The following is a 72089-nucleotide window of genomic DNA, read 5'->3' as shown; positions in this document are numbered from 1 at the left end:
ATGTGGTAGACCCCTTTAGAGGAGGAGCAAGGGCCTAAGAATGGCCTCATGCAACTCCCATGTGGGCCCTTGCACAACCACTCCCTTCAGCATTAACCCCTAGGGGTAATATCTAGGCCTCATTGGTATTTCAGCTCCAGGCCCTGAAAAGCAGCAAAACCAAACAAGTGATACCGTGGCTGACATCAGGATCAGCCTCAATGACTAGAGACCCCCTGCCCTGTGCTACCCAATCAGTAGAGACTACAACCCTGAAAGGACACACCTAAAAAGCTGATGAATGTTCTATTGAGATCTCCCCTAAGACCTTTCCTAAACCCCCAGCCTTTAAAAGTCTTTAGGACAGAGGGCCAGGGGCTGTGTCTCTTGGGAGCACAACTCGCCTGTCCCCCTCCTTCCCCCCACCCCCCAGGCATGTAACATTTTACCTTTCTCTCTTCTAAGCTCCGAGGGCCCTTCTTTTGCCTCGGTAGCTTCTTTCCTGACCCATGTCTTCTACAGCTCACTTCTTCTACCTCTGTGACTTTCTAAACAAACTTTCTCTTATAGTTTGAGTCTTGGCTCCAAACTCTCTCTTAGCCAGAACTCAAGTACTGAGGTTGCTGGTCTGATTCCACTGGGCAACACCTGGTGCCGGTCTCGCTGCCAACAGATGGCACAAATGGTACTAGTTGGATTTCTGCTATCTCCCAAGTAGGGTGAGTTAAGCTATTTGGCTTCCCATTAGAAAGAAGTATAAACCTTTTATTCCAATTGCCCTTGGTTAGGGAATATAGGACTTTATGATTTACTAGATGGCTGTAAACTGTTTGGCTGTTTAACTGTCTCAGGTTCCCTATTCCACGTGGCCTGGCTCATAGCTTGTCTCAGTCTGGGTACAGGAGAATGTGCCCAGGGAAGAGGCCACACCAGCATAAAAGTGGACTTGAAGGAATTATGTGGCATCAAGTACCTGAAGCATAGAGGAAGAGGTTAGTCTCCAAGGGATGTCTCTCCATGGCCCTGTGAATTCTTCACCCTTTGGGGAAGTCAAAGCCAGACCAGGGCAAAAGCAAGCCCTTTAAATCACAGGACTCAGGGCAGGGAGACATCTCTCCCAGGCTTGAGAGCAATTACTGTGCAGAAGTGCCTCTGCTCTCAGGGTCTCCCGATGACTTTGGTGTTAAACATTCCTACCTACTTTGACAGGATTCCTTAGATTTCAGTCAATCAGTCAGGGTACTGAGTACTACAATTTGCTGGGACTGAGCTGTACAGGGAAAAAATAAAAATATCCTTCTGCCCAAATATTCCCCAAAGGGTAGTTCATTACACTGGGTTCTCACTTTTACTTTAGAGCAAGTTTGGGAAACCAGGACCCACAGGCCAAACCCTGCTGGCCCACTTTTTATGGCCCATGAGCTTCGGAATGGCTTTTACATTTTGAAAGGGGGTGGAGGGTCAAAAGAAGATATTTTATGACATGGAAACATTATATGAAATTCTAATTTCAGTGCCCATACATAAAGTTTCACTGGCCCTGGCCCTGCCCCTTCATTCAGACACTGTCTTTGGCTGTTTTCTCACCTCAACAGCAGAGTGGAATGGTCAAGAGAGAGATGATGTCCACAAAGCCTTCGTTATTCACTTTCTGCCTCTTTATCAAAACAGTTTGCCAACACAGCTTGAGAGTTAAGTTTCTTTCCTATGTTTCTCCAGAAAATATTGGTGATACATAGAGTAAGCAGAATGTGAGCCCCTGAGAAGGAAAGGCTGGCAGGGGAGGGGAAAGGGGAGGCCAGAAGTTCTGACTGCGTGAACTGCAGAACTTTGCCTCCTTTCTCCCGGCAAAAAGAAGCTACACAAAGGCAGCAAGAGCCTACAGTAGGGCTACTTAAGGACAGAAAGAGGAAAGAGAAGAGGGCATAGTATCCCTTATACTTCATCAACACCCACGTCAGTTTTTGCCTTTGTTTTTGTCATTAATTTCATTTATAGTTGCCATGTAATTGAAACATTAAATATCAATTCAACAGCCATCACTGTCTGCTATGTGATTATCTTTGTTGTTGAAAATGACATTGGTGGCTCAGCATTGAACACCTAGAGCAACTCTGTCTACTAGGAATAATGTAAATTTATAGTGACCTCATTTTAAACAGTAAAAAAGAAAAGTGTCTTGTGTGTGTTACATGCCATTGAGTTGGTTATGGTTCCTAGAGAACCCTGTGACTGGGTGACGTCCACAATGTCCTGTCCTCGGCAGCCCTGCTCAGCTCCTGTAGACTCTTGCTTATGGCTTCTTTTATGAAGTCAGCCCATCTCCTGTCTGGTCTCCCACTTTTCCTGCTGTGTTTTTTCCCCAGCATTATCATCTTTCCAAAGAACTCTACCTTCTCATTCTTTGCCCAACTGTTAGAACAACTGTTTTGTCATTTTTGCCTCCAGCAATATTTAAACTGGACAAGTTGGTGTTTGTGCTGCCTGCCATGCCCAGCACCAGTACATAAAAGACAGGGACTGAGTCTTTATGGGTGCTTTATTCAGAGGGCTGGCAATCTGAGAAGACGGCAGGTTATATGCCCTCAAAAACCATCTTAACATCACATTTCAAGCTGACCTTTTTACAATGTAAAGAGAAAGGGTAGGTGTAAGGTGTTGGAAAAAGGTTAATTGGATAAGAGTTGCAGTTTCCTAGTACTTCTTTCTCTGCCAATCAACAATTCTTCATTCCCTCCCTGGAATACAATGGCTCAGATACCAACTCCATTGCTTTCAGACACCCCCCGGGGCACGAAGGTTGAATTGCTTGTTGACCCACATAAAATTTTTTTAAAACTTTGTGTATTAAATGATGCCATCAAAAAAGTGAAAAGACAACCCACTGAATGGAAGAAAATATTTCCATATCATATATCTGAAAAGGATATAGTATCCCTATATTTATAAAGAACTCTTACAACTCAACAATAAAAAGATAAACATTGCAATGTTTAAAACATGGGCAAAGAATGTTAACCGACATTTCTCCAAAGAACATACACAAATGGCCAATAAGTACATGAAAAGATGCTCAACATCATTAGCTATTAGGGAAATGTAAATTAAAACCACAATAAGATATCCATATGACGGTTATAATTTTTAAAAAGTGGATGATAACAAATGTGATGAGGATTCCCACCAGCAATGCATTTGAAACCTCATGCATTGCTGGTGGGAATACAAAATGCTGCAGCCTCTGTGGAAAAGTTCAGTATTCCTCACAAAGTTAAACATAGAGTTACCATGTGACTAAGCAATTCTACTCCTAAGTATACACCCAAGAAAACTGGAAACATGTGCTCACATAAAAACATAGACATGAATGTTCATAGCAGCATTACTTATAATACTCAAAAAGTAGAAACAACCCAAATGTGTTCCAACTGATAAATGGATAAACAAAATGCAGCCTAGCCATGCAATGGGATATTTTTCAACCATAAAAAGGAATGAAATACTGATGTACGCTACAACATGGATAAACCTCACATGCTACAACATAGAAAATATGCTTGGCGAAAAAGCCAGACACAGAAGATCACAGGTGGTATGATTCCATTCACATGAAATGTCCCGAATAGGCAAATCCATAAAGACAGAAAGTAGGTTAGTGGTTGCTAGGGAATGGGGGAGTTGAAAGTGTGCAGTCTCTTTTGGGGTGAGAAAAATGGTCTGCAATTAGATAGGGGTGATGGTTGCTCAGCTCCGGGACTATATTAAAAACCACTGCACTACACACTGTCAAATGGTGACTTTTATGGGGTATGAATTATATCTCAATTTTAAAATGTACATGCATGTAATTTTATCTTGCACTTCTCCCCATCCTCACGGCCACTACTCTCATCCAGGTCACTGCCACCTCTCACCCCCAACCTTTCTTCGCCTGCACAAGCCTTGTGACTTGTCGTCTCGCATCCACTCTCACCTGTTCTGCACACAGCAGCCAACACAGAGCTGTGTGTCGCTGTGCACCCATGTGGGGTTTTTTAAAAGATTTTATGTATTTATTTTTAGAGAGAGGGGGACAGAGGGAGAAAGAAAGGGGGAGAAACATCAATGTGCAAGAGAAACATGGATCTGTTGCCCCTCCCACACCTCCTACCGGGGACCTGACCTGCAACCCAGGCATGTGCCCTGACTGGTGACCTTTCTGTCCACAGGCCAGCCCTCAATCCACTGAGCCACACCAGCCAGGGCTTCCTGTGTGATTTTTAAAATGTATTTATTTATTGCCTAACTTTTTACTTTGTAATAATTTCATACTTATAAAAAAGTTGCAAAAGTAGTACTAAGAGTCCCCATATACCTTTCCTCATCTTCCATAACCATAGAAATATCATTAAAACCAAGAAATGTATACCCTCCATAAGCTAATCTATAGACCTTATTTCAATTTCACCAGTTGTCCCACTAATGTTCTTTTTCTGCTGCAGAATCTAACCTAAGAACCCATATTGCATTTGGTTCTTCTGTCTCCTTAGCCTTGGCCAATCTAAGACAGTTCCTCAGTATTTCTTTGTCTTTTATAACCTTGACATTTTTGAAGAACAGAGGCTAGTTATTTTATAAAATGTCTCTATTTGAATTTGTCTGATGTCACTCATGATTAATGTCAAGTTGTGCATTTTTGGCAAGAACACCGCAGAAGTGATGCAGTGTCCTTCTCAACCACCTTATCAGAAAGCACATGGTGTGGACTTTCCCTTTGCTAGTGATCATTTGCCTAAGGGGGTGTCCCCAGGTTTCTCCTCCATAAGTTTGTGAGTTTTTCCTCGGTAATTAACAAATATCTTATGGGAGAGACGATGAGACTATGCAAGTATCCTCTTTCTCATCATACTTTTGACCACTAAATTTGATTAATTGCTGATTCTTACCTGCAACAGTTATTACTGCTTGCTGTTTGTCAATTGATGATTTTCTATGTCCAGAATTTCTTCTATGTTGATTAATTTAATCTTTTGTAATGAAGAGCTATTTATTTATTCAGTATAAACTCATGGGCATTTATTTTGTTCTCTGAGTTATGATTTATTAATATCACTCTAATTTTTGTACAAATTGTCCCAGATTTGGCCATTGGGTGCTCTTTCAAGTGGCCCCTGTGTCCTTTTGAAATGTTCTCATCACTTTCTGAGTATGTCTTTGCTTTCTGGCACAGTGAAATATTTCAGCCTCATCTTGTACTTTCCCTGACCCAGACCTGCAGCTTCATCTTTTTAAAAAACAAGTGAGGCCCAGTCATCCCTTGCTTCGTATCTTTCAGTGACTCCAGAGAATAAAATCCTGCAGTTTCGAGGCCCTTCTGTACTTCTCAGGCCTTAATCTCTGACATTTCCCGTTTGCTCATTTGCACCCTGGTGACATGTGTATTCTGACAGTTCCTAGGACATGCCCAACTATTGTGACCTCAGGGCCTTTGCATGGCTGGCTCTCCTTCACACTTCAGCTTTCACTTTGCACCACCTCCTCAGAACCTCAGAAAGGGTGCCTTCTCTACCTAAAAGAACTCCCACAACTTACACACCCATCCTTAGCACTGAGTGTAATCTCTGTTGTGTTTGCTTTAAAACATACATATATCAAAACTTTATCTTTACTTTTGGCATTGGGAAATGAGGATTAAATAAATATGAATGCAACCATTGTACATGCAGACTGATAGAGGAAATGTGCGTTGGGCATCTGTGCTGTCACTGATGATGTGATTTCCAACCCCTTGAACAGCCCTTGGCAAAGTTCCAAACAAAACAAAGCACAGGCACAAGAGTCGAACCCTTGGAAAATTCTGTGTTTACTAAAACTGAGCAGAAAATACTTTAGTGTTTACATATGAAACAGGATTAGGTTTTAAGCTCAGAGCATCATACCCAAGATCAAGATTTTCCCCTGCATGAATGTCAGGCAGGGTGCTTGGGAGTCAGGCACCATCACAGCAAGTTTTCATTGAATCAGACCACCCTGAACTTCACACCCCTGACTCTGCCCCAGCCCACCTACAATCCCCATTCAAGTGCCGGGCAAAGGGGTCCCTGTTTGATTGAGATTTCTAAAGCATCACCTGGGGTGGTGAGGGGCATCGTTTTGTAGGAAGTCCTGACAGGAACTGAGATCCATAGACAAGGTGAGAAAAGGGACCACAGGAGTGCCTTTTGTGTGTGACCTCCCCACCTAACCACCAGCAGCTTTCTCAATATTAGAAATAAGCTGTAACTGCCAGGAAGATATTCCCAAGCAGAATGGAAACAGAGCACCTTTGTGTGAAGTCCTCCTTCATCCCAACTAGGAGCCTACTCTAGGAAGCACCTTTTCCTAGAGATATGATGCTTCCAGACCAACATCTACTTAAAAGTATAACCTGATTCACTTAGTCAATCACATTATCTGCCTCAGCTTGCCTTAGTGGGGAAGACAGAGGCACTCAGGCTTACAAAGCTCCTACTCTGTACCTTGGCATTCCACTTACCTCACCTCGTGGAGCCCTCCCCACACATCACACAGCAGGCACTAATATTCCTGCCCTCAGATGAGGAACCTGAGGCTCAGAGAGGTCATGCAACTTACCCAATATCACACAGCTCAAAAGTGGCCTGTCTCCCTCCAGCCCCACACCCTGACTGCAGCCAACACAATAGCCGTCCAGTGTGAATGAATCAAACTTATAGGTATTTTTTGTCATATTGGCAAAAATATATATTTTTGGGTGGGCAGCATAATTTTAATAATTAGTTTATGTGTGCCATGAGATGGAAAAGGTTGAAAATCGCTGCTCTAGAGTCATACACAGGACTGCACTTGTGGTGCAAGTCTCTGCACTGTGGCCCTATAGTCACGTGCTTTGAGAACTTCTATAAATAATTGCCTTGGATGGGGTCCAAGCAACTTCATATTAAGTTCTGATCTGTACAGACAGGTGTCCCTGTGACTTTCCAGTGGGTTTGTTTCCTTAGTGATGGCAAGGGTCACCAAAGCTGGGAAAAACTTGGTCAGAGCACATCTGGAGAATGGCGTGCCATTGGGAAGTCACTCTCCAGGCAAGGAGTGAATGAACACAAGAGAACATAGGTGGGAGCCATATGCCCCTGTGGAAAGAAGGATTTTATCCCTGATATTGTTTAGAATCACACAAGATAATAAAAAGCTCACTGACCTTTAGTGAATTTTTATTACAGTTTTTAAATTATCTACAGATAGTATCCCCTTAATCCCTGCGTCCAGGACAGTGGCTCCCACCACCCTGCTGGCTTGCCACTAGGTGTACAAGCCTCTCCTGTCACTCAGCACACTCGCCCTGAGAGCACAACTGCCACAGCTTCACCCAGCACCTCTTGGCTGGTGCCTTCCAAATCTCTCTCTCCCTAGTTGGCTGTGGGGGAGTTTTGTTCAGCAGAGCCTCCCTGGCCATCGAGGATGAGAATGAGTCTACCAAGGCGTGGTCTGCTTGGGGAGGAAAGGTGGCAAATCTCTGAGGGGAGAAGGGCTTTGAGCCTGTTCCTCAATGGGCTTTTATTGGGTTCAATTTGCACAGGAATACAGGTAAAGCTCATCAATCACTGTCAGGCAGTAATGATCAAACAATAGATAACATTCAAAGAACTATGAGGGCTTATTCTGAGTCAGGATTAGATAGCCAAAGGGCCATAAAACTTTGGTGGGAAAACTCATTTTATGCTTGGACCCTTATCATTTAAATTGAGGGTATTCTTAGTAAAACAGGTTTCACAGGATTTTATGCATTCTTTCTTAAGCCTGATTGCCCCAGGGAACTGCCCATTCCTGCCCAGGGCTGCACAGCCCTCCCACGTTGTTTCAGCCTTAAATCAGGTGGGGAAAGTAAGGCAGCCAAGAGATTAGGAGACTTTTTATAGATAGAATGAGGACTCAGGCTGTGTCAAAGCCGAGGAGTGAGGATTTATCGCCCCCTTTTTCTATAGTCCCTCAAGTCCTTCCCTGATGGCCCCAGTGCAACCATGCCTGTCTTAAATCATCCCCCCCGCTTAGGAATCTTACTCGTCATTGGCTAACCAGTCATTTGCCCAGTGCCAAGCACGGTGACGTAAAGAGGGCAGAGGCAGTGTCCCTGCGGGGAAGATAGGCTTTGTCTCCTTAGTGGCTTATGGTCCCAAGGTCTTTTTACTCAGCCTTAGACAGGGGGAGCTACAGCTTCTGAAACCAGGCAGGGTGGTTCCCAACAGGTGGCATCATCAGCTGCTTGCAGGAAGGACATTTCCACTTAAAAATCCCACTATGTCTGATAATGAACTCCACCTTGCTTCTCCCGCTGTGCATCTGATCTCAAAACATGCATCTATATAACAAACAGTGAAGAGAGTTATCAGGAATGCATGAGATTGCAACCCTAAACTTTAAGGCAAGACAGCAAAGCCTTCCTCAAACTGTTCTGTGCTGCACATCCTACGGGGATGACCGAATGTGACCTGATGTTGACATTGTTTATTCGCAAATCTCCTTCATAAATGTCCAAGATACATAGAGTGTATTCTTTCCTCAGCCGCTTCTCAGACAAGAAAAGGAACAAAGCACAGGTCACATTTCTCACTCTGTACCTTTGTTGCCACATGGGTTCCTGTTTTTGTGGTGTTCAGGCTTGCAGGAATCATTCAAGAATTCCTGAAGAGGTTCTCTGTGGGGCCTCCACTGTGTGGTTGACCCTGGAGCCCATTTGGGGCAATGGAAGCAGTGCTTGAGGGTAGGGGAACCCAACGGAGTTCAATCATTTCTGAAATTTATCTCCAAACCTGATACTTAGATACCAGAATTTCAAAGGGACTATTTGGATTCATTTCCACAGGACCCCAACCTTTACCCACCCCCACCCCTGGTCCTAACAATGCTAGTCCATGCATAATATTTATGAAAATACTTGCCAAGTGCCCAACAGTTACATACTTTTACATTTACATACTCACCTGTTCCAACCTGTGAAGGCTGGAAGAGTCACTTCCGCACTTTAGAGAAGAGGAAATTAAAGCTCAACGAAATTAACATGACTTGGCTAAAATCCCACAGCTCACAAGTGGGAGAGCCAGGACCCCAAACTGGACCTGTGTGCCAAGATCTCCTGTGATGCTCTTTGGCAGGGAAGAATGTGACCACCCTGGGCAAGGCTACTCCATTCACAGACACCATGACCCCAATCACATTAGCACTCTCAAAGAGATGTCCCTTTGAGTAACAGTGTTGAGTTGTTATATAGTGGCTGGTGGAAATTCACTTATCAGATTGCCTCCTGAGATGACCAAGGATATAGGCATATTGCCAGGGAGAAAAGGAAGGCACAGGCCAGCAGCTGAGAGCCATGTGGAAAGGAGAGACTCAAAAGGTGGGTCTTTGTAAGGGACTGAGCACCCAAGGGCATGGGATTCTTACAGCAGAACCAGGACTAGCCAAAGGACAGTAGGCCTAGATTCTGGTTGGGTCTAGATTTTCTCCCTCAAAACAGAGGCAGAGAGCAGGTGTAGGTGTGACCCCTCTGGCTGTGTGCACCAAGGCTTACTGTGCTCATCAGAAGGACAAACATAAGAGGGGCCAAAAGAGACTATGTGCAGGGGTGGACAAGAGTAGTTAATAATATTAATAGTACAGTAATAAATAAATAAATAGTGCAAGAATAAACTGTTTCTTGTAATTTTGAAATTGTAAACCTACTTCTGCCCACCCCTGTCTGAGTTTGTCACACTGGTGTTCTCCCCTAAAGGCTGACCTGTCTTACTCTGTCACAATCTTGGAGACATCAGCTCTAATCATGTTTTTAGCAATTCATTCATTTATTCATTCATTCAAACATTGCCTGAGCATTCCACGCTGGCTTCTAGGGAGCCAGGATGACACAGCCATACCTTCCAGGCCATCACTGACTTCCCAGCCTCTTCTCAAAATTCCAAGCTCCCTGGTCAACTAAACCCTAGGGTTCCTTAAATTAGAATCTGTTGACTCTTATAAGCAATCAATGGAACCCTTGCATGTTTTCATTTATCGTTATGAATTTTTCTGGAAGCCAATGCTTCCTTGGCTTCATCAGATACCCACCAAATGGCCTGCTGCTTAGGGTTATTACCAGAGTGGCGCCATAATATTATTCTTCTGTGGATACTTCCAACAACACACAGTGTGCTGGAAACCCTTCCCGCTGGCAACAGCATGCTTTGTAAAAGGAATAGATGCACTAATAAACCAACCCTGAAGTTTGACTTTCTCTATATAATGAGTTCCTTTTTGGATTGAGGACTAAATTTGTTCACGTTTGGTAACAGGAAGCTGGAGCTGTCAACACAGGCATTTATACATGTCAGGAAGGCCCTAAAATAGCCCTTGAAACCAGCCACTAGATTCCATAGAGCTGATGCCTTAATGGAACCATTCTTTTCTTGTTGCAAAATAGTCTCCACTTTGATAAACATGTTGTCAACTACAGCAAAAAAATGTATATTTGGGTTTTGGAGTTTTTTAAAAAATAGTACCACTGCTGTCTTGCAGGAAGATTTGTTTACATTATATTTTCAGATTATTATTATATGGGTATATTTTAAGAAGAGTTTTAAAGAGTAAGAGCCCTTTTTCTTCTGCAGAAGTAAGAATAATTCACACTGTTCTAAAGACATTAATCCAATCTGGTTTGGTAACTTCCTTGCTGATTGCTAGCTATGCTTACAGTTTTAGCAGTTATTTTGGAAACCCAACAAAATCTTAGCAAGAGAAAGAACATACAAAACTTTATATACAGAGATTCTCAGCAGTGTTGTACTTAGCTGCTTCGCTCCCTCCTCCTTCCTTTTTCTTCCCCTCCTGAAACTTTTCTGAGCTCAGAGCAGGGCATTCACTTTGCAACCAGCTTCCCAAGAACATTTGATATCTTGAACAACTTCCAAGTAATTACTGAGTGACTACTGTATTGGACTTCACTAGAGCCACTTAGGAAAATGCAGTTAAAATCCAACTGTGAAGTCAGGACTGACACAAAATAAACAGAAAGTAGCATAAGATGACAGGCAAGTAAGTATTAAATTATGAAAAGCTGATTCAGAATGTTATTTGAGTTTAGGGAATGGAGATGGCAATGTGGGCTTGATTATTGTGTTAGATTCGAAGCAGAGCTAAAATTGAGTTGGACCTTGAAAGAAGATGGTAGTGATAAGACTAAAATCAATACCATTCATAGAGAGAAAAAAGTAAATAAATAAAGTACCAATTTTACAACCTATTTCCAGTAAATTCTTTGTATGAACTATCTCATTTAATCTTCAGAGCAACCCAACTCACAGATGAGGAAACTGAGGCCCAGAGAGGTTAAGAACCGTGGCCAATAATGGAATTCATTTTGTCTGCAACCTAAGCCCATGTTCTTTCCACCATACCACGTATATCACCTCCCCAAGATGTGAGCAACAGCACCCTTTCTCTTCTTTTGATGAAAACTGTCTCTTAATATTTTGGAATTGTAAAACTAGAACATTGAGATTCAAGATCCATCTCCTGGTGGCACCCATGTTCTCAAAAGGTAGATATGTTTTGTTAGCTGGGTCAGAGAAGAACTGGTCATTCCTCTGGCTCAGAAGTGCCCTAAATTGCCTAAGGAGTAGAGTGAGAAGTAGGGGACTTCCACAGTTCCCCTAGAAACAAAAACAAAACTAGAAACAAAAGGAGGGAAGCCAAAAGGAAAGCCCCCGCTCCCAAAGTAGAAAGAAGCAAGGAAATGTCTAGCTTTCTAAAACACCTGGCCCGATGCTAAGGAGCTCCAGGTAAAGATGAGGGGCCTCAATGAAGCCACATGGATGTCTGGGAAAGCAAGCCTATATGCCAATACACCTAGGATCACAGGTGATGCCATCCATTGTAACCATATGATATGTGTCACCCAGTCTCCAAGATGGCCCCAAGTGATACTGCTTCTTGGATTCACATTCTCGTGTAGCCCCCTCCATCCTGCACCAGGGCTGATCTGTGTGATCAATAGCTTGTGATAGCAGTGATAGTATGTCAGTTCTGAGATTAGATTCTAAAAGACTGTGGCTTCTATGGGCTCTCTTCTTCTCCTCCCCTTTCCTCCCCTCCCCATTCTCCTTTCCCCACCTCACTCTCTCCCTGAAGTCAGCTACCCTGTCATAAGCATTTTTTTGTGGAGAGGTCACATGGTGAGAAACTGAAGCTTACCAACAACCATGTGAGTGAGCTTGGAAGCAGATGCTCCACCCTGAGTCAAACCTGAAGAAGACTCTGGCCCAGGAGACAGCTTCACTGCAACTACATGGGAGACCCAGAGTCAGATTCACCTGGCTGAGCTGCTTATTCCCAACCTCAGAAACTGTGAGATAATGTGTTTGTTGTGTTAAGCTGCTAAATTTTTTGTCACCCAGCTCATATAGGGCAGGATGGGCCTTAACCTGGTGGTCCTTTGTCCTCACCAGGACAAAGAGATGGTCCTGACACACAGCGCCCAAAAGAGGAAAATGAGCTGTGGGATTTTCCTGCCTCCGGGTCCCAAAGCTCACTCTCCCGCTTCAGGTCTCCACACAGGCTACTCCCTCTGCCTGGTGCATCTCCCCTACAGGTCTTCCTGTCTGCCTTTCAGGCCGGGACTCAAACATCCCCCGATCTGCTCTGCTGGGTGAGTCGCTTTACTTTCTAGGATCCCACTCTCCCTTCTCCCTGTGCTTCCTTCCATCAGAGCCCTGATTTGTTATGGCCCATTGACTTGTCCATCCATCCCACTACACACACCACTAAACTGTGAGCAGCTTGAGGGCAGGGCTGATCCCAGCATCTAGCTAAGTACCTGGCATACAGTAAGTACCCAGGAAGGATTAGAAGGCCTTCTACAAAGCTCAGAGTCATAGAAAGCTCCTGGAAAAGAAAACCAAACAACTGCAAAACAAATGATGACTGGCTTGAAAGCAAAGAGAGAATCTTTAGGATGAACAGGAAAGGGACTTCCTCTTCTCAGAGAAGCTGGGGCCAGCATAGGGATTAAGGCAACCAAGCCACCTGCCTCGGAGCATAAATACCATTTTCAAACTGGGCAGGCGAGAGTGACTTGGGTCCCAAGGCCAGGCCTGAGACCAGGAAGCCAGGTCTGGACAGGACACAGCACCCAACTAGGCCTGGACCATATGCCAACCCAGCTGACCTTGGCCTAAAAGCCAGCTTATCTTTATTTAGGATCCAGACCTAGCTGCTCTGAGGGAAAGGAGCCTGGGGCCAGGTGTGAGATCAGCAGAATCAGCCAGTCTAATCTGGGGATGAGGTTGGTTAATCAGAAACTAGGTTGCTAGACCAGGCTTAGGCAGTGGAGGAGGGGAACGCTGCACAGAAGTTTTCCATTTATTTACTGCTTAAGGTTTTCTTTAGGAAAACTCAGTTCAAACTCATAAGAAATGGATTTTTCCTACATCTTTATAAAGATGCAGGGGTAGTGAAGGAGGCTATCTTGGGAATAAAAATTCTCTTGAACCCTGCTGCCCTCCCATCCAACCTTTATCTACATAAATACCTTAAACCCAGACATGTGAGGTTGATATCATCACCAGAAGCACACCAGCAGTCTGAAATCAAAGCTATTTGGTAAGTGCGCGATTGCACTTCTCAGTCCAGGTGGGGCACTGCCCAGGTGCGAGACGCCCTGTTAATATAAATCATTCCTGGAGGCCCTGGATAATTAACCCGGCCCAAGTCCAACCACCACCCACAATCCTCAGAACACAACATACGTATATAGGCGTATATCCCTCCCCAGGCTCAGTTTTGAATTAACATAGGTTTGTATGTATACCCCGTTTCAGTTACAGTGCAAGGGAGACCAAGTTATAAATATTTTCCCCAGTTTGTCACTTGTTTTTTTTTTTTAATTTTGCACATGGTATTTCTTTGCCCTGCAGAAAATTTTAATGTCTATAACCAAATTTATCAATCTTTGTGTGTGTGTGTTTGTGCCATCTAGGTTTTGTGCCATGTTTAAACCGAGCCTTCCTCACCCTAAATCAGATCTTTTTGAAGTCTTCCGTGTATGCTTGTAAAATTTGTATGGTTTCCTTTTTTAAATCAACTTTATTGAAGTATAATTTACACATGCTACAATGCACCCATTTCAAGTATATAGTTCAATCAGTTTTGACAAACATACAGAGCCGAGTAACCAGCAATATAGTAAAGAGCATTTTCCCACCTCATTGACTGAATTTTTCCCTCTGAGCCTCCGCTGCCTGCACAGTCAGTCCTCACCTGCTACCCCACTGCCAGGCAGTCACCAATCAGCTTTTTCCCCATTAGATGCAATTTTCTTTTTCTAGAATGTCATGTTGGAATCGTGCAGTGCGTCTTGCATATGCGGTTTCTGTCACTCAGCTCGATGTCTGTGAGCTGTCTCCATGGCATTGCGTGGATCTTTGTTGTCGTCGTTGCTGAGCAGCATGTCACTGTATGGACATATCGCAGTTTGTTTATCCTTTCACCTGTTGGATATTTCACAGTTTTTGGATATTACGAACAAAGCTACTTGGCTTCAAGGTTTTTTTTTTTGTTTCTGGTGGTTTAATTTTTTTTTTAATAGAATTTATTTTTTTAGAGAAGTTTTGGGTTCACAGCAAAATTAAGTGGAAAGTAGGGAATTTCCATACACGCCCTTTTTCCACACAGTCACAACCCACTATCAACATCCCCCACCAGAGCGGTGCATTTGTTATCATTGATGAACCTATACTGACACATCATTATCACCCAAAGTCCATAGTTTACCTTAGGGTTCACTCATGGTGTTGTATATTCTGTGGATTTTGTCAAGTGTACAATGAAATATATCCACTATTATAGCACCATATAGAATGGTTTCACTGTCACAAAAATCCACTGTGCTCTGCCTGTTCCTCCTTCCCTCCTCCAGCCTCTGGAGGTCACTGATCTTTATACTGTCTCTACAGTTGCACCTTTTCTAGAATGTCATATGTTGGAATCGTACAGTATGTAGCCTTCTCAGATTGGCTTCTTTCTCTAGTAATATGTTTTAAGTGTCCTCCATGTCTTTTCATGGCTTGATTGTTGGGAACTGCCCTGCCTGGTTTCAGAAGCTATGACCCGCCTTGGCTAAAGTTGAGTAAAAAGACCCTGGGACCATAAGCCACTAAGGAGACAAAGTTTATCTTCCCGGCAGGGGTGCCACCTCTGCCCCATTTTACTTCACCCTGCTTGACCTTGGGCTGATGACTGGTTAGCCAATGACAGGTAAGATTCCTCAAGGAAGGGACAACCTAAGACAGGCATGGTTGAGAAGGGGCCATCAGGGAAGGACTTAGGGGACTATAGAAAAGGGGTGATGGACCTTCACCCCTTTGTCATAGCCTGAGTCCTCATTACATCTGTAAAAAGTCTCCTAATCTCTTGGCTGCCCACATCCCCCACCTGATTTTAAGCCTGAAACAGTGCCAGAGGCAGGTGTGGCCAAGTGCTGGAATGGGCGGTTTCCAGGGGCAATCAGGCCTAAGAAAGAATGCATAAAACCCTGTGAAACCTGCTTTGCTGAGAATACCCTCAACTTAAATGTTAATAGTCCAAACATAAAATGAGTTTGTTTCCCAAAGTTTTACGGCCCTTTGGCGTCACTCTATCTGACCCTAACTCAGAATAAGCCCTCATAGTTCTTTGAATGTTATCTATTATTTGATCGTTACTGCCTGACAGTGATTGATGAGCTTTACCAGTATTCCTGTGCAAACTGAACCCAATAAAAGCCCATTGAGGAACAGGCTCAAAGCCCTTCTCCCCTCAGAGATTTACCACCTTTTCTCCCCAAGCAGATCATGCCTTGGTAGACTTATTCTCATCTGTAGCAGCCAAGAGGGCTCTGTAGGCAGAGCTCCCCCCACACTTGATAGGTCATTTCCTTTTAGTGCTAAATAAGATTCCATTGTCTGGATGTAATAGAATTTATCTACCCATTAACCTACTGAAGGACACCTTGGTTGCTTCCAAGTTTTGGCAATTATGAATCAAACTGCTGTAAACATTGTGTGCAGGTTTTGGTGTGGACATACGTTTTCAACTCCTCTAGGTAAATGTCAAGGAGTACAACTACTAAATCGTATGATAAGGGAATTTCAGTTTTGTAAGAAACTGCCAAACTGACTTCCAAATTGGCTGTATCATATTGTGTTCCCACCAACAGTGCATGAGCACCCCTGTTGCTCCATGTTCCTGTCAGCATTTGGTGGTGTCAGTGTTTGGGGTTTTGGCCATTCTTGTAGGTGTGTAGTGGTAGCTCATAGTTTCAATTTGTATTTCTCTGATGATGTATAATGCTGAACATCTTTTCATATGCTTACTTGCCAACTGTATATTTTCTTTGATGAAGTATCTGTTCAGGTCTTTGGTCCATGTTTTTATTTGATGGTTTTCTTATTGTCGAATTTTATGACTTCTTTCTTTATTTTGGATGACAGTCCTTTATAAGACATGTGTTTTGCAAATATTGTCTCCAGTGTGTGGCTTGTCTTCTCATTCTCTTAACTTGGCTTAACTTTTTGTATTTAAATCTTTGATCTGGAATTTGTTTTGATCCAAGTAGTGAGATTGGGAATCCAAGTTTTGTTTGTTTGTTGCAGATGCGACAATCCAGTAATTCCAACATGATTTATTGAACAACTCATTTTTCCCTACTATTTTGAAATGTGTATTTAGATCTAAAAAATAGAATGCTTTTTAAAGTCCGTATCTCATGGATACTTAAAAGAAGAATGCCTATATACTACATAACACTTCTTCAAATGTGAGAAGGCACCTCACTCATTTTCATACATGTGTTCACCATAGCCTAGAGTTCATTGTCAACAGTGGTTGTGTAAGTTACATTGCTGAAAATTTCCCCGAGGACAAATTGGGGGTTCCCTGAGAATAGAGAATATTAGTCTGGGGGGCCCCCTTAAACTTATCTACCCCCTCAAACCAGCCATTCCCTAAGGCCAGTATCAGCATGTCTTCACACAGTGAGGTATTGCTTCCCCCTCAGGGAAAAGGGCCCTTTTGCTCCTATTAAGATGGGAATGCCCTGGAGCAGAAGCTGTAACACCTCTGAAAAATCACTGGATTCCTGCCCCACACACTGGCCACACCTTCCTCCTTGTTGACTATTTCTTAAAACTGTTCCTGGTGCTCTCCGAAGGGAAGGTGGCAATGTGCACTGTGGTCCCAATAAAATAAAGATGACTTCTGTTTGGTGTTCATTGTGGACAGTCCTCCACCAGCAGAAAAAACACCTGGGCTGAAGGGGGCCCTCCTCTCACCCCACTGCGGGGCAGCTCAGATCAGGTTCTTTTTCCTCTGCTCTGGGGTCAGGGCAGGAAGAGGAGGTCTTCAGCTTGAGCTTCCCCCCTTACCCCACCTCCTCCTGGACGGTTTCTGCTTTCCCAGCATTGCCAGCTGCCATCCTTCCCACCCTGGGCTTCTCCCTCTCTTTCCTTTCCTTTGAATATTTTGTTTTCCTTTTCACAAAAATAAGCTTGCAGCTTCCCTCAAGGGGGCCTAAGCTGAGCAGAGCATCCTCTGCATGGAGTGGCAGTCCCTGGGGAGACAGAAAGAACTGGGCGAGTTTCAGTACTTTCAGGATCGCCATAACTCAGTCGCTCACCGCTCCCCAGACAGAGTTCGCTAGAGTGTATAATTAATATTCCACAGAGAGAAAATTAATAAAACATGCAATGAAATGTTCCCTTCTAACAACTCTCTTATCAAAGGCCCCCAGCCTCAGGTCTGCAGCGTTTGGCTCACTCTGCTGGCAGATCTGAGACAGGGTCAGCAGCTCAGGGGAGAAGGAGCCAGCAGCCCTCTTCTGAGCCCCAAGGGGGCGGCCTGGGGAGGGCCCACGGCCAAGGAAAGAGCTGGCACCAAGGGGCGTCAGACGGGGGGCTGGGGAGCTGGGGGCTGGAGAGGCGTTTTTGGCTCTGATGCTCACAAGCCTTTTCACTACAGCCTCTGTTCCTCGTGTCTACCTGACAGTGGCATTCCCTCGCGTGGGATTGTCCTGGAAATGAACTGAAACCACAGAGAAAGCAAGTACGCGTCACACAGTCGAGGCTCAATGAATGGCACTTCCTGTTCCAGTCAAGCCATCCAGGACTCACTAAAATGACCTTGCCTCTTCATGGGGAGTGTTCCTAAATCAGCACCTTCTACACGTCGTGATGAGGAATCCCGGCTAAAAATTACATTCTATAAAAGGTACCGTGTACTTTCTCCCTCCTCCCCATCCCCTCCCCCTCCCTCTCCCGGCCTTCTCACTACTCCTCTGAGAGCACTCTGTCCAGCCACCACCTGCAGCAGCCCCTAGTGCGGCTCCTGGTTCCTTTCTTGCCTCCCTTCCACCCAGTTTCCGTGTATTACCAGAGTGATCTTTTGCAATTGAAAACTGATTCTCGCACTAGCATGCTTCAAAACCTTCCAGGGGCTTTCCGTCTCACTTAGAATATATAACCCTGGCCATGACCTACATACAAGTGCTTACAGGAGCCGGCCTCTGGCCACCTGTCCAAAGTTCATCTCCAACCAGTCTGCCCCGCTCACGCTGCTCCTGCCCCACTGCAGTTCCTTTTCCTTTAACTCACTCACGGTCTTTGCCTGCGCTATTCCTGGAAACGCCTGTGCGCCCTGTTATAAGCTGAATTGTACCCTCCCAAAATTCATATACTGGTGTCTAAACCTTCAGTACCTCAGAATGTGACTGTGTTTAGACACAGGGCCTTTAAAGAGGAAATTAAAGTAAGATGAGGTCGCATGGGTAGGCTGTAATCCAATGTGACTGGAGTCTTTATAAAAGGAGAGTAGAACACAGACACACACAGACTGAGGGACAACCATGTAAGGACGCAGTGAGAAGGCAGCCATCTGCAAGCCAGGGAGAGAGGCCTCAGAAGAAACCATACTTGCCAATACCTTGATCTTGGCCTCCTAGCTTCCAGAACTGGGAGAAAATAAATTTCTGTTGGCCAAGCCACCCAATCTGGTGTATTTTGTTACAGCAACCCTAGCAAACAAATACAAACCCCATTTTCACATGGCTGTTTTCTATCACTGTTAGCTCTGAGCATAAATGTCCCCAGAGAGTATGTCCATAACCACTCAGTCTAAACTACATCCTCCCATTATTTGTTTTTATTCACAGTAAAAGTATGAAATTATTTTATTTGTTGATCACCATGTTGTCTGTGGTACACTAGAATAGAAACTCAATTAGGGCATGTATATATATATTTTTTTTTGAGAGAGAGAGAGGGGAAGGGAGGGAGAAAGACAGGGAAAGAAACATTGATGTGAGAGACAAACATTGATTGGTTGCCTCTTGGACATGCTCCAATGGGGAACCAAACCTGTAACCCAGGCATGTGCCCTGACCAGCAATCAAACCAGTGACCTTTTGCTTTGCAGTCAACACTCAACCAAATGAGCCACAGCCTTCAGGGCAAGAGCATTTTTTTTTATTATTCTTGCCTCTGTTGCTCTACCAAGACAGTACCTGGAACAGGGAGGAACTTGGAAAATATTTATTGAATGTCCATGATGCCAAGTGCCAACCAAAGAGGCTACAAAGACAAATGTGACATGATTCCCAACCTGGAGAAGCATGGTGCCTGTCCCATGCCAGGGGTCCTGGTGCCCAGGAAGTGCACAGGCCTGAGGAGTGGACAGGGCGTGGTCTGGAGAGCCCAGCACAGAGCTGTGGAAGGACGGAGGAGGGAAGGGAGGTGTTCTGCCACTCTGCCACGTCTGAAAGCCTGGAGGAGTGAAACAACTGTGTGAGTGTGGGTACCACCAGCAGGTCAGTTGGCACAGAGAATCTGTGCCTATAGGAAGCAAGGAGGAATGGGAGGAAGAGGTAGGCTGGGACTTCACCATGAAGTGCCAAGCTAGGGGAGTTGAACTTTCTTCTCTCTGTCTCTCCCTCCCTCCCCTCCTCCGCCTCTCTCTCTGTTGTTCTCCCTCCTCTATTTCTTCATCTTTGCCCTCTCTCTCTGTCTTCCACTTTGTTATAAGTAGGGGGGAAAACCCCAACCTCACCACTGTGTGGGAAGAACAGAGTGAAATAATACGTGAAAGCAAACACTCACGTATCAAATTCCTAACTGTTAAAAACCAGTTGAATAAAAGTTAGTTGTATAACTGTAATAAACATTTCATTTCTTGGACTTGAATGGGTGGCGCATTTCTCATCCACACCCACAATTTTACCACCTTATTACTTCTTCAATCACCTACCCATTACCTATGCACATCTGGAAATTCAGTACATTCTGTCTACACATCCTCTCTTTGCCCATAAAGAATGGAATCATGCACACAGTTTGAAGGAATCCAGTCCTCACGGGATGCAGTCAAGCTGGAAACAATCCACAGTTCAACTAAAATTATGGTTTCTAATTTAATTCCGTAGTGATTAGGAAACAAATATAGCATGAGTCCTCTTACATTTTTTCAGATATTTTTTGTTGGTCCAGAATCTGTTCTATCTTGTAAATGTCCCTTGTGCACTTGAAAAAAAAAATGTGTATTCTGCTTTTGTTGAGTGAAGTACTCTATAAATGTCAATTAGGACAAGTTAGTTCGTAGTGTCATTAGAAGCTAGTATATCCTTGCTGATTGTCCACTTGTTCAATCAACTTTCTTTTGACTAAAGTTAGCATGGATATCTTTTTCCATCTTTTTACTCTAAGATATTTGTGTCTTAATATTTAAATAATAGGGTGTACATAGAGTACAGTTGGGTCTTGCCTTTTGTCCAATTTTACTACCTCCTCCTTTTAATTAGGGCCATTTACAATGTAACAGTTAGGTTTGCTATAGTTAGGTTTAAACCTATCATCTTGATATTTTTCCTTTTGCTCCATGGGCTCTTTTTGCCCTTCTCCTTTTATTTAATTGTATATTTTTTATATTCAATTCTACTTTTTTATTGGCTTATTAGCTACAAATTTGTTATATTAATGGGTGTTTATGGGTTTACAATAAACATTTTTAACTTGCCACAGTTTATTTTCAAATGATACAACTCTCCTTTGCATATATATAAGCAACTTATAACAGCATATTTTGGGTCATATATTCCTGCCTCTTTGCATTCCTGGTAATCTTTGATTGAAGCCAGACATAGTGAATTTTACCTTGTCAGACACTGGATATTTTTGCATTCTTATAAATATTTTTGACCTTTGTTCTGGATGAATTTAATTGTACACAGTTTAATTTTTTCACATCTCACTTCTCAGGTGTATGAGGCAGGACCAGAACAGTGTTTTTAGCTTAGGCCTAATTCTTCTCCACTGGTGAGGCCCTTCTGAGCACTGCGCCCAATACCCCATGATTGGTGAGATTTCCCATTCTAACTGATGGGAGTATTCCTGGCCCTCTGTGAATGCCAAGTACTGTTCCCTCTCTTTCTTTGAGGTATTTCTTTTCTTTCTTTTTCTTTTCCCCTTCCTCAGGTAGTTTCTTCACGTGCACGTACTGATCAGTACTTGGGCTAAAACTTAAGGAGGACCCTCTGCAGACATCTATGGTTCCAGCACTCTGTCCCACAAACCATAGCTGCCTTGGTCTCCCTGGACTCTCAGCTGCATTTCCTCAGCCCAGAGAGTTGGCCAGGCTCTGCCTGTTGCATCTTCCTCACTGTAGCCTGGAAACACTCTCCAGGTGATAAGCTGGGCAATTATGGCTTGGTTTGTTTGTTTTCTACCTCCTAGGAATCATCTTTCACTGCCTGTCAATGTCTTAATGCTCTGGCTGGGTAGCTCAGTTGGTCAGAGCATCACCCAGATATGCCAAGGTTATGGGTTCAATTCCCAGTGAGGGCACATACAAGAGACAAGCAATGAATGCATGGGTGGGTGGAACAACAAATCGATGTTTCTCTCTCTCAAATCAATAAATAAATATAACATTTTAAATGTCTTAAAAACCATAGGTGTATATGCGTTACGTTTTGCCGGATTTTAATGATACTTCTGATCCCTGTTACTCCATCTTGTTTAAAATAAAAGTCCTACAGAGCCTAAATTATGAAAAAGCTGTGGGCACAGCTTTCGGTATTTCTAGTCAATGAAAACATAAAAAACACATTGTTTAACTGTGGCCAAGAAATTGGATGCAGATGGTTTCACAGACATCCTGGAAGAAGACATTAAAGGATTAATTGAGGAGCAGACAGAAACACTAAGTACAGAAAGTTCTTAGGAGCCTGTTTCCCTGGGAGATTTAAAGGCTTTCCACAGTAAGTTTGATGAGGTTGTGGGGCTTTGCCTTCCAGCACTGATCTTTGACCCTGCCCCTGAGAACGGTGAGACTCCCCAGTCCTTCTCTCCATTTTCCTTCTGTTCACTTGACTAGTAAGTGGCATTTGAGGGCACGGCCTAGAGTGGAGCTTGAAGAAGGTAGAAAGTTGCTAAACCGGTTCTCCTTGCCCCAACGCAAAGGAACTGGCCACTTGGGAGATGAAGCTGTTATCAAGTATTTGTCAAGTGCTGCTTCACTTTGCTGCCCAACCGAGACCCGGATATCTATCCTTTTAACCACTGGCCCCTGACTGTGGGTGCTAAGCCAGTGCTAACTTCTTGCCCTGTGCTGCCAGGGGAAAAAACATCAACTACACTTTTTGGCTGTGGAGGCTGAAAGTTCCAAATTAGCACACATGAAACCATTGAAGAACACTCTAAGGACAAATCCTAGATTTTCATATCCAGACTGAAAGGCCCCACTGCGTACCCAGCACAGTGAATGAAGAGACCCCACCACCAACATGGCACTTTGTCATGACATTTCTCCAAATCAGGGGTTATGGGAAGATCCTAAAAGGTTAAAAGAGCAAAAAAACATGTTATATAAAGTCCAGAGGTACAAATGGAGTCAAATTTCTCAATATTAGCCCTGGCAGCTAGAAACCATGGGGAAATGACTTCAAAAGTCAAAGAGAAAATGACTCTCAATCTAGAATCCTATACTTAGCCAAACTATCAAATGTGTGGGCACAAGAAATGCCTGCAATATTTAATAGTAATGACAATATCAGTAACACCTGCCATGCCCCTTTTCTTTGGCAGCTACTGAAGGATGTACATCAGCAAAATGAAGTAACAAATAAAAACAAACAAAACCCATGAGCTCCAGGAAACAGGCATAGAGATGGAAACCCCAGGATGACCACTGTGTAGGTTGATAGAAGGTGGAAGAACACAGCAGGGGCTTCTCTAGAGAGAGGGAAAAAAGGGGTGATAGGCTGAAAGTCAAACATTATGAAAATTATATTTTTGGATCATTTTCAGATATGAAGCACTATGTAGAAAAAATTAAAGATAGGTATAGAAAATTAAGCAAATGGGGAAAAAAGTGCAATTCTTAACCAAGAAAAGTAAAAATTTGTACAAGAAAAATATGTACACCATGTGGCTTTTCAGGGGAGAAATTGACATAGTCATAATAAGATTGAAAAATTGTCGATTTAACTAAAAAACTGTGCTGTGACTATTGGGAAGACGAAACAGGGAAAATACGAATAGAAGAGTGGAGCGAAAAAGCTAAATCTGCATCTATTGTGATCAGAAGTGTCACAGATGATGTCTGAAATTAATAAATCAAGGAAAACAGCATGAACTGCTATTACCGAGAAATATGAAACTAAAGAAAAAGTGAAAAGTTGAAAGTGGCTGCCTCTAGGAGCAAAAATGAGGAAACAGAAAGAGCAAAGTGGGGAGTCTGGGAATTTTCATTACAACTTTTCTGATGTGATATATTTACTTTCGACAACCAGACGCAGTTTTCATTCTTTTATTGTGGTAAAGTATCCGTAACATAAAATTTACCATTTTAGCCATTTCTGAGCGTACAATTCAATGGCACTGAGTACATTCACATTATTGTGCAAACATCACCACCACCATCTTCAGAACATTTCCATCATCCCAAACTGAAACTTCATACCCACTAAGTGCTAACTCTCCTACTCCACTTTCCCCCGCCCCGGCAACAACTATTTTATTTTCTTTCTTTATGAATTTGACTAGTCTAGGTATTTCATATAAGTGGAATCATACAATATCTGTCCTTTGGTGATGCCTTATTTCACCTTACATCATGTCTTCAAGGTTCATCTCTGTTGTAGCATGTGTCAGAATTTCCCTCTGTCTTAAGACTGAATATTCAACATTGTATGTATCATTCATACCATAGTTTGTTTACCCATTCATCTGATGATGGACACATAGGTTGTTTCCACCTATTGGTTATTGAGAATAGTGCTGCAATGAACATTGGTGTGAACCTATCTGTTTGAGTGTCTGTTTTCAGTTCTTTGAAGTACGTGGCTAGATGTGGAATTGCTGTATCATATGGTAATTCTGTTTAAGTTTTTGAGAAATTGCCATCCATTTTCCACAGAGCTGTACCATTTTACATTCCCACCAGCAACTCTCAGGGTTCCAATTTCTCCACATCCTGGCCAACACTAGGTATTTTCTGTTTTTGTTTGTTTTGTCTTATTTTCATAATAGCCATCCTAATGGTGTGAAGTAGTATCTCATTCTGGTTTTGATTTGCGTTTTCCCAATGAGTAGTGATGTTGAGCACCTTTTTGTGTACTTATTGGTCATTTGTAAATCTTTGGAGAACTATCTATTCAAGTCTTTTGCCTATCTTATGAGTTGGGTTGTTTGTTTGTCTTTATTACTTTGTAATAAAAACAAAGAATTAATGCTAAAAGCAAGGTCCAAAGCCAACAAATTGGATTTCAAAGCAGGGACTTTTGGTAGGGCCCTTGTATAGGTTCTTAAATGGGAGATAGGGTACTACTTATGTATTACCACAAACTGTTGAAGTCCCAGGCATTATCCAAATAAAATTAAAACATGTGTTACACCTTTATCTCAATAAAATCTATGCATTTCTTTTCAAGGTCTCCCCACTGTTCTAATACTCTTGTCCTAGAAAGTTGGTTCATTTTTTTTCCGAGCCTGCTGGGACACACTCTGGAGTTGGTGGTCCCTGAGAGACAGTGTTTTTTCACAAGCAAACTGCTAATTCATTGTGGTGAAAAATCCATTTCTCAAACTCATTATCTATTTCCAGTGCTATCTCTGCTTGTCACCTGTGGATTAGAAGAATCTTTAACTATCATAAACTAAAAATGTGACACAGAGCAGCTGGTGGGAGTGGTGGCTCCATGAGATACCAAATATGCGCTCAGGAGCCACTGCCCTTGTGACTCCATCTGGGGCAGAGTTTCCTTCCATGACAGCATCTGAAGGAGGTTCAAAAGCAAACGGTCGCATTTATCATCATTATTGCTCGTTATAGGAATAACTGGTACTGCATGTGAGAGCTCTGGCTCCCTCCTTACCAGTTTCAAAAACTTCATTAAATGTGATAACTATAGCATTCACTATGTCAGAAACATGTAGCCAAAGCTATTGTCTTAAGTACATCTAAAATGTTGCAGTCACTTTGGAAAACAGTGTGGCAGTTACTCAAGGGGTTAAACATTATCTTATGACTCAGCCATTCTACTCCCAGGTATATTCAAGAGAACTGAAAACATGTGTCTGGGCTAAAACTTGCACATAAATGATCATGGCATCATTATTCATGATAACGCCCAAATGGAAATAATCCAAATGGCCATCAACTGAGAATGGATAAACAAAATGTGGCATATGTACCTATACAATGGAAAATGATTCAGTCATAAAAGGTAATGAAGTACCAACACATGCTACAACATGAATGAAACTTGAAAACATTATGCTTAGTTTTAAACAAAGCCAGACACAAAAGGCCACGAATCTTTTCATTCCATTTATATGAAAAATCCAGATTATGCAAATCCAGAGAGATAGAAAGTAGGTTAGTGGTTATCAGGCGGTGGTAGAGAGGAGAATGGGAGTGACTGCTAACAGGTGTGGGGTTTCTTATTTGGTGAGAAAGATGTTCTGGAACTAAGATGTGCTGATGGTTGTACAACCCTGAGAATCTAGTAAAACCCACTAAATTGTACACTTTAAATAGGTGAGTTGTATGGCATGTGAATGATACCTTAAATAAAGCTGCTACAAAAAAAAAGGAATACCCACTAAATGTTAATGTAATGGTTTTCGGCAAGTACGACTGGGGTGCCAAGTTTTATTTCTACTTTTCTGTTCTTTTCAAATTTCTCCCTCCCTAATGGGCACCTATTACCTCACCAACTAAAGCTCTGGAATCAGATAGACTCCGCTGGATTCAAATCCAAGCTCCTTCTGGATGACCCGGATAATGAGTCTTCTCATGAAAAACTGGGGAAATACTATCACATACCTCACAGAATAGTTGTGAGAATTTAATCAGAGAATGCTGTAAAGTGCTTAGATCAGAGCCTAGCACATCAGTAAGTGCTCAAGAAATATCAGCTGGCATTTTTGTTATTAAGAATGCAAGGTGGCAGACTACTACTAATTATTCTATGTTGGCCTTATATAACACTCCTGTAGGTGCTTTGCATATTTTGACATAGCTAGTCTTTACAAGTACCTTATGAGGTGGGTCCTCTCGTGCCTCTTTTACAGATCATTTACTGTGGAGTGGATGAACACTTGCCAGTGGCTTGTAGTCTGTATATTTTGCAGGAATGTAAGAGAGGTAAAGAGCATACAGAGCTGTGGCAATCAGGGAGGATTTCATGAAAGAAATAGCCTAGGAAGGAAAGGAATGTGAGCCCTGGGTCATCACACATGAGTAGGAAAGGATGGTGAGGACCATGCAGGTAGAATGCGTTACCAAAGAGGTGAAAAATATGAACATTTGTTCAGTGTACGTGATGAGTACAGATTATGTGTTATATTACTCTGTACTGTTCTGCACCTGCGGAACAATTACTAATTAACATTTCAAATATTTAATCACGTCTTGGAGTAATAAAACATTTTCTTTCCTTTACTCTTTGATCTTCCTGTGTGTGTATGTATGAAACATTTGCTGATTAGAAGAATGAGTAAATGTCTTTATTCTTTCTAAAATAGTGTTTTATTTTCCTGTTTTAGTTAGTAGGCTTGGAGATTCTTCCCCACACAGATCTACCCCACCCCTTGTCACGCTTGCATAATATTCACGATAGGAATGTTTCATGATTTAATTCCCCTACTGATGCCAATTTTCCACTATTAGAAGCATTGTTTGTAAACACTGTACTGTTGTTTGTGATCTTGCCCGAGTATTCTACTACAAGCCTTTTCATGCATTGTTACTTTTTGATAAAGAAGCAGAAATGTGGGTCATAAATCCCATTTTTAAAAAGTGAAAAAGGGGTCACTGGGAAATCTCAACTTTGTTGTAAACCAGTTTAGCTCTAAATAACATCTTAAAAAAAAAAAAGTAAATCAGAGACTTGGCAGGCTCGCGCCCCAACTCTCCTGGCGTACCAGAAGTCCAGGAAGTTTTCTCACTTAGTCGGGTGGGAGCGTGGGCGCCCAGAGGGCGTGGGGTGCTGTGAAAGCGGTTTGGGTGGGAGGGCACAATGACCCACCACCCTCACAGCTCGCGTTCTGGCCCCGCCTATTGGCCCCTTTCATTGAAAAAAACCTCTTAGCGATCACGTGAAACAGGCATGCCAGAATCGTGACGTCGAGCGGCGCGGACCAATGGGAGCTTCTGTTTATATCGCGGGGGGGTGAGGGGCGGGCCTGCGGCATATTCACGCCCCCACTCCCAGCCGGCCCTCGCGTCACCTCCGCGCTGCTCGCTGAGTCGGGTCGCGAACGCTCTCCTCGGGCGGGAGGCGGCGCGGCTCCACGCTGCTGGGAGGGCCGTGCCGGTGACTTTCTGCAGCCGCGTCTCCGCCAGCTTCCCTCGCCGCCCGTCGGGCGCTGTGCGGCTCTAGTCCCGGGCCGAAGCCGCCTGCCTCAGCGCCCGGGGGACATGCGGGAGAGAGAATGAGCCAGAGGGACACGCTGGTGCATCTATTTGCCGGAGGGTATGGGCCGGGCGGGGCGCGTAGACTGAGGCCGAGGGGCTGAGCGGAGGCTGAGGGCGGTGGCCTGAGACTAGGGCGAGAATGGGGAGAGGGGCGCTGGTCCGCAGGATGTGGGGATGCGGCCCTGGCGGGGAGGGTTGGGAGAATGAAGCCAGGAAAGATTGAGGTTTGGGGCCTGCGGAGGTGGAGCGAGCCTGGGGCCTGATCCTTGGGCCTGAGGCGCGGCGGGCGGGGCTGGGGTCAGCACGGGTCCCTGGGGCCAAGGCTCACCCAGGACTCAAGCGGATTCCTAGCCGGTGTCCGGGGTGCAGGCCCACGGGTGGAGTGTAGCTGCAGGCCTCACGTAGGCTACTGGGAGGGTAAGGGGAGAACCGGCTGGGAAGTGCGGAGGCCGAGGACAAAATGGGCGCCGGGGCCGCCTCCTCCTTCCCTTCTTGCCGTGCGGGCTACGGGGTCTCCTCAAGTCGCTGGGGCCCCATCGCCTACTCCAGCATCCGATTTCTGGGCCCTGCTCTGCCGGGGTGGGTCCTAGCACCAGATAGGGTGTATTGCGTATTCTCTCTCCCGCGGTAACTGTAGGGTTCTAGCTCTTGGAAAATTTCCTTTGCAAGCTTCTCCAGGTTACGAGGTGCGTTGCAAAGCGGCAGTGCCTTTGAGGTCAGATTCTGTTCATGAAAGCCCACACTGCTGCACCAACTGCTTTTCCTTTGCTTAAAAGAGAAAAAAAGTATGGGGGTAGGGAGAGTTTAAAAGCTTTGACTGTATTGTGTGTAAAGGATTAGGACTGAACGGAAGTCTTACATTGCCAGTCTGAGTGGCAGAGATACTTCGTTGAGCCAGTTGAGGCTCCTTTTTAGGTTTGTTCCAAATTATTTGGAGAATCGTAACAGTTTTAAGTTTAGGAGTTATCTGTAGGATCATAAAGTTATCAAAAATGGCTATGGTGAATTATGCTGAGGCATAATTTCTTTTTTGCTTATATGACCATATGAAGTCTCATCCTCTTAAGCCATACAGTTTGTTTTTACAACGACCTTTTTAAAGAGTACTACGGTAATACATACACTGTTCTATTCACAGCGTCTTGATTTCAGTTGGGTATATGGGCTGTATTGCCAGCGATGGCGTTACCTGGGTTGGCACATTCATTCAACAGACATTTGCTACACACCACTGTTCTGACATTAAACACATTTTTTTTTAATCCACGATACCCAGTTTAGGCAAAGTTTGCTTTCCACATTGCTGGCTCATTTACCAATAATCTTGGCAAATTAAATCATTTAAAAAAAACTCGTTAGCCATATAGATGTTGTAAAGATGCCTTGTTATGCAAATAATTGGATTCCCTCTTGTAATTACATCGCTAGCAAATGCCTGAAAAATTAGGAAACTGCACTACTCTGGCCACTATTTTCACTGAAAAATGAACAAATCCTTTTATTTTAATTGCTTCATCTGTAAAGTGGGAAGTGTGATTTCTGAGGCCTTTTTCTGGGTTCTATAACATTTCTATTACTCTGGATTGGAGATCTATACATCAAGTTTTCTTAATAGTAGGGCACATTTATTTGAAATGTTTGTTTGATTGCACTAACTTCCCAGTTTGGATAGGATCATCAACTTTGTTATTAATACACGTAAAGGCCCTTCTGGTTAACCTTTTCTTTAAAAACCGGGAATGGAGAGTTTTTGCCACATCCGAACATAGGTAGATTTAGGAACCCCTTCTCTCAGAAAGAGCCTGTGCAGGTTCTTCCAAATACTGAACAAGATACTGGTACGCAGGGCCTGACACAAGATAGGTGCTGGGCCTGGTAAACTCCCTTCCTTTGCAGTTCGACTTGGTTTTACATTTATAAGTGGTTGTATAAGTCACTCAATATAAAACCTTGCTTATCTGTTTTAGAAAAACATTAGAACTAGGAAGGATGGTAAAAACCCTCTGTTTAATCCCCTTGGAAATGGGGGAAAAATACTGAGGTGTGAAAAATTGACTTACCAAGGTCAAACAGTTTTTCATACATGTAAATGAGAAGTAAATAATCTCAAGGGGGAAAAATCAGGACAACTGTAATAGTATAATCAATAAAATTTAATTTTTAAAAAAGTAAATCTCTAAAGATTCTTCTGGCTCTATATTATATAAAATCAATTCTGTAGAATGTTCTGGAAGTCTTTATGCTAAGCATCATGGGAATGCAAATCAGGTTATCAGTGACATTGTTCTTAATTGAAGATGTCTAAATTTTCTGTATTTTACTGTGGCTTAGTTTTAGGATGTTCATCATAGAAAGCTAGATGCCATTGTTTCTTTTATCCTGATAGAATCAAGTAAATGAGGAGTTAGGAAATTTCATTTTTACTTCAATAATAATTAGAGAAAAGGAGAGGGGGTTTTTTGGGGGGGAGTTCATTTTTTTTAAGCTGTTTAACTGGGCACACACAGCTATTGTTTGGATTAAATTATGAAACAGTATATTTTAAAAGAACTAAGTAACCTTTCACAGTGACATTTAATCTTAGGTTAAAAATTGTTTGAATGTGGAGCCTTTGGATTGTTTTCCTGATAATTATAACAGTATTTATTCAAGTACGTGTGCATCAGGACCTCAGAGATTTCCAATCTGTCCGTGTTATTAAATCAGGAACATCTGAAACAGACGGGCGCTGGACCTGGGGTCTGGGTGACGTACTCACGTGCATAACTCGTGCTTTCTTTAAGGCACCCTTTGGCCCCATTATGTTTTGCCAGAGTTAATATTCAGAGTTTGTAAGGTCATTGGTTATGTTAATTGAGTTATGGAGGCAACCCAGCAGCCTAGCCCGCAGAAGGATGTCTGTAAGGTTTAATTTTAGTTGTACTTTCAGTAACACTATGTTTGCGTATGAAACATTTGTAAATTCTTTAATAGAACGACACATTGTCTAGTGCTGTGTCAGTGGCACTTGTCCACCCAGAGGCAGTTCGCTTTTTTCTTTTCTGTTTGAGAGAGGGAATGTTTCAAATGGGAGGGCTGAACCTTCAGGACGTCAGTGGGTGAATGTTTTCCTTTGTAGCTCCTACAACAGTGAGAGCTTAATCCATGTAATGAGTAATATCTTAGATTATCTAAAAAACTTGGTTATAGAATTAATCCATTTATTCATTAAGAATCTCCCACTTGGGTGTCAGATACTGATTCTGTGTAAATTTGTTATATTACTTAACCTACTTCCTTGTAAAATCAGAGCAGAGATAGAATACTTAAAAGTATAATTAATGTGGTTTATTTCCACTTTGTTTTTTATTAGTCTATTTTCATAATTTTTACACCTTTTCTTATCTCTCTCTTCTTTTCCTTGTTAAAATGCATTCTTTCATTCTTAATGATACATGACAAGACTAAGGGAAGTTGCCTTCTCCTCATGTGCTCGAAACTGTGGTTCTGCAACTGTGTTAGTGTAGTACAGCGGTGTGGGTCATGGACCCCCGGCCAATTCCAAAGACCCTTTCAGCTGTCTCAGAGGTTAAAGGTTGTTTCTTTTCTTCTTAACAGTACGACTCCCTCTAATTTACATTAACTAGAAAAGACAGAACGGTTCAGTTATACTGCAGAGAATTATTAACATTGTGTACTAGTTTGTGAGTAGGTTACTCCAATTCAACACATTTTCCTATTCCTTCCAAAATGTAACGTGGGTAGCCGAAATATTGTGCACATAGGAGAAAGCGTATACGTGTGTGTATACATACACATATATATGTAGCTACTGTCATGAGAATACTAAGACATTTGCTCTTTCACTGTTGGCATTTGTACTAATGGCTCAAAAGCAGTGATGGGTGCAACTGCTGGTGCCTTACCACTCGTCGGCGCTGCCATCAAAGTGCACTGGTACTTGCTGGCACTTGAGTTCAAAACACCAGTTTCACTGACAAATGTTTTCAAAGCAGAAAAATTGATTTTATTAATTTTACTAAAATTTTCAAAAGTTAACATCTTTCTGTGTAACCAGATGAGGAATATGAGTAAAGTACTCCTGCATACCAAAGCAGTTCTGTGGTGGTTTCGTCTCACGCTGAACTAGCCTCTGTTTTTATGAGAACTGTTCTTACTTGAAAGAACAATTGACAGATTGACTATTCAGACTTGACCATTTGGCAGACATTTTTCTCAAAAAATGAAGGAAGTAGGCCAGTTGGTTCAAGGAAAACCACTGATAACATTTTTGCCATATGATAAAATGAGTTTTCAAGGAAAAAGTATAGTTTTTGAAATCTTGGACTGACAAGAAGTGTCATTTTTATATTGTATAGTAAAATATCAACTTCAGTACCTATTTTATATACGTACACATATGCACACACAGAGAAGTATTGTGGACCCAATCAGAGTAAGTGTTGTCCATTTACAAATTACCTTGCATATTAAAAACAGATGTCCTGCTCCGTACGTTCTCAGAAGGTTAAAATCAAAGCAATGTGTCTGACAACCACAGTCTTAGAATCCCAGTTCTTCTCCGTGACCCACCCTTTCCAGAGCTGAATCCTGGGGTGCCTTGGTTTCTCCTCTGGTCAGGCTAGTAAAAACTTCTTTAAGCCAAGGGAAACTGAAGGTTCGGTGTTCCTCAGCTTGAGGTGGTCCCACTGATGGGATTTTGTGTTCGTGCACATGACCTAGGGATTGATGACTCAGCGGGAATACGGCTGAAACTGATCTGCCCGCTATTGCTACTTGGTGAACAATTTCTCCCTCCTCTCTTCTATCTCCTTCACTCCTCCCAAACTTCTTATAATTGGGGTGGGGGAGAGCACTTAGGAGGGCCCCAGAGGCCTTTTCTTTCTTAGAAGACTGACTTGCACTGATTCGTGTTTTGTTTTTGTTTTTTTAACCAGTCACTTGGTTACATTGTGCCTGGGTTCAAAAAAAAATCCACTCTAAGTAGCCTTTAGCCACTGTTTTACTCAAGGGATCATGGGGCCCTTAAGTAGTTAGGACACCTGGCATGCCAGGAGTTTTAAACAGTTCTCATTCTCTAAGATCAGTGCACAGTTGTATGATTACCTGACTCGCTAAGCAGCCTTGGCCTTCTTACATCTTTAAAATTTATGACATCTGCCTATAAAATTTGTAAATGAACACTGACCCAAGTAGTTTCACTAAGAACATATAGTACCAGGTGCTCTCACCTGGATATATCAAAGGCATGGTGACATTTAACAGTTTTATTAGATTCTTAAACCTTAGAAACTGCCCCATGTAGGGTTTTGATGTTACAGGATAATGAACTAGGCTCTTCTGTCAAATTTGGCTGTTCTCTGGTTAGAATTCTTTGCATTTAGAGCAGAGGAATGAGCAACTTTTAACTATAATTTTTTAATAGTAAAGCATCCAACTCAGTCTTTTTAAAGTTTAAAAAAATTTTTTTCCCATCACCATTCATCCCCCCATACCCTCTTCCACCTCCACCCCCCACCCCCCCACAGTCACCACACCAATGTCTGTGCCCTTGAGTTTTTTCCTCTTTATTTTTTTTACACTAAGTCCTTATTAGTAACAAATTTATTGGTGACACCTTGCACCTGATACTAACTCATCAGTCACATCACTGGATCAGAAGGGCTCAAGACCAATTAGAATGCAAGAAATAAAAATGAAGGCTGCTCTAAGGCACTTGCAGTGGGAATCGTGAGGGGAAATATGAAAGGAAGTTTTGAATGTAGAACCAGTGAGACTTGAGAAGTCGGATATCAGAAGGTCTCTGCATCCCTTTATCTCAGTTGCAGCTGATGATTGTTAGCCTTCAGTACCTCATACCTAGATAATTATAGGAACTTCTTCCCTTGTCATTTTAAAAATTGTGTGCGTATAAGGTGTATAACATGCCTCTTGTACGCATCCTGACCCGAATCAAACTAGCGACCTTTCACTTTTCAGGACCACGCCCAACCAACTGAGCCACACTGGTCAGGGCATCTTTCTAATTTTTTTAAAAGATTTTATTTATTTATTTTTAGGGTGGGGGGAGAAAGAGAGGGAGAGAAACATCAGTCCATTGCCTCCCGCACACCCCCAGCTGGGGACCTGGCCCACAACCCAGGCATGTGCCCTGACTGAGAATCAGTCCGATGACCGTTTGGGTCTCAGGCTGGTGCTCAGTCCACTAAGCCACACCAGCCAGGGCTATTGCTAATTTTTTAAAAATATTATATTGGCTATACAAATTGATGTTCATGAGCAATTTACTTATAAATAATAAAAATATTTAAAACAGTATTCATTGCTAAGAAACTTCCTTGTGGGGGGAGTGGAATAGGACATAATTTTAAATGTCATGATTTTTATATAGAATACTTAAAAAAGTAATTTCTAGTTTTTTCCATTACTTGTTTTATGATTTGCTTGGCTTAAGAGAATAATTATGCTGCCATGTCTTAAAAATTCATAAGGGAGACAAGCAGTATATATGTAAAAAATACATTTCAGTTGTGCTCATATCCTTTTAATTGTGAGGCTGTGAATGCATTGTCCTCGGCTGTCAGCTATTAAGTAGCACACTGCTCTAATCTTGCACTGAATTGACCAGCCCATAAAAGTGCATCTACCCGTAAGCTATACAAGATGTGTAGTAATGCAGAAAAACACATTTTTTCCCCTACCCTTTTTGGTTAAATTGCATCTAATTAGTACAGTGTTTGAAATTTTATGGCAACTCAGTGGATTATGAAATGCAGTTTGGTTGCTTTGTGACCAGCATGTTCATATGTAAGATTATACAATGATTAATAATAATACAAGAATAAGCTCTGCGTTTTGTATATTTAAAACTGTAAACCTGCTTTTGCTCACCCTGTGTTATATGAAATGTTCAAGTGGCAATACTGATGTAAAATATTTCTCATGGGTTGAAGTCAAAGATTTACAAACCACTGATAAAAGGTAGAGAAAGAGCTGGACTAAGAATCAGGAGATAACCTGGAACAAATAATTTTCCCTTTTAGGACTTTTGTTTCCTCTTAAATTCTAGGATATTTAATGATACAGTGTTCATTCATTCATTCAGTACATGAGTGTTTGCTATGTCACAGGCATTATTGGAGGTTCTGGTTTGTGGTAGTGTATAGAAGTTGCTGCTTTCCTGATGCTTATATAGCAAAAAGGGACACAGAAGAATAAGTACGTAAAATATTTAATATGTTAAGTAGCATTTGGTGTGATCAGAAAGGACATCACTGAGAAGTGGCAGCTGGGCAAAGGAGGTGTGGTAGTAACCCATTCCCATATTCCAGACAGGAATTTTATAGGTAGAGGGAACAGCAAGAACCAAGTTTCTGAGGCAGGACCATGCTTGGTATATTAAACAAATACAGTAGTTACGTTTGGGGGGAGTCAAGTTATACGTGGATTTTCAACCCCAAGGGGGCGGGGAGGTTGGCACCTCTAACCCTCACGTTGTACAAGGGTCATTACCACAGAGGGCCATACCTGTGGCTGGAGCAGCGAGGAGGTGGGTAGAAAGAGATGAGGTCAGAGGGATCAGCAAAGAGCGGATTGTGTAAGATCTTGCACACCACTGTGAGGGTTTTGGCCTTTATTCTGAATGACTTAGGATATCTGGAAAGTTTTGAGCACAGAAGTAACTGGTGTAATATAGTCGCTCTGACTACTGTGTTGAAGATAAATTAGAGGAGCTGGGGCAAGGGTAGAAGCAGCGAGGCACTAATTAAAAAGGATAGTGGCTTAGACCAAAACCAAAGTGGGAGTAGTGAGAAGTGGATGAGATTCGGGATTTACTTCTAAGTTCCGAGTCAAAGACAGTTGTACACAAATACACATCCTTTTTTCACGGGGTCCAGCGAGTTCCAGAAACACGAACCACGTTCTCCAGATAAAAGCCCTTGCTGTTTTTCAAAAACACTGCTAAAATTTTGGTAAATTAAAAGTAGAAAAAATGTTTTCAAAAGTTTTTTTAAAAAGCTGCTGAAAAATATGAAAAAACCAACATTCCTCAGTTTCCCCCATATCTTCTTCCTAGTGGGACTTCTGTACGACTTAGCTGTTCCTTTGAAATTTTCTTCACACTTTCTTTTCTGGGGGGTGAGGATTTGGTTGTAGTGTACCACTCCCTGTTTCCCCCTTCTTTCCCTCCTCTCAATATGTGGTTACTTACATCACAATTTTTTGTTAAATCAGTAGTCAGTGCTTCCCTCGTTGTGACGATACAAATATTGTTGATAGCATACGTAAGTTATATATTGTCAACTTCATTTTGAATAACTTCATTTCCCCCCCTAGAATTAATAATTGCCCCACATTTAAAAATGTTTGCTTAGTTAGGTGAGTGCTTATGCTTATACATGAATATTTATTTTCATATGGTCAAATATATTCATCTGTTAGACTTTTTTTGTTTCTCCCCCTGGAGATCTTGATTCCTCTGAACTCTGTCATCCAAATCCTATCTGGCCTGGTTATTTTTCTAAGACTTGACATTTCACTGTCATCTTGGGGCTACATTCTCCCTGTCCTGGGTTATTCTATTCCTGCATTCGTCATTCCCCGCCTCCTCCCAGTTGATTGGAATATCATTGACACAGAGCACTGCATTAGTCTTGGGTGTACGATGTAACGATTTGATATATTCCCTCTGTGTCAGTTTACTCCCTTGTGGAACACACCCTTTAGCAGCCCTGTAAGAAAGGCTACAAGATAGGAAATTTCTTGAATATTTCTTTATCTTATTTGACTAATTCTTGTGAGATAGATATTAAGCTCAGTTCTTTCTAGCTACCAAAGGTACTTGTATGCGGTCAAAAAATGAAACATTTGAAAAATTGTTTATTCTCCTAAAATAAAAAATGTTACATTTTAGTACCTTGGCAGAGCCTCGATGGCCTTCATGTTTACTAACTTATAAATTAAGCAGATAAGTTTTGTTCTTCTCATTTTTTGTAGATGCGGTGGTACCGTGGGAGCTATTCTGACATGTCCACTGGAAGTTGTGAAAACACGGCTGCAGTCATCCTCTCTGACGCTGTACGTCTCTGAAGTTCAGCTGAACACCATGGCTGGAGCCAGTGTCAACCGAGTGGTGTCTCCCGGGCCTCTCCACTGCCTAAAGTGAGAGCACAGTGTTCATGAATGTGTTTCAGTCTATTTTCTGTTCTGTCGTGTTTTAAAGGGTGTTTTACAAGCTTAGTAACAGATTACTCTCAGTTATGTTCATTAAAAACAACCATCCCTAATGGAGGGGGACAGTTAGTTGAATATAAAATGTATTATTTCTAAATTGCATATATTTGGAATATTTTTTGCATTTATTCCATGGGGTTATTTTCTAAAACAATTATAGGTATTTTATTTTGAATTAAGTAAGTACATCCAATTAATATCAGTCTGTGACTCTTATATAACCTAAACAATAATTGAGATTTAAAGCAGACTTCTATGATTTTAAAACGGGATATGCAGTGTTTGGCATTTCTTGATGCTTTAGAAAAGTTTGTTTTTCCATTTTATCATACTTCATTACGTTACAAATTGAAGTTGAAATTTCAAAATTATTGAAATTAGATTTTCTATGTTTAAATTTGAGTATGTAACTGAATGCCTTATGTATCTGCCTTACCAGCTCACTTGGGACATAATCTGTTTGAATTTAGTTCAGTGGTGTGTATTTTGTAGTAGCAAATAAACTCATACTGTGTATTTACCTGCTCCACCAAAAGATTTTATCAGTCTCTTCCTTTTTAAAACTTACCTAAGTACATGAAGAGGTGGAATAAAATTGTTCAAAATTTGAATTAAAATGTCATATATAAATACTTCTATCAGATTAATAAGAGTATTGTAATGTGATTTTGATGTTCATTACTGCTGATTACCTCGCCTTAAAGTTCTCCCTTTGACCTTTATGACAATACTATATGTTTTTATTCTGTTTTTCAGTGATTCTGCTTTTTCTGAATTTCCTCAGAGGAACTACAGGACCCTTTGGCCTCTGCTTTAATTTCTCACTTTTTCACGCCCTCTTATATGAGTCAATTGCAAATGTGTATATATATATGTGGGGTTTTTTTTTTTAAGATTTTATTTATTTATGTTTAGCAGGACGGGAGGGAGAAAGTCAGGGAGGGAAACATCAATATGTGGTTGCCTCTCCAGCACCCCCTACTGGGAACCTGGCCTGCGACCTAGGCAGGCGCCCTGACAGAATCAAACCAATGACTCTTTGGTTCGCAGGCCAGCACTCAGTCCACTGAGCCACACCAGCCAGGGTGGAACTCGTCACATTTTGACCAGAAAAAAATGTTTCAGCACTTGCTCAGGAATCATTGGACTTGCTGGAACTTGTATGAGTCACAACGCTGCCCCGCAAGAGAAAATGTCTTATGGGAAAATTCATTCAGTACTTGTCGGTTTCAGCACTCATAACAAGTTCCAGAACAAGTTAATGATGAGAGCACCAAATGACCACTGGATTTTGAGGGCCGGATCAGAGAAATTTGCATTTGAAGCAAGTGCTTATGACTGTGAGCTAGATACTCTAAGCTTTTTATATATTAACTTATTTATTCCTCATAGTAACTCCTAAAAAGAGAGTACTGTTTACTGCTGATGAAAATAAGGATTAGAGAAAAGCTATTACTTTGTTTTCACAGCTTGTCAGTTACCAAAATTGGGCTTAGTATTGAGAAGTCTGGCCCCACAACTCAAATCCTTAATTAACCATTATTCTCAATGGCCCTTCAAGACATCGTTCTTACACATCTAGATTGAGAGCCACTGGCCCAGTTTGTTAACTCTGAATTAAAATATCTGCTGTACCACAACCTCCGTTTCTCCTCACCTCCAAAACTTAAATAATATTTTTCTCTTTCAGGGTGATCTTGGAAAAAGAAGGGCCTCGTTCCTTGTTTAGAGGATTAGGCCCCAATTTAGTGGGGGTAGCTCCTTCCAGGTAAAAAAAAAAAAAAAAATAAGTAAAATTGTCTCAATCTTTTCTTGTTACAAGCTTAATGAGGGAGGTGCTGAAGTCAAGGTGGCAAGGACAGAGCACTATGGTGAAACAAACAGGTATCAGTAAGCATCTGAAAGAATGAGCAGGTCGCACCATGTGGAGGTGCAGCAGAACTCAGCGAGATCACTGAAGCAGTGAAAGGGGAAGAATAAACTAAAGGAATTATCTTATTTTTCGGACTTTATGATGCACCGGACCATAAGACGCACCTCGGTTTTAGAGGGGGGAAATGGGGGGGGAAATTTGAAGCAAAAAAATACGGTCCTGCTCCTGCCTCCTGTGACGCTCCCCCCCCCCCCAAGTGAGCCAGGTAAGCTACATTCAGACTAGAAGACGCAGCCCCATCTCCCAAATTGGGGGGTGCGTCTTATAATCTGAAAAAATATGGTAGCTGAAGAAAGGGGAAGACCGGGATCTCTAGAACTGACCGTGTATTTAGGTTTAGGGGACAAAGTAAACAGATAGAATGGTTTCAATCTCTGTTAACAAAGCCAGAAAGGCCTTAATACATTAATTTATCATTTCCCTTCGATTTGTTTTTACCTTCGAGTGACTTCTTCCATGACAGAACACTGCAGTTTTTACATTCAGAGTGAAAATGCATGCCCAGCCTTCTGCCTCCAAGCAGTGTACCAGACCCATTCTCATTATGTATTGGGTTTCAACTTCTTATGGCCGATTTTCTCTTAAAAAATTATCCAAAATTTATCCTATTTATAGACTAAAAAAATGTGTATAGCGTAAAGCCTGGAATTCCACCTTGAATGCATTGCCTTTTCCTCACCCAGTGCTCTTTCCCACACGTCCTCCGTGCCTTACAAAAAACGATCATAGATAATGTGATGTAGTCTTTCATTAATTTTTCTGGCCTGTGTGTAATATGGAGACTTCTCATTTACATAAATTGAGTCTTACTAAAAGTATTTTGCCCAATTTGTCTTGTAGCCTTTTTCCATGAAAATATGTAGTTTTTTTAAAACTGCATACTATGACTATTCCATCATTATTAAGCATTTTTTATTGATAGACCTGTAGATTTATTTCCACATTTTTGCTCTTAAAAACAATGGTTTTGTGTACTTAACTGTACTCTTATGTTTGAGTACTTAAATTAGCATATTTTTTTAGGATAGCTACCTAAAAGTAGAATTTCTAGATAAAGGGTATATGCACATTAAAAATAAATGAATATTGCTCGTCTGCCTTCTGAAAAGGCATTCCATATATTTACTCTCAAGTAGTAAATTTGTTGTTCTTTATCCATGTATTACCAATGTTGGCTGCTATTTTATTTATGTCTTTAACTTGCCAAATAGACTAAACATGATTTTTCACTATTTTAACATACATTTGTTTAATTTTTGATGCATTCACACCCTCCTCACAATTACTTGTGTATCTCTTCTGTGAATTACCTGTATATACACAAAGTCTGTCCAGAAGGTGTCCAGCCACGTAATATGAAAAATAGAGACATTTATTGAAGATACAAGAAACACTGTACATGGACAGTTGACGCCTCAGTCCCCTTCAAAGTAGGCACCCTTGGACCTCACACAGTTCTCCCAGTCACCATTAGCTGCCCCATCATATCTTCCTGAATCTCATTGACAGTCCGAAATCTCTTCCCTTTCAAAGATTATTTTAGTTTTGGGAAAAACCAGAAGTCACAGGGCGCCAGGTGACTTGAGGGGCAGAGATACCCGGGTGATTTGATGTTATGCCAAAAAAAACCTCTGCATGAGGTGTGATACATGAGCAGGCACATTGTGATGAAGCCGCCAATCACCAGTGGCCCATAGCTGCAGCCTTCTGAATCATCCACATAGTTTCCATGGAAGAATTTTCAAGCTTAATGCAAAATTTGGTGCAGATTTGTTGCTGTATTGGTAGTCATTTTGAATGTGACAGCTACCTAGTATACATGCTCACTCAATGGCATCTACCGCCCCCACTGACTAGTACAGTGAAGTCATCATTGTTCATACATGTGCATTCCAGTCCACTCTCCTTGGCTGCCAGGTTACATTGATGTTGTGCAAACTGTTCTTGTTACGTTAACAGAGTGGCTGGACTTTTTCCTGGACAGATCTCGTATAGTTTGATCAGTTGGGTCAGTTTTATCTTTCTCTCCTCACCCCCCCTCCCAATAAAAATACATGTAAGTGTTCAGACCATATTTCCTTAATTCAGGTGTATTTAATTTAGCCTTAATGTTACATAAGCATTTCAGTCTTATTTCATGTGTTTCCAAAAGTTTGTACAAATACTTTTAGTTATAGTTAGTTGCTCTAAAAGTATTGGGACGGGTTGAAGAGGGTGTCTGAGGAACTTTACATTTGAATTTGTCTTTCTTAATGAGTCCATACAGAAAGCACATCAGGGTCTTTGTGGAAAAGTGTGAATTAACCTGATGTGTTACATGAGCATTCAGCTAAGACTTTGTTTATGTTTTTAGATTATTCTAAAATTATAACTTAATTTACATGTCATTTAAATCTTATAAATTAAGCAACATGCTTATTGATAAAATTTAAATCTTCATTTTAGAGCAATATACTTCGCTGCTTATTCAAACTGCAAGGAAAAGTTGAATGGTATATTTGATCCTGATTCTACCCAGGTACACATGATTTCAGCAGCAGTGGCAGGTATGAATATATAATGTTAAAAACAAATTTTCTGAAGCCTAGAGACTTAATATTGAATTTTGATTAATTTAAATTGTGAAGTTAGGACAATGTGCTTCTCATTGAATAGCATGCACAAACGTGTATTAGTACACAGTAAATTTGGTCAGGAGGTGTATGTAGGAGCTGTTGTCAGTTGGTATTTGGTAAAGGAGTTGTGATAGCATACAGGTGATACAGTATTTACATTGTATTGTGTAGTTTACTGAATATTTAGTCATTACTTTCAACAAGTTTTAAGAATCCAACCATAATTACACTATCAGTAAGTTATGGAGCTGTCATTTATTCTTCTCTCCTCAATTTCTGTTAGTGCCTTTTCCTTTTTGCTGCATGTTTTGGCTTCTGTCTGAAATGTGCCGGCAGTTCTTGGTAAAGTATTCATTTTGTCCTGTGCTCAAAATGCTGAAATATTTGTGAGTGGTGTCTTACTGGTCACTCAGAGTTAACTGTAACGTACATATTTTGAAAAATACATTTAGTACTTCATGTAAATGACACCGGATAGCACTTGAAACTTAGGCACTGGCTATGTGTACATGCTTGCTATACAGATATTTCCAGGAATTCTTCTGTCCTTATTAAGTATATGTGAGTATGTATGATTCTAAATTAAAACAACCAGTCCTGGGCCTCTCTGCCCTGCCTTAAAGATAAGCTCCAGTCTGGTTCTGAAATCATTTTTTGCGATGCATGTTAGACAAAGCCATGACCTTTGGTTCTCAATAGAAAATTCTCTACAATTTTCTGAGATGTGTTGCATATTGAACCATGCCTGACATTTCTAAATTATGCTATGACTTTATAAAGCAAGTTGTATCTACTTTCTCTACTTGTTGATCAATTGTCAATTGTATGCTTAACAATGCGTGTCTTAAACTGTTAACCATTTTCTGTTTAGAAATAAATTGGATCAGTTTGAACCACATACTTAACGAACTGAGTGTAAGTTGGAAATACTAATTTCTGAAAGGTTAATTGCCATATAATCTAGCTGATTCTAGCATATACCTTACAAATTTTTTTCAAAGCTTTATATGGTTAGTAATTGTTGACTAACTCATTGAATTTTTAAAGCTGGCAGATGAAATCTTAAAGAGCAAGGTGGTGAAATATTCTTATTTACCCATGTGGAGGGATCTTGGGCAAGTTAAGTAATTTATGTGAACCTCCATTACCTTATCCTTAGATTGAGTAGGTTGCTTTATATAGATTTGGATCTTTAGAATTAGTTCTTCAGTACCATAGAAGTCATCTGGTTACAAATAGAATTATTTTTTAAAGTACTTTTACAGATGTTGAATACCAACTTTCCCTCTGCACATTCAGTGGGTATAATGTAAAAATATCTAATACCAGACTATAGAATCTTTATATGTTTCTGGATTACCAGTATTGGAGCATTTTTGTTTTTTAACCCCAGAAAATTACAAAGGAATGTTAATCTTCCTTTTTTGAAAGAATTAAAATCAAGAAAGTAGACAAGCAATAATTTGAAGTGGAGGATAGTTATTATATATTCAGTATTACAAATTTAGAGTTTCAGAATATCTTGATTCCTCTGGAACATTTTTTCATTAGAATATAGTATCAGCATTTATTATTATATTTGTATCACATTGCAAAGAATTTCAGTGTGATTGTTATTTTGCACATTTTCCCCCAAATATGTACAAGTGTTAAAGTTTGTTTTTACCTAAACGTTGATACTATTTCCCAAGTTGAATTCTTTGAATTTTGGTTAATAGACAGTCTTTGCTCAGAGGTATTGCACTGTACACTTACTGTATAATTTGGAAATACTTCAACTTGTTTGTAGTGACATTTTTTCAAAGAATTGTGCTTTCAGAGTTTTCTTGCACTGGTTATGAACATTAACGTTTAGCTTTGCGGTTTTTATACGTAACTACATGGTTGGTGAAACTCAGTGGTCCCATGCAGACTTTTGCCTCCTTCATTCTTGAAACAATCTAGGCCAGATTGCTCTGGTTTTGCTTCAGGATAATTTTTAGAGGTCTTAAAAATATGAAATGGGGTGCAAAGTGCCTAGAGGAAATCATGTAAAAAATTGTTTTTTAAGTAACCATTCAAAAAAAAAAAACTGCTAACCTTGTCACTTTAGTATGAAAAAACACACTAAAAGTAGTCCATTAATTATGTAGCCTGCTACATTTTGCCACATCAAGCAGCACACACATTAAGGATTTAGTAATATATTTTGTACATAATTTTTACTTCAAGTAACCTCTCAATTCAGTTGCATTTTGCATTTTACCCATACAAACTAGAGTGTTTAGATACTAAATCCTTTTAATTAAAAGGACAGTTTGAAGTAGATTTTATTTTCATTTGTTGTAGTGTTTCAAGGGAATACAAAAGAATTTTGAGCTCTAAATTTTCATGCATTGAAAATTTTATTCAACCGTGAGGCTATTTAATCAAATTAAGTAATGTTGACTCTTTGTGCTTTACCTGCCTTTTCCCCCCACATGTGACCTTTGTCATAGTAAGGGAAACTTAGCTATTGAGGGTATTGGTGTTTTTATTTAAATGAACTTGCATATCCCTCTGTATGTACCTATACACAGCTGGGTATGCAAATAATAAAATTAAGGGTTTTTTAAATTTCTTTAAAATTTTTTTTACATTTATTTATTTTTAGAGAGAGGGGAAGGGAAGGAGAAAGAGGGAGACAAACATCGATGTGAAAGAGAAACATCAATGGGTTGTTTCCCGCATGTGCCGTGACTGGGGACTGCATCTGCAGCCCACTCCTGTGCCCTGACCCGGAATTCAGCCTGAACCCGCGACCTTTCCCTTTGCGGGATGACGCCCAACCAGCTGAGCCACACTGGTCACGGCTTTTTCTTTCTTAATAGTAATTCTCAATTTTTTAAAGTTTTTATCTGGAATATACATATACTTTTATACGCAGCATTACAGATTTAAAAGAAATGACTTCTGACTTTTATTGGATTATATATTCAAACAGTTATTGATCAATTTTTAAAATACATAATCATTTAATATTTACTACTTTAGTTGGTTTTACTTATAGAATTCACTGTTAATTTTTCAAGATATATTTTCCGGTTTGACTTAAAATTTATTATTAAAGGTTAAGTTTTTGAGTGAAAACTTAAATAGGAATTTTGTCTTGCATATACAAACTATTTTTTTAAAGATTTTATTTGTCCATGGCAATTCATTGACCCAGATTGATGGTTGGACAGATGCTGTGTGTGTTTATATGTAAACATTCTTCCTGTTTTTTGTTTTGTAGAACACAAGAAATTAAATACAAAATAACCCAAAATATTCCATAAAAATGGATGAGCAATATTACTGGCCATAGTGCAAAAGGTGAAAGGTACTACTGTAGCAACATATGCTGTAATTTATTTCATTAAAAAAACTATAAATAGTTACAAAATGAAATTAACTGAATTTTTTTTAAGATTTCCTAAATAGTCTCATTGTTGTGATTTCAGCTTCTATCATGGTAGATGATAATGGTAGGAAAATATTTTCTTAGATTCCCCTTTGACAAGGTTAGCATTTTTTTCTATAAGGCAAAACTGGTCTTCTTTTAGGTAAGTATTTGGACTCTGAACTGCTGCAGATGGCAGAATTTTCAGTACTCGTTGAATTTTTTTAAAAAGAATTTATGGCCCGTTCTGATATTCCTTTTTTTTTTTAACTTAAAATTTTCAAAAAAGTTAGATCTCACCGTAAATATTTCTCAAATCCTTCCAATGGGATTCATTTTGTACACATGTTTCTGATGAGGTCACTGCTTGTTGTTATGATACAGAAAAGCCTGTGTCTATTTTAGGCATTTACTGTACATTTCTCCCGAGAAAAGAGTGAGATCGTGTCATCTCATGCTCCCCATCCGCAGGTCACTCCTGTAGAAATATGGACTAACTTAAACCTCGTGAGTACTGATCTGAGCGTCTCTTGCAGCCTCTAGTTATAAGAAACACCCCCTGGGAATTTATAATAGCTTTGGAATTAATAGAAGGCGGGAAATGATTTTATTTCCGGAATTTGTGTGTGCATTTTCTGAATATTTTATGAAATCTGAATTCTGCTCCCTTTACAATAATCCTTCTAGAAGGACGAATGGGCTAGCTTTTCAATCATCACGTAATAAAAAAGCCTGGGGTCCTCAGCTTGGTCATCATAGTTTTGACCACCAAAGAATTTGATTAACAGTATTAAACATATACACAGTTGTAACTGGTGGTATAGTGTCCTACGACTTTGAGAAAAAATAGTTCTGTTTGCTTAAGCATAACACATTTTAAAAGTCTAATACAGTGCTTTCTGTTTTCTTGTCTGTTGATGCTTGGCTTTTTTCTACTCTCCTGCAAAAAACATTGATCTTAATACCTACCATGACTTTCCAAATAAATACAGGATAAGAATATATACAATTTTAGCTGTTTTGTTTTAATCATTTTTTTTAAGTACTGTTAACATACTTCCCTTAGAAAGTTAGGTGGACTTTATTCTTACTAAAGAAGTTAATTGAAATTAAAAAATACTAAAAATGCAGTACTACAGGTATCACTCACTTAATGAAATAGACATTTTCAGCAAATTTAGTATATGCAGAATTTCTGTTCATCTGGTTTTTAGTTGATTTATGTCAGCGATTTTCAACCAGTTGTACCACAAGAATTTTTAAAACGTGCGATATCTGACTCTTTAGTCAGGGGCACTGACCTCTTTTCCCTGAGATTGTCCAGTTAAAAAACGACAGCAGCCAACATCGCAATAGATGTCTGGTGTGAATGAATCAATATTATTCGTATTTTTTTCTGTCATATCAGCAAAAAATACATTGTGGTGTGCCCCAGAATGTTAGTCATGAGTCTGTATGCCATGAGATGGAAAAGGTTGAAAATTGCTGGTTTATGTTACTAAATAGAGTCTTAGATAAAGCAAAACTTTAAAAATTGTATTTTAAAAGTTTTTAAAAGCTTTCTAATAAAATACTAACCACACTACTAACACTTTGGCCAATGTGCTGCCACTTTGCTTTATCTGATTGTAGAGCAACATTAATTCTTAACCTGCAAATGGATCCTTCAATGCCGCTAAATCAGTTTTAATGTTTAACAGGGTATTCAAAATATTGCTATGAATTAGAATATTAGCAAAAGTCACAAAATTTAAATGCCGAAATAAAAAGTAATTAGAAATTTGTAAATTTCAGGGGCACCATTCCCAGTATCTTTGTGTATGTTTTCCTTAGTGAAAATAGGAAGATATGTTTAGCTTTGGCTGTTTGTCTGCTTCAGATTGCCTTACCATATATTATAATTCTAAATTAGTGATAACTTTTTTGCTTCTTCCCACTTGAATTAATAGATTGTATTTTTCTAGATTTAATTACCCTAATAATGTCTACTTAGTTTTTTGAAGTGTCTTTGGTAAAATAAGACCAACAGCTAAAAACCTGTGGATTATTTCTCAATTTTTTAACCTAATAGTTTGCTGGCAGTTAGGATAGTGTCTTAATTATTAAGAGCCAGTTTATTGGGAGAGATGAGCCAAAACAACTATAGTGAGCACACATTTCTGATAGTAGCAGTTATATAGGGATTTAGATGATATTCTCACCTAGATTTCAGTGTGTCCTGTTCCATAGATTAATTTGTGTCTGGAAATGAATTTTAGTTAAGTGAGAAATACCTGTTGTTTGCATCCTATCATTGTTTAATATGTACAGAGAATAATTAAACCTATAATTTTATGGATATTTTGGAATTTCATTTTGAATTATATAAATATTGTGATATTTTATAGTTTACATATCTGGGGTTTTTCTTCAGCCTCTAATTGAGGAATTTTGTGACTCAGAAGAGTATTAGGCTTAGGGTACTAAGTTTACATTTTTAGAAGTAGAATGTAATTATTTAAAAAAATAATTTGGTGCTTATCTTCTTTTCAAATGAAGTATAATAAATTGAATGAGATTTTTACCTAGACAGGCTGTTTTGTTTTTTTAGTTTAATATAAGAATTTCCTGTTTTAGCTTTTCAAAATTAATAAAAATTTTTAATTTTCACAGAATAATAAAAACCATTGTGAGTAATATAGACTATTTTGTTGGTTTGTCTGCTTAGCAGCTTTTCATTAATAAACTCCTAATAATGCTATACATACCTTTACCTAATTCAAATATTTAAGTTTAAAAATAAACAATTATTAAGGATATGACCAGAATACTGATTTCTGGTTCATACTAGCTTCAAAATAAAATTTGAGTATCTTTAGTCTGACTTTTACTTTTAAAAAATGAGTTTTAAGAGAAGAAAAAAATATATATACTCTGTAACTTTATTGTCAATTAAAATAGGCCATGCAAGAGAAATATTTTCCAAATATAATATTTAAACTGATCTGACAGTTTCATATTTTTCTTATCTCTTTCCTGTTACCAGAGTATGTGCATGAAAAGAACCTTAGTGAGAAATATCCTGACAGCCTATCCAACACTTCAGATTTTTATTATTGAGTATTGATACTTAGAAAATCATTGGTTCCGTTTTAGTTTTATACATATGTGTGTAGTATTAAAAGCACTTAAGAGAAAAGGAGACGATATAACCATCACAGGATGATTAAAGTTATCAAGATCAAACTTACTTCATTTATCTTGCTTGATAGACTCAATGTGAGCACCCCTTGTGGACCATCGGGCAGTTTCTACAGTCCAAGCAGTGGACTAGGGAGTCAAGTTTGAGTTGACTAATTATCTAATGTCATGGAAAGGAAAAGAACCTCTGAAACTGAATTTCACTTTGTATACAATGAATTAAAATTATTTTGCATTTATGCTAATATGCACCACAGCATTTTTGCTTCTAAAAGTAGTTTACTCATATTAAATGTGCTGGTTATAGTCCACCTGTCTAAAAATAATGTGCTCGACCTGCTAGTATTTGGTAGAAAGTATTACTTCAGTTTTAAAGTAAACTAGAGGCACCTCTACCCTGAGTTTCTCTCTTCAGTGTCTATAAAAGTGAGAGGGGAGTTCCCATTGTGACTTTTTGAACTTTTGAGTTTTTGCATATGTTTAAATGGTTGAAAAATAGATTTGTCCTGTTAATCCTAACAGAAACCTCACCTCTTTGATACCATTATTGAACAGTATTAAGTGTATGTTTATGGAAAGTATTCGGAAGACCAAACAACAGTCCTTTCTGTTACACAATCAGCTTAAGACCTACTATTAGTAAATGCTGACATTATAGAATCCATTTTGAACATAGTGGTTTGTGATGTTAATTGGACCCCAAATAGTGGTTGTAGAGTTTGCATGCTAGAAAGCCCTAGAGTTACACAGTTTTTGTGTGTTTGTCCATAGAAATGGGTTTCTGAATTCAGTTAGAGTAGAGGGCATCGCAGAGGATAGCCTAAATATGTTGGGAGAGGAATTTATACATAGTCAGATTTTGCTCTTAAAAGATTATCTTTTAGTTACTGTGGTCAAAATTTGAAAATGTAGATTGGAAATAAAATACCAGTGTTCATGTTTGCGTTAATTTATAAAATAGAAGTGTAAAGCATACATCACTTAGTACGTTAAATACTTATACTCATGTTCTTTAACATAGATTTATGTAATTTTATAACCCTTAAAGTTAATAGTGTATTTATTCTTACCAGAGTTCATTTTAAACGTATTTGTTTAGGTTTTACTGCAATCACAGCAACCAACCCCATTTGGCTTGTAAAGACTCGGTTGCAGCTTGATGCAAGGTATGTTATTTCATTAATGGTTTCAGCTAATTTTTTTCTGTAAACTGATGTTAGTAAGACTTCAGTGTCTCCTTTTTTGCTGCTGTCTTGTTTTATTTTAAGAACCTTGGGTCCACCATCAGAAGCAAAAGTGATAACAGTAGTTGGCAAGATGAGACTTTTCAGGGAAGGGAGTGAATTGTGTGTTGTGTTTTTAAATAAAAGGAGAAGAGAGAAGGGTATATTATATGTTAACCTAGCCCAGTAAATGATACTTACACTACATGGGTGATTATAATCAGCCTCTCAACAGCTATAAAGAACCCACATGATCGACGAGTCTACGACTAAATCTTTGAGGATCATCGCTCAAATTCAGTAACCTTATACACAGAAAGTCCTGGCGGAGGATTTTGCTTTCCTTTATTTGTAGACTTCATCTGTTACCACGGACAACTTTGTGCTAGCAAGATTCAGTCATTCGATAAATCTTCACTGAGCAGGCACTGGTAGTTTGGTATATATATCTCTATATACCAAGAAACAGTGGTGACCAACTTTAAATGCAATAGTCAAGGAATGGTTTTTTGAGCCCATTTTAAGCAGAGGCAACAGTCCGTGCAAACCATGCAGGTTCTAAGTTTAGGGCTTGTTCTGGGATCTGAGAAAAGGCCAGAAGCCGTGCAGCTTAGTCTTGCCCTCTCAAGTCCTGTTGACCTTTAGAACGAAGGATGGGGAGAAGTGAATACAGTTAAGTAGGGAGACGACCCTATCTGGTGTATAATAATAATAATAATGTTAAAGTTTTAAAACTGATTTCAGTCTGGAGTAGACTATGCATAACAAATGTCCACTGTTACTATATTTTAGGGTTTGAGAAGTAGTGTTATATCTCGTAGACTAAATAAAACCAATCTATGAAATTATTAACAATTGTGCCTGCTTAAATGTCCATTTTCCACATTCTGTCAGGGTGAACTATGTATTATTTGGAGACTTGAAAAGAAATGTCTAATTCTTCTTTCATCTGAAATAAATTTCAAATGAAATCTTAAGTGTTTTAGCAAAATTCATAGTTTGTTTCTTAAAGCCAAAGATGTGAAAGGTAATAATAATGGTGAGTAAAACAAACCAAAGAAACTGAGATGCCAGTCTATATTAAACCATTATACACTACCGGTGGCATTCTTCACTATGTTACAGGGTGGAGTTGTAGGGGATCCAGGAAAAGCATGGCTTAAAATTCTTTAATATTACTATCATTTTACTTATAATTGTAACACAAGTCAACATACTTTCTTAGGTTTGGGATTACGGAATGGGATACGTTGGGGTAATCATGAAATGTTGATTTAAAGATGCTAATTTATAACGCTGAAATCAACAAGAGGGCTAATCTGTTTGTCTGCACGTTACCCTTTGGGACCGGCAGCTCTTCTAACTTCGTAAGGAAAGATCATATGGCAGAAACTCATTTCAGTTGCTTACATGGATTATTCCTCTAAGAAAGTATTTATTCATTATCATTAGTTGAAGACAGTCCTTAGCTCATAGAATGGGAGGAATCTGTAGGTTATCAGGTAGGTCATCTCAATTGTGGTTTTATTTTATGTCAGAAACAGGTTTTGTATAATTTATAAATAGGTAAATTCTTTCCTTGTCGGTAGCATTTAAACCCATTTCTTATATGTGGGGTTCTACTAGGGGGGAGAAATCATAGTGTAGATATTTTTACAAATTCAGAATTATATACGTAGAAGAATAGAAGCTGCACCCTTAAGGAGCAGCACTAAGAACACTTGCTTGGGCCCAGTATTCAGTAAATTCTTAGCTGTAGAGGTCCTCATTCACTACTCATTAGGATACTGCAATGAAAGATAAGGCCATGACCCTCGAAGGATCGTAGGGAATTCGTCTGAAATGTGCACAGAAATTAGATTGATCACGCTCTTGTGATGGACCTATCATCATTAGTGTCTAAATCACTCTTTTTAATGTTATTAAATGCAAAAGAAATCTCAACTTAGAACTGGATTTAATATAATGTATGTTTTGTTCGTTTTCATCTCGAGCCACAGCCACAGTATATTTGGACTAAAGGACTTCGTTCCTTATCCCTGCAATACATACATCACCTTCAGTGAGGCCATCAAACTGAAGAGTCAGTGTAGTGTGTTTTGCATTCAGTAAAACACACTAGTTACATGTTACCCATCTGATATGACAAATTTTGGACAAAAGAATACAAAATCTAAAATGAATATTTTAAAAATTTGATTTCACTATTTCATGAGTTCAAGGGGATCATTCTTTATATTAGAGTGGTATATTTCTACTATATTTTATTTCCTTTATGTTAAAACCTGTGCGACTTTATTTACATTAAAAAGATTTTTTCATTTTGCTTTTCAGGAACCGCGGGGAAAAGCGAATGGGCGCTTTTGAGTGCGTTCGTAGAGTGTATCAGGCAGATGGACTCAGAGGATTTTATAGGGGCATGTCTGCTTCATATGCCGGCATATCAGAGACTGTTATCCATTTTGTTATTTATGAAAGTATTAAGCAAAAACTACTGGAATATAAGATTGCTTCTACAATGGAAAGTGATGAAGAGTCTGTGAAAGACGCATCAGATTTTGTGGGAATGATGCTGGCTGCTGCCACCTCAAAAACTTGCGCCACAAGTATAGCTTATCCACACGGTAAGAGAAGCTGAGTTTTACAGGGAATATTCTGTTAATTCAGAAACGCTGCGCCACCCCAGCCAATAGCCCACTTACTATTTATAATTTTACTGAGTTTCTGTATAACAAAATTAAGTTCTTAGGAGTTAATCATAACGGGATTAAATCTGTATAAGTAACGTGAAGCGATTTTGATAGATCCGTGTCTGTTCTAGTAGCGTGGTGGTGATTTAGCATGAACTCTTTTTAACCCAGAGTCAGTCAGATTGGGCAAGTTGCTATTTTTTTTCAGTACGGGTGTGAGGGTTATATATATTTTATAGGTGTATAGATACATTATATACATCACTGCTAATCTACCTAAAACCCCTGCAAAGCCTAGGTATGCTAGAACATAACCAGAGCTGTCTTCATTTTCAGGACAGAAACGAGAAGTGTTAAAGTTAGGTGACTTGCTCAAGGTCACATAGGGTACTCAGTGATGGACCCCAAGTTTGAATTGAAGTCTCTTCCCAAACACCAAGGTCTTTTACATTATTTCATGTTCGCAAAATTGGTCTGCCAGATGCTGAGTTTCAAGTGCAGCCTTTGATTTTGGTGTGTTTGAGGTTTGTTTTGGTTCGGGTTTTTAATCTAAGTGCTTCACTTTTGTTACAGGGATTAACATTGACATTCACCCTGTAAAGCTAAGGCTCTGTGGTTAAAGCTGTATCAGGAAAAATGAACAGGTGTAGGAAATGAGTATCTGCTTTAAAATGTAACCTGTGGATGAAACCGGCTGTTTAAGCAAGTTAGACTATGAATTTACCCCAGTTTCCTCAGGGAAGTCCCAAGTTCTTTGAGCCCCCAGAGGGCAGGACCAGCAACCAGCAGCGGTGTTGGGCTCAGGCCTCCCACAGGAGGACTGGTACCGGGGCCGCCCGGGTGAGAGTTGGGAGTTTGAAGTGCCCTGGCCCTTCAAGTGGGGTGATGTCATTACAAGAGCAGGTGTAGTTTATAAACAGTCTTTTGGAGTGGAATGTATAAATGGCATGAATTTTTAAGGTAGGGCATGAGATTTCAAATGTTCACATTGACAGTGGGAATGGCTTTAAGCCATTTCCCTCAGGCCCATCAAGAGTCCTGTGTTGAAAATGTTTGACAAGAAACAAACATGGAAAGAACAGACTCCTCTGTGGACAGCCCTGCGTCTGTCTAGTCTCTGCCCTCAACTGCTGAAAACCTCTCAGTAGCCCTAATTTCCTCGTCTTTTAAAAATGAAGAAAAATTGGGCTCTTTAAGATCTTTTTAAGCTCTAAAATTTTATGGTTTTTGCTTAGTTGCTCCCAGACGGGGCCTTTTTAGCTGGCAACTTATATTTTAAACATTCTTACCCTTATCCACATGAACTTATGTTGGTATATGCAGACCATGTGAACAGATTGGTGATTCTGTTTTCCTGCTGTGCTCTCCAGCTTCAGGAAATCCTTTGCTTGTTTCAGCTTTGATACCATCTCCACTCCCTTTCCTGCTGCGCCACCTGTTTTTATTACCCCTATTCTCTTATCTATAACTATTGTAGTATACAACTGATTGTTTTATTTCATTCTGTTGTTAACTGTTCAGGAGATTTTGTAACTAAACACAGGATTTTAGCCAGTCACCTTAACGGTTGGTGGTATTATAATGTAACTGGTCTCAATAAGTTACACATTAAAAATTACTTACTCTAAGGTTACACTTAGAGGTAAATGAGATGTGCTTAGTATTAAGAGGATATAAAGATATCACTACTGTTTAAATAAAATGACTTTTTTTTTCCCCCCCTTAAACAGAAGTTGTCAGGACAAGACTACGTGAAGAGGGAACAAAATACAGATCTTTCTTTCAGACACTGTCTTTGGTTGTTCACGAAGAAGGCTATGGGTCTCTTTACCGCGGTCTAACAACCCATCTGGTGAGACAGATCCCCAACACAGCCATTATGATGGCCACCTACGAACTGGTGGTCTACCTACTCAACGGATAGCGATGCCAGGCCGCCACACTGTAAGGAGGGAAGACCAGAAGATGACAGTGGACCATGGAGTAGCAGAACCAGCATGGTGGACAGCAGAAAACGGGTTTGGGAGCGTGTGACTGTGCCTGAGTGGAAGTCTGGCTGTCGGAATTAAAGTGATCGCAACCACATTACTTGGTCTTTTCAGTAATGTGAATAAAGCCTGGGCTGCCTCCAAGAAAGGGCCTTTAGAAGCACTCCTTCCTCAGAATTGCCATTTTCTCTACCAGGTCCACGGGACACAGTCGCATTTTGTTTATTTGTGGCAGAGTATGGTGTTTTTTCCACGAATACCTTCCCAGTCTCCTAAACAAAGCCATCCTTAGTTATATACTATTTATAAACTATCCAAAGATAGTATCAACAGTCACAAATTTCTAACTTTTGGATTCTGTATAATTATTGCAAAATAACAAAAACAGTGAGATCCTGAGTATTATTTTCACATTTCCTTTAGAGGATCTGGCCCAATACTTTAAAATTAATTATTTGTTGCTGTTTTTGACAACTAATGAGATAGTGTCTAAACATGTTGTATATTTTTATCTTTAAAATGTTGAGGTTCCCACTGCTAACAGTTGCTTGATTTTTAGTATAATGTGGACACGTAAATTGTTGATTAACATATCAAACTCAAATGGTAATAGTTTGGGACAGTCCACCCATAAAATACTGATTTTCAACCAGTAAACTGTCGATTGGAGACCATTTCAGTAACTTGAGCATATCCTCACGTCTTTTCTAACTTTACAATAAATGAAAGACTGCACGTGTCTTCTCGGTGAGTGACGGGCTTTGAACCCACATATCATACCTAAGCCTTGTTTTCTTAAGTGGAAGAAATTTGCCACTTCTGAGTCTCTATCAGTTTGCTTCCACATTAAGAATTTGGACCTTTGAAATATTATCAGGTGGTCTATATAGATTGCATTTATTATATAGAGAAAATGGTAATTTTCAGCTTTGCCCTTACAAGGTTGTTTTTTTTTTTTAAAGGCAGTAAAAGCTTTTATAGAACAGGGCCCCTGCTGTCTGATTGGACAGATAGTGATCCTAATTGACTTACAGTTTTGTAAATGAACATACTGCTTTTGCAAAGAAGTTTATCCTAATTTCTTGAATGGTTAATCATAGATTAAGTTAATTCAGAGTAAGTGTGCTAACCGGATACAGCTTTTACATTTTGTCGTTGAATTCAACTTTACATTTTAATACTTCAAATGTATTACATGTACAGCCCTTAGGAAGATAGTGGCTGTAATTCTATTAGGAGATGTTAGCTTATGGTTGTTGCTATACTGGTGTCAGAAAACGTCTACAACTCAACTCCATGTGGTACTCATTTCAGTATACATGAACTGTACATTTTGTGCAGTGGCTTTATCTTAAGAATGACTCTTTGTGAATGCACTTTGTGGCCTTTGCGGGGGCGGGTAGTCAAAGTAGGAGAGAATTCCATGTTATTTTTTTAAACATTGATCATGTGTTAGGCAGAAACAGTGTTCGCAGCATCTTCCTGGGTTTTAGGAATGTTGTTCTAGAGACCTTTAACGTCAATGTTTTAGGAATTCTTTGTGCACTGCAGCGAGCGACCTAGAACACTGCAGCACGTCATCGCAAGCTCTCTCTGCTGTCACCAGTGGAACACAGTGCCCTCCTAAACTCTCCCACCTTCTCAGCTTCCTTGTAATCAACAGTAACTGGATGTTTCTGCGGTGCTTTGACTGGAATGTAAAATATTCCAGTCTACTTGGAGACCAAAGGCAAATTCAGTTTCATTACCTTTGGGATTATTCATAACTTTTATGGTAAGTTTCAGCTTTGACATTTATTATGAGGAACATGCCAAAAAAAATCCAATAGAACAGGGGTTTCTAACTTAAATCTGTAGAGAAAGTCTCCATCTATAGTGTTTGCCTTTTCAGTACAGTGCCACTCATACTGCCTAACACGGTGCCATTTGCCTTGCGAAGATTTCGTACATGTTTGTTGTGTTGAATGTAGGACGGAGACGCCCTTCCCTTAATGATCTCAGCGCTCCACAAGTGATTAGGAACGACGTGGAAACCAGCAGTTACAGAACATCTTATGTAGTTGTAGCAAATTCATGACAAGTGTCCTTCAAGGATGGACATGTATTCTATTCCTGTTTGTATTTAGCAAGTACAACTTACCTTGACCTTCACTGCATTAGATTCATCTTTTAAGAGTAAGTTTTCTGTATGTCCTGGAAGGAAACGATCCAAGAGTTTTAAATTTTGATTCTTTGTGTAGCAACTGGAATGGAGCAATGTCATTTATTTTAATTGTCTTTTTTTCCCCCAAAGCACAGTCTGCTGTAGTTTACTTTATGTATGACAGAGTTAATTTTAAAAAGAAAACTATAAAAATTATTTCTCAAATTTGTCTCTGAACATTTCTTTGGAGATCTTGTTTTTAATTGATGCAAATGTTTAAAAAGAAAAACATATACTTAAGGCATTGGACTTCATAACATTTTATTCTAACATAGAAGTCAGCAACCTTCAGATGGGTGTGTATTTTTATTATAGAATCTTCTCAGAAAATTAGACTGAACTTCAGCAGGTTAAAGCAGTAGATACTGAAAGAGCACATTCTCATAGAAGACCAGAAAGACCTGGTACCTGCGGCTCAGAAAACAGTTTGCTAAATTTTAAAGTCCAGATCTGAGAATTACCAGCCCTGTGATTGTGGGCTGCCATGCAGTGCTTTTCTTTCTTTATTTTTTTAACTGTATTTTTTCCATTACCATTTAACCCCCTTATTATACACCCCCCCCCCCCCGCCTCCTCCCCACAGGCAATCACCACATTGGTGTCCATGTCCATGAGTCCCCTTTTTTCCTTTTTGCTCGACCCCTCCAGGAAAAAAGTAACATCCAAGCCTCGTCTTAATTTTTATTCTGTATGTAACTTCATGGAACCAGCCTTACTGGATGGGGCCCACAGGTAATTGATTTGTAACTTTGAAACCAAGAAGAATATCATTAGATTCTTTAATCCAAACTTTTGTGTCCTGAAACCTGGTGCCCATTGTGGGTTAGCATCAGTGCATTAGGACCAGCAGAGTTTGGGTAAAAGCGAGTGTTTACTCTTACTGGAGCATAAACATGGCAGTGATTTAGATTTGTGGTAAATCACTAAAAATACTGATTTGAACTTGAAGGATGTGAACGCTAGAGATCAGTCCATCCTTTACTCCTCCGTCATGCCCGTCCTCTTGTTTACGTGCATCTGCCCAGGCAGTTCGAGCTCTGGGGGCTCTCTTCGGGCGGGTAAATGGGATAGTTCAGCTCTCTCTTCCTCTGGCATTGATCATGATTTTAACATTCCTCAGAAAATAGATAGTTCTGAATGATTTAAATTGGAAGGAATTTTAATTATAGAAAAAATTTAATGTACTAACTTTCTGCCCACTCAGATCTCTGTCATGCCCTTCATTTCTCGTTAAGCTACATGCTGCTCTTTGTGCTACTCCTTTTAGTAACTGAGAATTCTGGTTTCATTCAGCCTTTGTGTTAATAAACATTTTGAATGTGTACCCCTGCATATGTGAACAATTAAATCTTGACTTTTCAGTCATAGCTAAATAATCAACTTCAACAGTTGATATCTTTTGACCATTTGTATGAGGGTTGTTATTCTTGTATTCTATACGTGGCTGTAAATTACTGTGCATTTACTCTATTTATGTTAACTAGCTGGATTTTATTTGAATTGTTAAAATTTAAAAAATTAAAATATGCTTATGAAAATGTGTTGTTTTTTTAATGTATATGTATCTTAACATTTTGGTATGGTGAGGATCCAGTCCCACTATTTTAGGATTATGTGTAGGATAAATACGCATTTCCGTTTTCAAGTTAAGTATTTTAGGCTCCTTCTGCTAGACCTCGTGAAAGCTCTAGGAATCAAAAGGTCAAATAATTTAACTCTCTTAGTTCAGTAAGAAATTTCTGTACTTCCGTATATTCTATAGGTTTATTGAGCTTGAAGTCCTATACGTTGTACGTATCAAAACAAACTTTGCGAAGAACATCTGAGAAATTGGAGCCAGTGTAGGTTGATTAATACTTCCCTAAGGTGGTAATTTTTTGTTTATATTAGTAGCTTTTTTGTTTGTTTTAGTTTTGGCCTTTACGAGAGCTAAGTATTTTAAAATTAAAAGTCAAAAGCTGGCAACTTGTTAGAATAACCAAATGAATCTACATGTGCTAGGTTGAAATAAAGTAAAGTAACATAGATACAAGTGTTTTCTAGTAAGTACCCCGGTTTACATATTGGTGTTTTAAGTTTTTCCAAATTGTAATTACCATCAAACACCAGCCAGTTTTGTAGGCGAGGAAAGGACATTTGTCGCGCTCCATTTCTGAAAGTACACATAAAGCGGAAATTGTCTGGCCGTACCAGACAATTGCAATAGTGCTCTTTCCACTGAAGACTGGAATGGTGGGTAGAGTGGAGGCACTGGCCAAGTCATGGTTGAGGCTGGTATGACTTAAGTGTCCCAAGTTTCAATTGTGTATATGTGTGTTCATTACTGAATATCAGGAGCTGTGTGATAAAAAAAAGGCATTTGTGAGTTTATGATTTCTTAAGGCTCAAGTATTGCATCTATACAACTGATAAAATGCAAGCAAGCAAATTGTAGTTAAGTGATTTCCTTTATATTGTGTTGCACAGACCAGCTAACTGCCTTAATGTATACAGAATCAGCCCAGTAATTTAAACTTACATACTGCCATGTTTATACAGTGATTTCATGTGATTTCCTAATGGGCTACAGATTGAGTATGAATATGCAAGTGATACTTAGAGGGGTATTGGTCACAACTGGGTTTTTATCACTTGGGTGTTCTCAATATTAGTCTTTTATATACTAGGTTTTTATCAGCCCTTGGGGTGACACAGACAATTTTTTAAAACTATTTAAAAGGAAGACCTATGGGTTGGCTCAGAATGAAACATTGGGAGTAATGAGAAATGGAGCTGTAGATGGAAATTGGAACAGTATGAAGTGTCTTTTGCAGCTGATCTCTGCAGAGCTCAGTTTATATACCCTGGTGCTACTGGGAAACCACAGGTTGTGTTTTTCCTCTAAACTTGCAGAGATGTCCAACCGTTTGGGCATCTCTGGGACACACAGTAAATACACAAACACCAACGAAAACTGATGAGCCAAAAAAAGGTTTTAAGTAAATTTACAATCTTGTGTTGGGCCGCATTCATAGCCATCCTGGGCCACAGGTTGCACACCCCTGCCCCTAAAGCACATTTAATGACATCCTTGTGACATCATAGAAAGTCAGACTTAACACAAGGTTCAGTTTGTCTTACATGAACTGCTTGCTCTTAACCACACCACCTTTCAGCCTCAGGGATGTCCTGTGTTTTTTGGAAGTGTTACGGTGATTCTTTCAGAAAGATTGGGAAAGGTGGTCTGGAGAACATAGTATTTTAACCAGGCTTTGAAACAGTGATAGAAATTGGACAGACAGACAGGAGAAAAGCATTCCATGTTGAAGCAAAGCTCAAAGTGTAGCAGCTTACCAGGAGAAATAACCCATTTTCTTTTATTCTCCTGGGAATTGACTCAAAACCGTCCGGAGATTGCAAAACTAGTAGACCCAGGATTCTAAGCCTAGTGTAATTCAAAGGAGCCCAGCACATCCACCCAATAAAATGTGCCAGGCCTGTTTTCTGGGTTCTAGGTCCCTGCTCTTCCAAAGCGCCTCATAACCTTGAGTCTTTAAGTGTCGGAGTCCATCTTCCAAACCCGCACTTTCAAGACTATCCAGTAAGATTGCTCTCCGCTGTATGAACCTGCTGAGGTGTTTTGATGGCCTGGGTTATATGATGTGTACCTTCCTAAATTATGCTGATTTTGGATTTGGTTTTGTTTTTTGTCTCCCTCACCCCCAATAAGTGTGCTAGAACAACTGGACATCGATATTAATGAAAATGAACCATTGTATGGTGATACAAAAGATTGGTGATAGGTTAAAGGTAAAAATTAAAATTGCAAGCCTTCTGGAAGAAAATATCTTTGCAACCTTGGAGTAGACAAGGGTTAGATCACTAAAAGTAAAAATGCAGCCACAGAATGGGAGAAAATACCATATAAAACACACACACACACAAAAGTGAAGACATGAAGTCTCTCCAAAAACAAGCATATGAAGGGATGCTTAGCGTGATCGGTAATGCAAACTAGAACCAGAGGTGAGCTGACACTGCGGTGCAGCCAGTGCAGTGATGGCGCATGCTGAGGATGTATGAACGGCTGGGACTCAGCAGTGCTGGGCAGAGTGCCATGGCTACTCTGGACATCCTGCTAGAGCGGGGAAGGGGCTGCTCAGGTGGTGAATGCAGGGGTTCCAGATGTACAGAGTCCCAAGTGCATTGTGGAAGCAAATCCCATTCATTTCTGGAAAAAGCAATACTTACCCTCCGTCATGACACCACGTCAGGAATTGTTTCAAGAGCTGAGCAGCACAGGGAAATCACCCCACTGGTGACAACCCTCAAAAGGAAAAACAGCCCACTCTCCCCAAAAGACAACAGATCTGAACCTACAGATTGTAAAAATGCAAATAAGGCCATTTTAAAAATACATATATGACATGCTTGAAATATCTAGAAGAATGGGACACTAAAAATGGTAGATTTGGAAACCAAATACAACTTCTAAAAATGAAAAATAGGATTTAAAGTACAGTTGGGTGAAACTGAAAGGAATTGTTGAACTGAAAGATGAGCAGAAGAAATGCAGAAAGCAGCAATGAGGAAAAAGAAAGCACAGAGGAGCAGGTGAGATGCAGGGCAGAAACAGGAAGGGAATGTGTGCTTGGTGTCCCAGAGAAGCAGAGATCACAGAGACCATCGGAAGCCTTAAAGGCTGAGAATTGTCCAAAATGAAAGAACACTACTCCACAGTTTGAAACAATAAATAGAAATGAACCCATGTCTAGACACAGTACCATGAAACTAAATTACTAAAGGCAAAAAAACATTAGGATAAAAGCATCCAGAGTTTTTCCTCTTATAGAACCTTCAAAGCAATGACAGCTAGCCTGGCAAGTAACTTAATGTTCATAACAGTACCTCTTTTGTCCAGTGCACTGCCAAACCAGAATTTTATACCCCTGCCCCCGCCCCCCAAAAAACCAGGAATGATAATTTCAGAAAAGTTAAAACTGGGAGTTATTTATCATCAGCTCAGCAAAGGAAATCCTAAAAGAGGTACTTAAGGCAGAAAGACTGATATCAGATGGAAGGCAAGGAAAAAAATGGTAAACAGGAAAACACTAAGAGGTGAGCAAATGTGAAAGGTGATTTAATCATATAAAAGAGTAATAAGATTTTTAAAAACAAAAGATAGAAACCTGCATTACATACAGTTATGAAAGTAGAGAGGGCGATAAACGGGAGTTCAACTCTTCTATGAACCGTATATTGTCCACAAGCAGGACAGATTTTGATTCATTTTAAATTTGTTAAGTCTACATTGTAAAATATAATCAGTGAAAGAACAGAAATAGCACCACTAACATACAGAAAGGAAAACTTGAAGTTATTCTCCTAAAAAATCCATTGAAAAAAAAAAAAGGACAAATGGGAGAAACAGCATGAAATAATACAGCTTTAAATCCAAATATATTAGCAGTTACATTAAAGTGGAAAGGGACCCAATGCTCCAATTGTCAGACTGGATTTAAAAAGCACAAAAAACTATTTGTGAGACACATAGCTAAACCATAAGGCATGTTAAGATACTACCCAAAGTAAAACAGGTATAACTATCTTACTGCCAGAAAAAGCAGACTTTAAGGCAAGATGGCATTACCAGAACTCAAGAGGGTTGATCACTGCATGAGGACGAAAGGTTTGTTTCACCAGATGCAGTGATACAAATTTTTCATAGATCTAATAAAATTTCCTCATTGTGTATAGCCAACATTGAAAGAACTACAAGAAGAAACGGACAAAATCACAATAATAAGAAATTTTAAACTCTCAGAAATTGATACAATAAGCGAACATAGCATATAAATGTCAACAGCACAGGGGTGGGCAAAAGCAGGTTTACGGCTCATATTTATTTAGCCATGCAGGTTAATTAATAATGCCACAAGAATAAACAGTTTGGGGTACTCACAACTGTAAGCCTACTTTTGCCCAGCCTTGTATAGTAAGTAACCTTGACCCAATGGGAATGCATGGACCACTGCATTCAGTCTCTGCAGAACATGCACACTTCTCAAGCGTACACAGAATATACCAATTGATCCAAGCAATCTCATCAAGTCTGAAAGTACTGAAATCATACAGAGGATGTTCTCTGGCCATAAATGCAATTAAACTGGAGATCAAGAAGGTAATTCACACACTTCATGTGCTTAGACACATGCTTCTAAATAACCACAGGCCTGCTCAACCAAATGGACAAAATATTTTGAACTGAATGATAATAAGAATTTTTTAATGTCAAAATTAATGAATGCAGCTTAAGTAGTCCTTAAAGAAAATTTAGAATTTTAAGTCCAAATATTCAAAAAGGGAAAAAGCTGAAAATTAATGAGGTAAGCATTTGTGTAAGTGAAGGTTGGCTGGGACACCAATGTAGAGACTCAAATGCATAACGACTCGCCATAATAGATGTTCACTGCTCATTGAACAGAGGATCGGTTGGTTCTGCTCTAACAGTCCTTCAGGGCTCAGCTGACTGCGGCTCTGCTGTTCTCAGCAGTGGCCTTCCCTGTTCTCATTGGGGTTGTGGTTCTCAAACTTCAGCGTGTCTCCACATAATGAGGAGGGCTTATTATTTTATTTTCTGGTGGTGCTGTTTAAAGTAAAAAATAAATGTTCTCTCTCTTAAAGAAGCTGCAAATTGGCCGTGGGCAAAATTCCATCATTTGGGGAAGTAATTCAGAGAATAGAACTATTAGATGCATATTCACTATACCATTACTGAAATATTTCCCCCCCTGCTTTATTGAGATATAATTATCTACAACCCAGTGTAAATTTAAGGTGTACAGCATGACGATTTCATACAGGTGCTTAGTGCAAAATGAGTATCATCCTAAGGTAGTTAATACCTCTATCCTCTCACATAGTTACCATTTGTGTGTGTGTGCATGGAGTTAGAACCTTTTTTAAATTCATAGGAGTTTTTTCAAATTCATAGGAGCTTTAATAGGAGAAACTTACATACACTGGCAAAGCAGCTGCTCCCAGTAGTGGGTGGCTAGGGGAAAAATCCACTGCGGTTAGAACATTTAGTATCTCTCAGCAACTTCCAAGTATGTAGCACAGTATTGTTACATAGCCACCATGCTGAACTTTGGATCCCCTGAGTTTATTTATCTTATAACTGGAAGTTTGTACCCCTTGACCATCTCCCCCTTTCCCCCAGCTCCTGGCAACTACTATTCTACTCTCTAATTTTATTTCAGCTTTTTTAGATTTCACATAAAGTGAAAATATACCGTATTTGTTCTTCTCTGTCTTATTTTACTTAGCAGGACTTCTTTCTTTTCTACGGCTGAGAACATTTTGTTGTACATCTACACCCCAACTTCTTTATCCATTCATCCGTCAGTGGACACGTAGGTTGTTCCGTGTCTGGGCATTGTAAATAATACTGCAGTAAACATGGGGATGCAGGTAGCTCTTTGAGATAGTGATTTCATTTCTTTCAGAGACATGTTCAGAAGTCAGGTTGCTGGATTATATAGTAGTTTTACGTTCAATGCTTTAAGGAAACCCCATACGGTGGCCGTACCAATTTATACTCCCATCAACAGTGCACAAAGCACTTATCTCCACATACTCGCTAACACTTGTTAGTTCTTATCTTTTTTATCATAGCCCTTCTAACAGGTGTGAGGTGATTTCATTGTGGTTTTCATTGTCATTTCTGATGGTTACTTATGTTGAGCATCTTTACATAGGCCTCTTAGCCTTTGTATGTCTCCTTTGGGAAAATGTCTATTTAGTTTCTCTGCCCATTTTTAATTGGATTATTTGTTTTTTGTTATTGAGTTGCATAAATTCATTATGTATTTTGTATATTAACCCCTTATCAGATTTATGGTTTGCAAATATTTTTTCCCAGCAATTTTTTAGTTTGATTTAGTCTCACTTATTTTTGCTTTTGGTCACATCTAAAAAAATCATTGCCAAGACCAATATCAAGGAACTTTTTCCCTATTTTTTTTCAAGGAGTTTTACAGTTTCAGGTCTTACATTTAAGTCTTTAATGCATTTTGAGTTAATTTTTGTGAGTGGTGTAAGATAGGGGTCCAGTTTTATTCTTTTGCACGTGAATATCAGGTTTTCTCAATGCCATTTATTGAAGAGACAATCTCTTTCCCAGTAGGTGTTCTTGGTTCCTTTATCAAATATTAGTTGATCACATATGAATGGGTTTTATTTCTGGGCTCTCAATTCTATTCCGCTGGTCTATCTATGTGTCTGTTTTTTTATGGCAGTTCCATACTGTTTTGATTACTACAGATTTATAATATAGTTTAAAATCAGGAAGTGGGATTCCTCCAGCTTTTTTATTTCTCTGAATCGTTTTGAGTATTTGGACATTTTTGTGGTTCCAAATGAATTCCACAGTTGTTTTCCCTGTTTCTGTGAGAAAAGCCATTAGAATTTTGATAGTGATTTCATTGAATGTATAGATGGCATTGGGCAGTACGGAAACTTTAACAATATTAATTCTTTAGTTTTTTTTGTCAAAGTCTTATAGTTTTTAGTGATTCACTTCCTTGGTTAAATTTATTCCTAAGTATCTTACTGTTTTTGATGCTATTGTGAGTGGGACTGTGTTCTTTATTTTTTCTGCTTTCAGATATTTTATTGTTTCATTTAGAATAATCATTGGTAGATAAGGACTACTAATGCCATCTGATTATTTTTTTCTGCTGTTTGTAGTTCCATTGTTCTCTTCTTCCCCTCTTGCTGCCTTTTTTGTGTGTGTGTGAACTGATGATGTTTGTTCTGCAGTGGTAGGCTTTGACTCCCTCCTCTTTACTTTTTGTGAATCTACTGTGGAGTTTTGCTATGTGGTTACCAATGCCTACATAAAACATCCTATATGTGTAAGTCTGCCTTACACTGATAACAACATAACTTTAGTCACATACAAAAACTCTACGCTTTTACTCCCCCACCTTTATGCTTTTTACATCACAGTTTACCTCTTTTTATATTGTCTATTAACAAATTATTGTAGCTGTATTATTTTTAATATTTTCTTTTAACCTTTATGCTAGAATTAAGTGGCTAATACTATGCCATATTTTACAGTAGGAGCACTCTGAATTTGACTATATACTTATCTTTACCAGCGTGTTGTATTTTTCATATGTGTTCATATGTCTAAGTAGCATCATTTTATTTCTGTTTGAAATCCTGGAGGGCTTGTTAAAACCCTGATTGCTGGGTGTCACCCCTAGAACTGGATTCTGTAGGTCTAAGGGTGTGGTCTAAGAATCTGCATTTCTAACAAGTTGCCAGGCACTGCTGCTGCTGCTGCTGCTGCTGCTGGTTCACTGACCACACTCTGAGTGCCACTGAACTTTGGATTGTCCATGTCCCCGTCAGCTGGAAAGGAGCATGACCTGGAAGAGTTCAAACCTTCTGCTCCATTTCACTGGTTAGCATCTGGTCACATGATCACACCTATTGGCAAGGAAGGCTGGAAAATACAGAGGAGCTACTGGCCCAGGAGGAAAGGGACACAAATTTTTATGAAAAGCTCTCTGACAGCATCCTTTGCAATGAATTAGAAAAAGATAGAACAAACCCAAATAGTTTAAAAATAATAAAATAATTAAGAACAGGACTTTATGAACCAAAATTATAAAATACAATAGAAAATCAAAAAAGCCAAAAACTAGTTTTTAAAGAAGACTAATAATATTGGTATTTTAGAATAATAGCTAAAAATAAATAAATATCCCCTGGCTGGTGTGGCTCAGTGGACTGAGCGCTGGCCTGCAAACTGAAAGGTCACCAGTTTGATTCCAGGTCAGGGCACATGCCTGTGTTGTTGGCCGGGTCGATAGTTGGGGGTGCGTGAGAGGCAAACACACATTGATATTTCTCTCCCTCTCTTTCTACCACCCTTCCCCTCTCTCTAAAAATAAATAAGTGGTTTTAAAAAATAGAAATAAAAAATATCCTAAAATAATAGCTAAAAATAAATAAAACAAAGAGGGAGGTCTACTAAGTCAGTACTGGAGATGAAATGTAATACGCAGTCCAAAAGAAGCTGGAAAGAAGGACAGGGGCAGGGGAATGGAACAAATGAGATAAATGGAAAACAAATAGCAAGATGGTAGAGGTAGACCAAATCATACCAACAAGTGCGTTAAATGTAAGTGGTCTGAACAATTGATTAAAAGAGATGGTCAGACTAGATAACAATGCAGAATCTATCTGTATTTATTTTATTTTTTAAAACATTTTAATTTTGAAACTATTTTTAAAAACATTATAAAATAAAATAAAGAGTTTTCATATACTTTCACCCATCTTCTCCAAAAGTTAACATAATTTATATTTATTAAAACTGGGAGGTTAACATTGAAATAACACTATTAACTAATTTATAGACTGTATTCAAATTTCAGCAAAAACATTCTTTTAAATGCACATGGTATATTAACCAAGATAGAGTCATAAAAGAAGTCTAAGTTTAGAAGGATATAAATTATAAAAGTATGTGTTTCACCCCAAAAGGAATTGTTATAAATAAATAGCATAAAAATACTTGGAATTTCCCTCACATATTTGGAAATTAAACAACACACTTCTAAATCACCACGGGTCAGAGAAAAAAACACAAGCTTCATTAGAAAATATTTTGAACTGAAAATATTTTTAAATATTAGAAAATATTTTTAATTAAATTGTAATGAAAACACCTTATCAAAATATATAGGATGCAGATCAAGGTGTGCTTTAAAAGAAAATGAATAGTTTAAATGGTTAAAATAGAAAGACAGGTATAAAATCAAAGATCTAAGTTGCCACCTTAAGAAGCTAGAAAAAGAGCAAAATAATTCCTAAGTAGAAGAAAGGAAATAACAAAAGTAATAATAAAGAAATCAATAAAACAGGAAATGAAAAACATCCATTACACCAAAAGCTGGTTCTTTGAAAGATCTAAAAGAGTGATAAAATTCTAGCTAGCTAATCAAAAGAATGTAAATAAACAAGCAATATCAGAAATAAAGCAGAGACCTCCTACAAGTACTACAGATACTGAAAGGATCATTTAAAAATACGACAAATGCATGCCAATAAAGGCAACGACCTAGAAGAAGTGAATACTTTTCCTGACGTGGGAATCCACATGCTGTTTCTCCCTTCGGTTCCCACCACCAGGCGCCCTTCAGAGCCTCCCTTCTCATGCCTGGGTTGCAGGCCAGGTCCCCAGTAGGGGTCACGTGAGAGGCAGCCAGACATTGATGTTTCTCTCCCTCTCTTTCTCCCTCCCTACCCCTCTCTCTTAAAAAATAAATAAATACATAAAATCTTTAAAAAATGAAAAATTATGAACTTGAATATTCATATCCAATTGGTACCTTATGCCATACTAAAGGAATCCATTTCAGATGGATTAGACTTAAATGTGAGAGGCCAAAGTTTTACAATGTTAAGAAGAAAATATAGGAGAAAGCTTTATAAACTAGTACTACGTTAAACTTTGTAAGTTCTTTTCTTCAAAGCACTTCAAAAGTAATGAAAAGACAATTCCAAAACCAGAAGAATATATTTAAAATGTATATATATATATATGTGGACCACAAAACTACTGAAATTTATTTATAAAAAAATTGTGTATTTATTCTAACATGGTTAAACTTCAGTCACCTTCAAAGTGCTCTCCATTTGGTGCAACACATCTATGGAGACTTTCCACTGCTCCAAACAGTTTTTGAACTTACAGATTTCGATGCCTTTTAGTGCTTCTGCCGTTTTTGGTTTTGGTTGGTGTTTTTTTTTTTTTTTACCTTTCACACATTGGCAAAATGTTTCCCTTTGAGGATTTTTTCATAAAGGAAAGCACACAAAAAGCTGCTCAGGGTGAGATTAAGCAAATAGGGAGGGTGGGGCGCAGGAATCATGCCATTTCTGGTCAAAAACTGCTGAATGCAGCATGGTGTGGGCAGGTGAACTCGTAAATCACCCATTGTGAAATGGGCAAACGTATTGCAAGAGTCTTCAAAAAAATTCACGGAAGCCTAACACAGCTTCTCACAATGTCAGTTGGTACACTGATACAGACGGGTTCCTAAAACACTCAGGCCTGCCTTCCAGATCACCCCAGTATTTTGGGGGGTTCCCCCCATATATATAACTGGGAAGTTACAGTATCAATATATATAAAGAATATATAAAGAACTCCTGTGGATCAATTATTAAAAACAATGAAATAAAAGCCTGGGCAATAGGTAAACCCGGCTCACCTCCTTGCACAACCACATCAAAATTACAACTAAAATATAGAGCCACCATCACTCAAATCTGTCAGAAGTAAAGTCGAATGAGAGTCTGACCACTATGGGATTAAAGAAACCACATCCATTCAGACCGGTAGGAGGGGCGCAGATGTGGAACGGGCTGGTCCCACTACTACGTGTGGTGGATAAAAATTCAGGAGGGATATCTTGGGAGCAAGGAGTCCCAGCCCCACCCCAGCCCCCCAGCCCAGGGTTCCAGTCTCAGGAAGATAAATCCCCATAACTTCTGCTACAAAATTTAACAGGATTTAGTCAGTGGAAGAAAATTCTGGAGTCCCAGGCAGTTCCTCTTAAAGAACCCACACACGGACTTACACAGACTCATTCCCCTTAAGCTCCAGCACCAGGGTAGAAACTTGAAAGGCACTAGTGGCATACAGGGAGGAACTGAAGTGTCTGGCATCAAGACGAGAGCTGGGAGATAGCTTTCTCCCAGACAGAAAGACAGGCAGAGGCCAGCCTTTCCCCTTGTCCCTTTTCTGAATCCTCCCCGCATGGAGCCACAGAGCCAGCAGGCAGTGCCATATCTGAGACTCCATCAACCTAGCTAACACTGCTCCACCATGGAGATCCCCGGAGACTGTCCCACCCAACTTACAGGCCCACTCAAGCTGCTTTACCATATAAAAAGCTTGTCTTGGCTCATGCTTAAAAATTTCCTAAATCCTCTCAAAACAAGCAACAGCCACCCTCAGTGAGACCGCAGCCCCTATACCTCTTGCCAAGTGGCCCCAGACCTGGCACTAGCAGCAGCCAGCCTAGATTCACAATTTGGCTTTGCCTGGGAATCTCCAAGCCCAGCACAAACAGCAGCTATCTCAGATTGCTTTATAGCTCAGGGAGCGTAGCCCTGGGGAAACACAGGTGGGGACTCACCTTGGCCTGTACCAAACAACAAACCCCAGAGTGTGTGCACCCAGTGGACAGCTACAGATCACGTTGGAGAACCACCACCCTGCCTCCCCCACCCCCAGCTGATCCTCCATGGAGGGTGGAGGTTGGTGGTCAGTGGTCACAGCCAGTCCTTGCTGCTGATTGGCCTGGGTAAATCCCTCCCATTGACCTGCCAACATCAACCAAGGCTCAATTACAAGAGAAGGGGGTACTCAGCTCACACAAAAGGCACACTGTGAGTACCCAACTTGGGTGATACAGAAGGATGTGCCACTGGACCCTACAGGACACCTACTACATTAGGCCACACTTCCAAGACAGGGAGTCATAGCACCTCTACCTAATAGGTAAAAACAAACACAGGAAGGCTGCCAAAACAAGGAGAAAAAGAAACATGGCCTAAATGAAAGAACAGATCAAAACTCCAAAAAAAGAATTAAACAAAATGGAGGTAAGCAACCTATCAGTTGCAGAGTTCAAAACACTGGTTATAAGAATGCTCAAGGAATTTAGTGAGGACCACAATAGCATAAAAAAAATCCAGTCAGAAACAAAAGATACACTAATTAAAATAAAGAATAATTTACAGGGAAACAACAGTAGAGTGGAGGAAGTCAAGAATCAAATTAATAATTTGGAACATAAGGAAGCAAAAAAAAATCAGAACAACAAGAAGAAAAAAGAATCTAAAAACTGAGGATAGTATAAGCAGCTTCTGGGACAACTTCAAGCATTACAACATTAGCATCATAGGGGTGCTAGAAGGAAAAGAGAAAGAGCAAGAAATTGGAAATCTATTTGAAAAAATAATGAAAGAAAACTTCCCTAATTTGGTGAAGAAAGTAGACATGCAAGTCCAAGTAGCACAGAGAGTCCCAAACAAGATGGATGCAAAGAGGCCCACTCCAAGACACATCATAATTAAAATGCCAAAGGTTAAAGATAAAGAGAGAATCTTAAAATCAGCAAGACAAAAGCAGTTAGTTACTTACAGGGGAGTTCCCATAAAGCTGTCAGCTGATTCCTCAAAAGAAACTTTGCAGGCTAGAAGGGATTGGCAAGAAATATTCAAAGCCATGAAAAACAGGGACATATAGCCAAGATTGCTCTACCCAGCAAAGTTACCATTTAGAATCAAAGGGCAGATAAAGAGATTCCCAGACAAGAAAAAAAACTAAAGGAGTTCATTGTCACCAAATTATTACTATATGAAATGTTAAAGGCACTTATTTAAGAGAAAGATCAAAACTACGAACAATAAAATGGCAAAAAATACAAATCTGTCAATGATTGAATCTAAAAAACAAACTAAGCAAACAAGAAGAAGAGAGACAGAATGATGGATACAAAGTGTTTTGATGGTTGCCAAATGGGAGAGGGTATGGGAGGATGGGTGAAGAGGTGAGGGGATTAAGAAATACAAATAGGTAGTTACAGAATAGCCATGGGGATGTACAGTATAGGGAATGGAGCAGCCAAAGAACTTATTTGCATGACCCATGGACATGAACAATGGTGTGGGGATTGTCTGAGGGATGGAGGTTCCTGGGTGGAGGGTAGCAAAGGGGGAACATCAGGACAACTGTAATAGCATACTCAATAAAATATAATTAAAACAATAAAAAATAAAAATCTGGACAAAAGTCATTAATAAGCATTTCCCAGAATAAAACTTAATGTGCAATAATGTTGTGAAAAAATGTTCATCTTGGCCCCAGCCATCTCACCTGGCGGGCTGTCTGTCCCGCTGTCGCCGCCGCTGAAATGAGCTCCACGCAGTTCAACAAGGGGCCTCCACATGGGCTTTCAGCCAAGGTCAAGAAACAGCTCCTATACAAATATGACCCTCTGCGGCAGAACTCCACAGCTGGACTGAGCGACTCACGGGACTGTCTATCAGTTCTGACTTCCAGAAGGGACTGAAGGACAGGATTATCCTGTGCACACTCATGAATAAGCTGCAGCCAGGCTCAGTCCCTAAGATCAACCGCTCCATACAAAACTGGCACCAGCTAGAAAACCTCTCCAACTTCATCCAGGCCATGGTCAGCTATGGCATGAACTCCGTGGACATGTTTGAGGCCAATGACCTGTTTGAGAGTGGAAACATGACACAGGTGCATGTGTCTCTTCTGGCTCTGGCAGCAAAGGCCAAGACAAAGGGGCTGCAGAGTGGTGTGGACATCAGTATTAAGTACTCAGAAAAACAGGAGCGGAACTTTGATGATGCCACCATGAAGGCTAGCCAGTGCATCACTGGGCTCCAGATGGGCACCCACAAGTGTGCCAGCCAATCAGGCATGATGGCATATGGCACGAGAAGACATCTGTACAACCCCAAGAAACATATCCTGCCACCCATGGATCACTCAATCATCAGCCTCCAAATGGGCACCAACAGGTGTGTCAGCCAGGTGGGCATGACGGCTCCTGGGATCCAGTGGCACATCAA

At 39.8% G+C, this 72089-nt stretch overlaps 1 protein-coding gene and 1 pseudogene across 1 annotated transcript; both read left to right on the top strand.

The window, feature by feature from the left end:
* Positions 1-27751: 27751 nt before the first annotated feature.
* SLC25A36 (solute carrier family 25 member 36) lies at positions 27752-57952 on the top strand. The gene is made up of 7 exons (XM_024556397.3): positions 27752-28006; positions 36946-37110; positions 38873-38950; positions 41561-41661; positions 49410-49476; positions 51868-52157; positions 53954-57952. The coding sequence occupies exons 1-7, from the start codon at positions 27966-27968 to the stop codon at positions 54145-54147; spliced, it is 936 nt and encodes a 311-aa protein (XP_024412165.2). The 5' UTR covers positions 27752-27965; the 3' UTR covers positions 54148-57952.
* A 13449-nt stretch (positions 57953-71401) lies between these two features.
* Positions 71402-72089, top strand: part of LOC112301306 (calponin-2 pseudogene) — a 931-nt pseudogene continuing 243 nt past the window's right edge.

The sequence above is a fragment of the Desmodus rotundus genome, chromosome 8, assembly GCF_022682495.2.
Source record: "Desmodus rotundus isolate HL8 chromosome 8, HLdesRot8A.1, whole genome shotgun sequence".
In the NCBI taxonomy this organism is placed as follows: domain Eukaryota; kingdom Metazoa; phylum Chordata; class Mammalia; order Chiroptera; family Phyllostomidae; genus Desmodus; species Desmodus rotundus.
The sequence above is the reverse complement of the archived record's forward strand: the minus strand, read 5'-3'. Positions and strand labels throughout refer to the sequence as shown.

Coding starts and splice junctions, on each gene's coding strand:
- SLC25A36 (XM_024556397.3), top strand. CDS start 27,966: ATGAGCCAGAGGGACACGCTGGTGCATCTATTTGCCGGAGG. Junction 37,111..38,872: donor GGGCCTCTCCACTGCCTAAA/GTGAGAGCACAG, acceptor TTTCTCTTTCAG/GGTGATCTTGGAAAAAGAAG. Junction 38,951..41,560: donor GTGGGGGTAGCTCCTTCCAG/GTAAAAAAAAAA, acceptor TCTTCATTTTAG/AGCAATATACTTCGCTGCTT.